The following is a 72,089-nucleotide window of genomic DNA, read 5'->3' on the forward strand; positions in this document are numbered from 1 at the left end:
ATTTTTCATTTTGACAAAGGCATCATGGCGTATTTTTGCGATTAAAGGAGGCATGTCAATTTTTCACATTTTGCATGTATTCTCTATGGACATGACTTTTTTTCTCAAAACTTGATTCTACATTCCTGTCTTTCGCGAGCAATATCTACGTCGTTTTAGCTTTATTTATGCTGAACTTTGAGTATGTTGTAGCTGAGACCAAAAGCTATCTCAAATGTACCCTTAAGTTTGTCTCAATTTTTTGCTGGATCAGCCCACCTATACTTGTTCCAAACAAGTATTACAAATCTAGGTTTGATAATGTTTTCCACATTCTTTCTAGCACCTGTTTTTGCCAGAAGAGTACTTTGTTTTGATGCTCATACCAGCCATTGCTAATACCAGGAAATAGGAAGGAACATGGATTCTCTGAGGGTCGAACTAAATCAATTCATCAGTTGTTATATTATTACATCTGTGGAGGCCAAACCTAATACGAACCCAGAAGAGAACGTCCGACCACTTGAAAAGCAATTTCCTATGCTAAATAAAGGAGAATTCCATCCTGATATTTGTATAGTGTTAAAGGTAAAGACCAGTTAAGGTCATGCCATTGCATTGTGAAAGAAACGTTGTGGAATCGATCAGAAAAGGTTGATCATCTAGCATCTATCATCTGCAAGGTTCTGGAATCATCAAAATGATAAGAAATTTGGCCCATTCTTCGTAAAGTTACAAGCACTATACACAGAAAGATGTATATGGGACTACCCTATATCTCTCACAGTCCATGAGAGAAACAAATTTACCAAATATATGAATTAGTAGGCGGTTTCCCGGCAAATGTTTTATCATCATGTATTAGTCAAAACATATTCTTTCACATGATTGGTAATGAGAGCTTCCATTTCATTTTTTTGAAATTGGGGCGTTTCCAATACTGGTCTTTACCTTTAATAGAAGTAGAAAAAGGAAAAAAAAACAGGTCAGTAAAAAATTGAGCAAAAATCGATTGAAAATTAAAAAAAAGTTATGAATGTTGGAAGGTGCGACTAATACAAATCAAAGAAACAACTCTGTGATGTATCTAGTGAAAACAATGTCGAAGCATTAGTAATTTTAATAATGTTTTCCACATGTTTGCTAGCACTTGTTTTTGCCAAAAGAATACTTTGCATTGATGTTCATACCAGCTGTTGCTAATGCCGCAGTCACACCTTTGCGTATTTGGCTTGCGTATTGGCAAGTCGTTTTTAACATTTTTCCTATTTCTTGATATCAAGAAATTATTTTCTGTTGTAAAACAACCGTAATTCTTGTTATCAAGAATTAGATTTCTGGATATCAAGAACTCATTTTTTGATATCAAGAACTCAATTCTTGATATCAAGAAATCTGTTTTGGATATCAAGAAATATGAATAAATGTTTAAACGACTTGCCATAAATACGCAGCAATACACAAGCCAAATACGCAAAGGTGTGACTGAGGCATAACGCCAGGAAATAGGAAGGAACTTGGATTATCTGAAGGTCGAACTAGATCAATTCATCCTCACGTTAATAAGTTGCTATATTTTACATCTATGAACGCCAAACCTAATACAAACCTAGAAAAGAACGTCCGACCACTTGAAAAGCAATTTCCTATGCTCATTAAAGGAGAATTCCATCCTGATATTTGTATAGTGTTAATAGAAGTAGAAAAAGGATATAAACAGGTCAGTAAAAAATTGAGCAAAAGTCGATTAAAAATTTTAAAAAAAAGTTATGAATTTTGGAAGGTGCGACTAATACAAGTCAAAGAAACAACTCTGTGATGTATCTAGTGAGGTACTAACAAATACATATATTTTCACTTAAGGAAGTTTGAAATCATACATTGGCCCTAAATATAATTATTGCAAATATATGATTTTATACAACTCCTGTATGAAACAAATTTATTCCATCTGCAATAACTAGGAAAATGAAGTTCATGATATTTTCTGTATAGAGGAAGTTGGAGAGGAGATCGCATAATGTTGTCAATTAGTGTTACACTGATGACAACTTCAAAAATTAAAAAAGTTTCAGACGTTTTCTAATTCCAAAATCACAACGTATACACTCGGTTGCTATAATCCACTAAGACGCTTTATAACCCACTAAGACTGCATTTATATGAAGGTCTATAGCTTACATATTTTTTCTTCAGCAATAACTCTGAACATGCATGGAATGAGAATTGCTATGTCGTTGGTTTTCTTATCGAAAGCCGTTGATTTTTCATATCACGCTGTTAGGAAAGTCAAAGGGACTTAGTCACTGAGTAAAATGAAATACTGATATTCCCTTTGATTTCCTAACAGGTCGCAGCCATCCATTTGCAAAAGACAGGGGCGTAAATCCGTACCGAGGAGTGGGGGGGGGGGGATGATCGGCGATAGCCATCACAATACTAGCACGAGCACACGCCCACACTAATTTACGCAAGCGCGCGCAATCGCGCACGCACGAACACACAACACACACACACACACACACACACGCACACACACACGCACACACACAAACGAACGAACAACAAACAATATTAGAGAAAGAAGACGATTCGTTGTACCGTTCTCGAAAATAATCCTCGTCTGAATTCAGTTCCCCCCCCCCCCCTTCCCTCCCGCGCGAAGCGCGGAAGCTTTTACGTTTCATTAAATCATTAGGGAAAGAAGACGATTCGTTGTACCGTTCTCGACTTTTAATCCTCATCTGAATTCAGTTTTTCCCTTCCCCCCTCCTGCGCGAAGCGCGGAAGCTTTTACGTTTCATAAAATCATTGGAGAAAGAAGACGATTCGTTGTACCATTCTCGACCTTTAATCCTCGTCTGAATTCAGTCCCCCCCCCCCCCCCCTACCGCGCGAAGCGCGGAAGCTTTTACGTTTCCTTAAATCATTAGAGAAAGAAGACGATTCGTTGTACCGTTCTCGACTTTTAATCCTCATCTGAATCCAGTTTTTTCCTTTTCCCCCCTCCCTCCCGCGCGAAGCGCGGAAGCTATTACGTTTCATTACATCATTAGAGAAAGAAGACGATTCGTTGTACCGTTCTCGACTTTTAATCCTCATCTGAATTCAATTTTTTCCTTCCCCCCTCCCTCCCTCCCGCGCTAAGCGCGGAAGCTTTTACGTTTCATTAAATCATTAGAGAAAGAAGACGATTCGTTGTACCATTCTCGACTCTTAATTTCTTTAAAAAGGGGGTGGGTTTTTTTCTCTTTCTCTTTGGACTCCTGAGAAATGTAAAAAGGAGGTAATAAAATATCTTGAATATCATAGAAAAATTGATCAAATCCCGGGATCAAATTCCTGAAATTCCTGCTAACTTTGAAAGCTCATTCAGGATTATTTCATTTTGAAAAGTAAAAGCATTGACCCCCAGTCCCCCTCGATCGAGTAGAGCTCACCTGAAATTGGGGAGGGGGGGGGGGTTGTACATTTAGCAGTGTTCCGGATTTGGGTGGTGGTCTCCAAGGTAGGAAAAGCCAGCGAAAAGCCGGCGAAAGGGGAATTCAGAAATGTTGGCAGTCCTGAGATATAGGGTGGGGAAGGGGGGGGGGGTCATTTTAAAGGGCGGGAACGAGCGTACGCGTACCCTAAATAATTGGGACTTTTAGATTTGCACGTTGACAGCTTTGACTGCAACGTGTGACGTCATTTTAAGGCACCGCGCATGCTTCACGTCGTCTCAGTCGGCGATCGAGAATGCGTCAACCTTGATTTTCCTAAATCTAGTGCGGTACTAGTATATGCCGCGTGCGCATAAAATATACAATTTCTCAGGTAGACAAAGGAACATCCCTTCCCTGCTATTATGTAAAAATGTGTAGAACATGCAGGTGTCACATGCATATTCACCTGTTCTATACTTTTTTACATAATAGCAGTGAAGGGATGTTCTACCACAGCAATAGGCCATTTTCCTAATGTAACCAAATTTAATGCATAGGTCTTTGTGAAGTGTCTCAATACAAACCATTTCATTCACCTGATAAGAATAATAGTATTTCAATAGACATAATCCTAACTGCTTACATTAGTTGTTGCCAGGTTGGACAAACATTATTGCTTGACCTACCTAGCAGCACTTAATATATGCAGTTTCATTCTGACTATTGAAATACTATTATTCCTTTCAGGTGAATGAAATAATGTGTATTGAGGCACTTCACAAAGACCTATACATTAAATTTGGTTACATTACGAAAGTGGCCTATTGTTGAGGGTAGAAAGAGGGTCTGTATATTTTGTTCTCTTTCTTTGTCTGTCATGTTCATAGTGTTACTTCCTGCACGCATGTGTATCGTCGAGTGCAATCTGTAGTCAACATGGGCAGTTGAGTACGTTGACACGCATGATCAGTCGGCGTTCGTTGTGTTCTCGTCCACTCAATCTAAAAGTCCCTAATACTAAGTGGGGGAGCCGGGCATCTACTGTACATGATTGCACTTTTTAAGCGCTCGCGCGCTGGCGCACTTTACGTCTGGGCTATATAATAATACCTTGCAAAATAACGGAAAATTATTCTAAAAGTTTATGAAGTGCTTGTTCGCGCACGTCGCGCAACTATACTCTTAATGATCGTGACATACTATATCCGTGTAGGCTATATATACAGTTATACTTACATTAAAAAAATAACTCATTTCTCATGTATTATGCTAAAATTGAAACAATCACATTTTTCTTCTTCTTCTTCTTCTTCTTCTTCATCCTTTTTTTTCTCTTTTTTTTTTGCAATATCAGGGGGGATGATTGTACAGGCTATCCCCCCTACTTCAAGCCAGGGGGGATGCAGCCCCCCCCCCCCCCACCCCCCCCCGGATTTACGCCCCTGGCAAAAGATTACCATGATACTGAAATAACGATAACCAGATTATGTCGGTCATTACATTTCGTGTTTTGTGTTTGTTTGTTTGTTTCTTTATGTTTGTTTTTTGTCGTCCTTGTTATCGAGTGTTTTAGTATTGTGAGGGGCGGGGGGGGGGGGGCGGGGGAGCAGGAGTTCTATTTCTTTTGTTCTATTTATCATATATCTCTTTCCTACTTTTTATCATAACCTTTTTTTTTAAAGAAAATTTGGAAAAAATATTGTGGAAAAGACAAGAATTAATTAGAAATCTTTATGCAAGCAGGACGAGGAAACTGTAAAAAAAAATCTGCAAAAAATATTTTATATGAAAAATTTATTTGTAACTTTATTTATTCGAGATTATTTGAAATTTTGTATAAAATGTTATAAATTATTTGAAATTTTCTTTGAGAGAAATGAATAAAAATCTATGAAAACCAAAAACACATTGTGCATGGGCAAATTCTATTTTGCACCCCACCCTGACCTGTCCCTTCAAAGGAAATGTAACTGCTCCACTATGGTAAACACTACATTATATAGACAATGTTTCAAGCTACATACATGCAGTGTAAGGGAACACTGCATCTTTTATAATGCGAGGGAGCGTAGCGACCGAAAGACAAAAATTGAAAAGGTACCTTCTATACAATCGAGCATGCACATGAAGTCAGATCAGGGAAGGAGGGGGGGGCATTTCAAAGACTTGCTTGCAGGGAAACAAATAATTTATAATTGATAATTTATGATCGAATTTCTGTGTGGAATGAAATCTGTTATAATATAAAACAAAGTATACCTCCCTTATTACACAACCCCACACAAAATGGTCTACCATCCCAATCTGTTATTTCGAAGACTTGCTTGCAGGGAAACAAATAATATATAGGACTCTACAATTGATAATTTATGATCGAATTTCTGTATGGAATGAAATCTGTTATAATATAAAACAAAGTATACCTCCCTTATTACACAACCCCACACAAAATGGTCTACCATCCCACCTCCCCCCACAAAAAACACGCACTCACACACCCATATAGACTTACTTTCTCTATCCGACAGAAATGGCGCCTTCGCCGACAGAAATTTGGCACGTCTGTGTGCTTTGGGGTGCATGGGTGTGTGTGTGTGTGTGGGGGGGGAGGGCTTAAACCCCCTTTCTTTCTTTAATTTTTGTCTTTCCTTTTCCCTTCTCTTTTTCTTTAATTCTTCCTCTTTCTTCTGGCTTTTCCTCTTTCTTCCCCTTACTTTCTCTTTCCAACATCAATTTGGTGCGCGCGCGCGTGTGTGTGTGTGTGCGTGTGAGGTGTGTACACCTCCCCCGCCCCCGCCCCCTAACTCCAGGCACGTAGCCAGAGATTAATGTTTTTTTTGTTGGGGGGGGGGCACATATATGTAAACGATCGAGGTCAAAAAAGGGGTCTAAAAAAGTTCAACCGATCTTGGATTTTTTTTTTTTTTTTTTTTTTGGGGGGGGGGGGGGGAGCACATGCCCCCACCCCCCGTGACTACGTGCCTGCTTAGCTCGCACGCTTGAATAAAGCTTCTAGTTAGGCCGGAGCGCCCGTGCACTCCTCTAGATCTGTACTGACCATGAAGAGCCTAATTCCAAAAGGAGCTAAGTCCACTTTTGATGAAAATTGAGTTATTGAACAGAACATCGTCTGTCAACAAAATTATTAACCCGAAACTTTGGGAGCAATTATAAAAAAAATGCTCTTTCTAATATCACTTTTCCATAGACGCCTGTACAAAATCTGGCAACCAATTTCTTTTTCCTCAGAATTTATAACAATAGATTTAGCTTCCTTTTGGAATTAAACTCTTCATAATGTAAGGGGTTAGGAAATTACCCTGTGACCTGTAGAGGGCGGAGTGCTGAGACAAGCCGGCACTCTTTGCTTGGCCCTCTCACAGGATCTGTCTGTCATTGATTTCGAGTTCTCGACCACCTCACAACTGGCGACGAGGATGGGATTCGAACCCAAGTGGACGGCGGCGTGTGCAACAGCAACATCATCGACGAGGGTGACAAGACCATGTCCGGAAGACCTCGCAAAGAGTCAAGTAGATATGTACGTCAAGAACTCGTATAGTTTTAGAAGGAGTGCTGTTCATTGAATAATAGTCGTGGAACGATAATAGTTAGCCTGGACACATTGAACATAATTTAGCAATGAGTGATAGAGCGACGACGATGTGCATGGCAAGGTGGTGAAAGAACATTGCTTCAAGAACTTGCTTCGAGAACTTTAAGAATGTATTTTAAGTTTTAAGATAGTTGTTTTTATTAAAGATTGATTTTGCTACATGTAGGTATTAGGAAAAATGTTTTTAACTGAAGTGAGTAGATGTGGTTGAAGAGTATTACTTTTATGGAAAGGTAATTAATTATTCTTGATATTGATGTTATTGGAAATTTGAGAGTCGGTCAAGTTTTGAGAATTTTTAGATTCAATAGATTTATTTTTTTGAAGTCGGGTTGGAACATGTGATGGTACCTTGGTTATTGATATTGAAATCCTTCGGAAGGTGTTATAGTTTAAAGGACTAATTTCTAAGTGAATATATTTCATGATTTAAATCGAAGTTTTTGAGACTAAGATATATTAGGAAAGTTCGTGTATGCAATTGGAACATAGCTTGTTAATTTTTTTGTTGATACTCGCCGATATGGCTTTGTACGTTAAGATTGAAGAGGGGGGAAGGAAACTAAAATTTCCTTTGATGGGTACTGATGGGCCCCTTAGCCTAGAAGCATTACAAACCAATTTCCCAAAGGCCAAGGGGCTGGTGTATTTAGACACAGACGGGATGGAGGTAGTTGTACCTGCTATCGGGGGAAGATCCATCCAATAGGGGAGTGGGGTCATGTCTACCGGCCACTTCTCCAACCTAAAGAGGACAACAGGGATAGTGTCCAAGAACAGTTGGAAAAGTTGCTGTCCCGCCCCCCACCCCAGATTATTATGGCACCTGAAAGAAAGCTGCCCACATTTGGAGGCCGGCCAGGAGAGGTTGCAGATTTTGTCAACTCCATGAGGAGTGCTTTCGCCAAGTACGCCATTCCCGACCAACAACAAGGGGCATTCATCCTAGATTATCTCAAAGACGGACCGAAGATGGAGGTGAAGTCGCTAATTAGAGAGGGGAAAGGCATCGCAGATATCCTCTCGTACATTCAGGACTCGTATGCGGACCATGTCCCGGTGGGGGAGCTCCAACGACTATTCCTGGAGAGGAAGCAGCAAGAAGGAGAGAGCGTCAGAGATTTCGCGTTGGACCTTGAAAACCGTTTTCTCCGCCTCACGAGCTGGAGAGGCCGACTATATTCGGAACCAGAAGCCACCCTAGCTGAGCAGTTTATCGAGGGAATCGGCGACCGATACCTTAGGAACACCCTCCAAGATAGGTATGAGGGGGGGACATCAGTTCAATTCCGGGAACTCAGGGAGGTTGCCATTAGGAGGGAGCAGCGGGAGGAGGCCCGTTTCAAGAGTTCCACAGGAACAGTGCACCAGACGGCCCTCCAGTCACAGCTACAAACACAGACGAACCGGCCAGATGTAGTAGAGATGATGCGGGCAGTAAAGGAACTGGCCGATCGAGTCGTCGGAGCAGTTAGCGACCTAGTAACATCGCTGAAACCACCCTTGACTCGCAATGCAAAGAATGTACAATGCTTCAATTGTAGCGGTTGGGGTCATTATGCTCGGGAATGTCCACATAAGAGACAAGGACTTCAAGATACCAGGGCTCGTCAGGACAGGGAACAGGGCCCCCAGTATACAGAGCAATATAGACGTTGGGCACCGAGAGGGGGACCATCTATACCGCCACCGTTTCCCCACCCCGATGGGTGGGCATCTCATCCTGGGCAACCTTATGGGCAACCACCTGGCGGCTGGGTACAGCAGACCGGACCCTTACCAGTACCTTTGCCCAACCCGGGGGTATGGATGCCGCCACCAGAAGGACCACCAATTGCCCCATCTTCGATCCCTGTGGAACAGACGCCACGAAACGAAACAGCCCGTCTCAGACATGAGGGAAGTGTTGCGATATCTGCACGTCAGACTGTGGTGCTTGAAGATCAGGAGGCATCCCCCATCGTAATCCGCAATAAGGAAGATGAGATTGTGATCCCAAAGGCTGTCCAACTTGGTGCCCTTTGCGGCAAAGCATCAGTCGTGCGAGAGACGGAGCAAGATGAACTGTCAGTCGAGAATGATGAGAATCCGGTTGATGTGGACTGGACGAGTTTGTATCTTGGAGAACGCACAGATCTAGAGGGTCTTCCGGAGAAACATCGCGAAGTGTTTTCGGCTGGTGGTCAGTATGAGCGCCTGAACCACACTCACCACAACATGCTGGGATCTCTGCCTGAGAGCAAGAAGCGACGCTGGAATCGTTACCTGCCCTCTTTTGTATATGCCTACAACAGCACTGTCCATGCGAGTACTGGTGTTGAACCCTTCTACTTGATGTCCGGGAGAAATGGAAGGCTTCCCCATGGTCTGGTCCTAAGTGGGGAAGGACAACCAGGGCGTCATCAGAGAAACGCCAAGTCGCATGTCCAGCAACATCAGTCAGAACTACGAACTGCAAGGCCGATAGCAAGGGCCCCTGATTGAATTTTAGTCATTTTGCTATATTTTGGTCTTATAGTTTTGATTGATAGCGTTATAGAGGATTATGTTTTTGTTTAGAGACAGGATATGACTTTTAGCAACAAATTTTATTTTTGGTTTTTGATATTTACAAAGAAGAAAGATATGCGATAAGATATTGCATACGATTTTTGTATATCATGTACACATGCCTTTTTATGTACTTGTTAAGCTTGTTTTGGGGTCTGGTGTGGATCCGTCCAGCACTGGGTCACCCCATTCATTTTTATTGAGGTTCAATTATATTTAATTACCGTTTGTGATACGTGGCTGACATTTGGACATGAAACGCTGATTTATAGACATTATGTGCGAATTCAATGGCGATAGATAACATGATTAGTGCATTCCTATTTGAGTTGTAGGTTGGGAGATAACTTTTTGGTGAGACGACTTATGCTGGGTTTGACGTCTCGACGCTATAGTAACAGTCAGTTAATTAGCCATGTTGGGATGTCTTTATATTTGTATATATGTATTTATAGTGTATACTGTGTTTTTGCGAGCTTGCACAATGACACTTAAGGGGACTGCTGTGTAGTGGAAAGATACAGGTAATGGTGCAGTTTAATATAGGTGTTATGTCGCCACGTGCTACCTTAGTGGCAAGGTTATTATTTGTTATACGTTTGTTGGTAGTTGATGGTTTGAATATTGTTCCTTCGGTCATCGAGGGCGATGACGTTTTAAGTGGGGAAGGATGTAAGGGGTTAGGAAATTACCCTGTGACCTGTAGAGGGCGGAGTGCTGAGACAAGCCGGCACTCTTTGCTTGGCCCTCTCACAGGATCTGTCTGTCATTGATTTCGAGTTCTCGACCACCTCACAATAAAATTATGGTACTGACCTTCTAATATTCAAACTTGAACCAAGACTACCCGTGTTGCTTTCGCTTTCTAGATCTAGAAGTCCGAGCGGATGAGCGGACGTGCTTTTCAGAAGCTCTCTAGGAGCTTGTAGATTTCTTGTAGAATTTTGCCAATATTGTTAAAAATTGCCTCAATACCGGATAATTTGGGACTGTTTTGCTTCTTTATACTGTTGAACTTTGGATTGAAACTATAGTGGATTCATACAAGCCTATACTTAGGATCAGAGTCAAAAGGTAAGCAAGTCTTGTGGGCTACTAACACATACCGCACCCTTAATTACACGGTAGACTGCACACAACTGAATTTCCCGCCCTTTTCAGGCAACCAACCACGTCATGGCCGGAGTGACAAACACCGGCCAGGGCGAAGAGCCACCTCTTTTACAACCCAATGAAGAAGATGAATTTCGAACTGTAAAATACTCTCGTAGGGAGCAAAAACCGAGAAATAAACGCAGGCGCGAAGGAAGCATTGCAATTGAAAATCTTTCAATGAGAACAGAATCCTCTTCCTCAGAAGACCAAAATACAACCCAGAACCGCCAATCGGAACTCAAAGTCTTAATTACCCCCATAGATAAATCAAAATCGCTAAAGATTGTGAATCCCATTACTATAGCTAGAAATATCCGTGAAGCTTGTCCGAACCCTGTGGAATTTATCAAACCCACAGCACAAGGTCTCCTTATCAAATGCAAAAACCAGAAACAAGTAAAAGCACTATCTCAAATTAGTAACATAGGAACCATCCCAGTAAAAGTTGCAGAAAAGCAGCAAGTTGTGAGAGGGGTCATATATGGAGTACCTACAGAAATGACTGATGACGAAATTCTCAATGAATTGAAACACCAAGGAGTAATTGATGTAAAAAGAATCATGAAAAGGTCCAAATCAAATGTAAAATCAATTGAAATTGAAGAAAGCAGACCCAATTTTATCCCAATGAGGAGTGTTATTATAGCATTCAACCGTACAAACCTCCCCAGCAACATAACAATGTGCTATCAACATTTTGAGGTTAAACTATACATTCCCCCCGTTTTGAGGTGCTTTCAATGCCAACGCTACGGCCACGGCATAGCTCAATGCAGAACAAAGATGAGATGCGTCAGATGCGGGGAAGACCACAAATTTGAGGAATGTAACCGAAAAGAAAGACCGATATGTATAAATTGTGGTAGGAACCATTCAGCAGCCTTTGACGGCTGTCTTGAAGCTACGAAAGCCAAAAAGATACAAATAGTAAAAGTAAAAAACAATCTTTCATACGCACAAGCTGCAAAAATACAGTCGGAGCAAGAAAAAGCACAGCAGAAACCACAAGCCAACCTCCCTGAATCACATCCCTCCCTCGATGTCAACTCAGATAACCTCCCTCTTCCTCCCCGACCAGTGAGGTCATCCACAGCAATCCGCCCTGAAAACGCCACCCCGCAACTTGATCCCCAGCCCTGGAACACCCCGCTGCAAAAAAACGCACAGAGCAGTAAATTAATAGATAAGGATGGAAAAACTGAAGTAGAACTAGAAGCCCTCCCTCGAGGTAACCTAGTAACATTAATGAGTGATGAGCAAATAATCTCTTTCATTACGCAACTTGTTCTCACTTTTACGGATGGAAAATCCGAGAAGGAGATTTCATCCTTAGTGAAAGTGGCAGCTGAGAGACTGCTCAAACAAAGAGTAAAACATGACGCTAAAGATGTACTGGTATAGCATAGTAATGATGATGACAGCGCTAACCATATTACAATGGAACGCGCAGGGACTTCTTAATCACGGTCCTGAACTAATAAAATACTTAGATTCATATAAAGATGTAAAGTACCATTTAATTTGTGTTCAGGAAACATGGTTCAATGATGATAGAATATTGCAAATCCCTGAATATACATGTTTTATTAGAAACAGGGAAAATCAATCTAAAGGAGGGTGTGCCATTTATGTACATGATTCCATCAACTATGAATATCCTGTCAATGACGAAGAATTCGAAATACAACATATTAAAGTTCATGTTGCTGGATCAAAAATCTCCATAATCAATTTCTATAACCCTTGCAAAAAATTAAACGAGATTGTTTTGAACAGGATGATTAACAAACTAGAATACAATCTATTCCTTATAGTTGGGGATTTCAACTCACATAATCCTGTGTGGGGTAGTGCAAAGATAGACCAAAATGGGCACACAATTGAAAATTTCACACATGACAATAACTTTATAATTTTAAACGACGGAAGAGGAACCAGAATAGATCCACGCACTGGGAAAATGTCATGTTTGGATCTTAGCATCACCTCCCCCAAACTATCTTGCCTATGCTCGTGGGAAGTTTTGCGGCACACCCTTGGTAGTGACCATTTTCCCATCTCCACCCAGATATTATTGGACCGAGCAGGGAAAGTAAACAGCAACAGCGAGAAGATAAATGAGGAAACAACTTGGTCTTTTAAAAATTTTGATTGGAACACTTTTGCCGAAAAATGTGAACATAAAATTGAACATAGTGGCAACTATTCCGACCCTACGAAAATGTATAAATGTTTTATGAAAAGTTTGTCGGAGACTATTAAAGAAATAATGCCCCAGAGGGGAAAGAAAAAACATGACCCTGTACCTTGGTGGACAAAAGACTGTACACAAAGTATCAAAGAAAGAAACAGGGCTAATAATAGATTAAAAAGACACATTTCAATAGAAAATCTAAATACATATTTGAAGAAAAAATCAGAGGTACAAAAAACTCTACGCCAAGCAGAACGAAATTACTGGCAAGAATTTTGCTCAAGACTCAACCGCTTTGTACCAGAATCAGCGGTATGGTCTACCATTAAACGGTTAAAGGGGGTATCTGTCAAAAAAACAAAAAACATGTCAGTCCTGATAGAAAATGAAAAAGAAATCACATGTAACAGTGAAAAGACTGAGGCTTTCTCTAAGTTCTTCCAATCAATTAGTAATGTTAAAGAATGTCCAGAAATAAAAGAAAACAAAAATGTTGAGCAACAAGTCACGAAATCACTGAAGCGGGGAATGGAGCATATCTTGAATGAACCATTCACTCTTTTTGAATTGCAAAAAACTCTAAACACATGTAAACAATCAGCTCCTGGAAAAGACAAGATCCCTTATCAGGTTTACCAAAAACTTCCTCAGAAAGCAAAACAATATATGCTAAAGGTCATGAACTTGATATGGGATACGGGTAGCATACCTCCCAGTCTGAAACACTCTATCCTAATACCTGTGTTAAAACAGAATAAAGACCCCCGAAAGGTAGCACTTTCCTCATGTTTTGCCAAGATACTAGAACGGATTGTGAAGAATAGACTCCAATGGTATGTAGAAAAGAACAATATACTTCCTCCCCTCATGACTGGCTTTCGTAGTAAACGTGGGGTCACGGATAACATTGTACTTTTAGAGAATGCCATCCAAAGAAGCATTAATGTTGGTGAATATACTTTAGCAATCTTTCTCGATATTGAAAAGGCATATGATAGACTTTGTATCAAAGGCCTTATTTACAAACTATCAGTACATGGTATTACAGGTAATATGCTCGAGTTTCTCTATAACTATCTGAAAGAGCGGACTTTCCAAGTAAAGATTGGTAAAGAAGAATCAAAATTATATGAAATGTACAACAGCCTCCCCCAGGGGAGTGTCTTAAGTCCTATATTGTATAATATCATGATGAGTGATATTCCAACAGATGAATTAATCACCACATCTATTTATGCTGATGACTGTGTCATCTGGATGTCAGGTAATAACATAGAAATTATTTCAAACAGAATACAGTGCTATCTGAACACTTTGAGTGAATGGTTTACTAAATGGGGCTTTCGCCTTTCACAGAGTAAATCCTTTCCAGTGTTATTTACTAAAAACAATAAAGCAAAATACCCAGAACTAAAATTAAACAACGACGCACTTTTATTCCAATCAAAGAAGCATTTCCTAGGACTTATATTTGACAAAAGACTTTCATGGAAGACGCACATAGATGCCGTAGTCCTTAGATGTAAAAAGAAACTGAACATTCTTAGGTGCCTTACTGGGACTACATGGGGAAGCTCCTCGAAATCCCTGCTAATGGTATATAGAGCATTGATAAGATCGTTATTAGATTTTGGTTGTGAAGCCTATGACAGTGCGGCTCAAAGTATAAAGAAATCACTTGACTCCATTCAATATCAAGCCTTGAGAATTTGTGCGGGAGCTCTTCCTCTTACATCATTAGATTCACTACAAGTTGAACTAGGTGAAATGCCCTTAGACTTAAGAAGACAGATGCTGGCGGACAGATTCAGACAAAAGATTGAAATGCATCGAGATCACCCTGTCATATTAAACGTTAAGCCCAGCTGGCAAATGGAACTTTTGAAGCTCCAAAAGAATAACAAGCCATTTGGATGCAGAACAGAACTAATGAAACATTGTACTATCGAACCTTACACTATACCTAGTTTCCCCCCTTGGAAAATTAATGCTCCAAAAGTGTCGATAGAATTAAGCGAAATAGTGAACAAACATGAAAACCCATCTTATTTACGTCAACGCAGTTTAGAATTGATCAGTACCAAATGGCCAATACAACTACACATCTATACAGATGGGTCAAAGGTTCCAAGTTTTGGAATAAGTTCTGCTTCTTTTTATGTACCAGCATTCTCCTTTCAACAAGCCAAACGATTGGCGGATCACACCTCATCTTTCAGAGCCGAATTGGCTGCAATTGTCCTTGCGCTTAATTGGCTAGAGAACATTAATGTGTATGTTGGCATTGTTATTTTTTGTGATTCCGTAAGCGCCCTGCTCGCCATAAAGGATGAAAAAGATATTACATTTGTAACTGAAATTATTACATTAAGTACAAAATTATCGTATCAAGGAAAACACTTAGAATGGATTCCTAGCCATTGTGGTGTACACGGAAATGAAATGGCAGATTTTTATGCAAAATCTGCTTTACAAAATAACATTGAAATTTGTAATAAATTATCCTTTTCTGAAATAAAGAGTAGTATTACCAGCAAGTATATAAAACTCTGGCAAGACAGATGGAATAATTCTGATAGATCTCTTAGACATATACTGCCTACAGTAAATCAACCATATGAATGTAAGTTGAACAGATTTGAAGAAAGTATTCTCCATAGATTAAGAATAGGAGTGATAGGTTTGAACTTAGATCTCTTCAGATTGAATATACACTCGACAGGCCATTGCAATAACTGCATAGGACGTACTGAAACTGTAAACCACTTTCTCACTGAATGCCCAAAGTACATAATAGAAAGAGCTATGTTACTCGTAGAAACTGATTTATCACATCCACAGGAAATCATGACACTACTTAAACTTTCAGAAATAGTTAAACAAAAAGCAATAGTTCGCTTCGTTTTAAGAACAAAGCGGCTGTATCAAAACAATTAAATTGTTGTTGAGTTTTTTTTTAAATCTTCTCTTTTCCTTTTTCTTGCACCAATAAAGCCCACAATACTTGTAACTAATTTGACCATTTACTTTTTCTAACAATTCGGTGATCACCTCCAACATCACATGCTAGCTGGCACCCCCTCACCTATGCCGGAGTGACCTAGGTTAAAACCGAAAGTCTGCGAAATATACCTCAAAGACTGGTAAGATGGCATTTTTAAAAGGGTGGGGGTAAGTGCGAAGTACACATGTGCATACGTGAGGTGATATTTGAACGCGCACGTGCGCGTAAACACAAGTACGTACGTTTAGTTTTAGTTTATAGGCGTTTTTCATTCACAACTTGCTAGGCCGTCGTCTCTTTCCAAAATTATTAATTTATTGAATTTTCTCTCTAAAAAAAAGTTATAGAGTCTAAAAAGAAAATCAATTATGGTATGTTGGCATGGGGCAAATCATCCAAAACTCAAATCCACAGGCTTTTTGTTGTGCAGAAGCGGGTTATTAGAATAATTTGTAAAGCAAATTATCGTGCACATACAAATCTACTTTATTATGAAAACAGTATTCTAAAACTAGAAGATCTATATTCAATGCAACTTGGAATGCTCATGTTTAGCATTCACTCTGGAGACCTCCCTCCTGCCCTTGCTCAAATCTTTAGAAGAAATAACCAAATTCACAGCTATAATACTAGACAGGCTTCTGCTCTCCATTTACCATATGCAAGGACAACCTTCACTTTGAATACACTAATGTCCACTGGCCCCAGGTTCTGGAATTCACTTGATACTACCATAACAAATGCTTCAAGTATCTCAGTTTTTAAACGTAGACTTAAGTCATATTTTCTTGACAAGTATGTCGATGACACATGAATGTGTTATCAAGCTTTATTGTTAGTGTACTGTAGCATATTTAACTCTACTCTTGATCTTTTTTTCGTTAATTCTTGACTTTGACATATAACCCCCTTTATCCCTTTTCTTTTTTCTTCTTCTTTCTCATCTGTACATACTACATATACCATATATTCCTACTTGACCTCTGCACTCAGAGAGCAATAACTCATTGATGTCTCGACTTGGTGTCGGCTTGGGTTTGTCCATATTATATCATATTAGATGCAACGTTGGGTAGTTGTTCTCTGAGAGTATTTTGTAAATAGTTTTATATATTCCATATTTGTTGTTGTATTCATAAATAAGTTATCTTTGTCACATCATATGAGGGGGCCTTAACTTAACAAGCTGTGCTTCAACCAAGGTCTCCTCGTCTTCCTTTGTTCTACATTGTACTGTTATGATTATACTCTATTATATTTTGTCACATGTGTTTTCTGGAAGACAAATAAACTTGAAACTTGAAAACTTGAAACTTGAAGAATCCTAAAAATAGTCAATTATGACATGAAATTGTACATATATGTAGACTATATATATAAATAATTCATAAAATAGTGTGTGGCAAAAATAGTCAACTGTGACTGATTGCCAAACAAAAACAAATCAAGAAGAAGAAGAAGCATATTCATTTTTATGACGTCAAATTGTAATCTTGAACATGTTGCATTGAACGGCAATCTAGCCACACAAAAAATAGCTCTGTCTTGGACAATGGAGGATGAAACGCAGAGAACTATTTTAGAAAAGCTGATTGAGTATGGTAAGGAAATTAGCTACATGTAATAGCAGCAAAGATGGAAGATCTAGTGTTGTTTTTGGTCGATTGTGGTTGAATAGTGCTTGCGACCAGTCTCTTTTGTTGCCCCATACATCGAGAATCGTGTAATGTTTGCTGTATCGCTCTATCATTCACCATGTTCACAGTAGAATCTATCACTCAGTCAGTCACGTCAGTGCCCGGCCCCCCCCCCCCCCCCCCCCCACTCAGTGTTATTTAGGGTACGCTTATGCTTGTTCCCTCTTTTTGAAAGTACCCCCTATCTGAGGACTGCCAACCTTTCCAAACCCCCCTTTCGTAGGCTTTTCACGGGCTTTTCCTGCCTTGAAGTAGGGTGTCTGATCGCGCACCCGATGTTGTGTGCTAAAATACTTCCCATAGAGATTGCACGCATCCCTATGCAGTCTACGTGCATTGCGCGACCATGAAAATTGGTCAATGATTTTATGAAAAAAAATGAAATTCAAACCTTTGGGGCTTGTGATCCTGAAGGTGAAACTCAATAAATGAGGTGTCATATGAAAGAGCAGGTTTTTCTCCATATTCCCCAATGGGGCGCACCCCCGAAATTCTAAAAATATCTTGGTCAAAACAGCGATTTAAATGTTGTTTGCATCCTAGCTCCAAAATTTGCCACTTTCCTGAGCTGCGCCCCCCGGGCTTATGTCCGGCTAGACGTAAGGAAAATATGTATGCACTTATTTTTTCGCTAGCCCCAAGAGATCACTCGCCCCAACAGTTTAAAAATACCCTTCCCACATTTTTGGAATCAGCTAATTAGGGAGGCGTGAGCTCCGCTCAGTCCAAACCATGGTTACATCGCGTAACATGTGCGCTTATAGTGAATGAAAGTATGGATGGCCGTTCCCACCATAAACCCCGGAAGTGAATACACGTTATAGTCAATGGCAATATCGCGGAGACATCTCCGCGATATTGCCATTGACTATAACGTGCATTCACTTCCGGGTTTTTTGTGCGACGAACGCTAACCATACTAGTCAATGGCACATGTCGCGGAGACAGCGTAGCTCAAGCTTGCAAGTCGCGCATTGGCTTAGCAGCATGCGTACGATATGCATACGCTTGCATATCGCGCGATACAGCTGTTTGGCTAAATTTAGCAAAACAACATCACTCTGCGTGGACGTCTTTTTCGTCGATTTTGACCAAAATGATATGAATATACCAGCATTTTGGAGGGGCTGTATCTTTTGATTGAAACATCGGTGAAGCTTCAAATTTGAAATGTATTATTCTGATTAGGTCTACACTTTTTATTCAAATATCAAACAAAAATGGTGAAAAACGATCCCAAATTGAAAATTGAAAAATCGTTCAGACACCCTACTTGAAGACCCCCCTAAATTCGGAATAATTTCTCAGGAGTCCAAAGAGATGAGAGAAAAAAAAGAAAAAACACCCCCTTTTTAAAGAAATCTCCGGGTGAAAGTCAAATAGGTCTACACCCCCTTTTCTTACAATTCTCGGGCCGGACTTTGTCGCACGAAAAGTACCCCTTTACCGGACATTTTGGTAACACGCATGCGGTCATTCCGACCTCGGAGTGGGGGGGCCGGGCGTCAGTGCAGTGTTCTGAGCTGAGCTGAGTAATGTAACTTTAATATAAAGATTCGTCAAAGCTTGACTGTTAGTGTTAGTTCACATGCTATTGTTAATTGAAAGAACATAGAAAGGTGCCCAGAAGGGCCAGATGTAAAGTATAAAAATGAGGGAATGAATTGATAGTTAAATGTTAGACTTGACTCAGACATCAGTAGGGGCACTGGTCCGAGAATATGGATCGTCTTCATAAACAAAGATTGTCTTTGTAAACGCAAACCAATGCGTCTGCAAAAGAGCAGATGTTCCATATTTTTGATCTGCCCATTGGCAATGCAAAAAACGGATTCCGGGATGGTTTTCTTGATGCATTTTACATTGATTTTGTACAGAGACCTTCACATTATGAGCAATAAATCCTAGGGAAGACGGACAGCCCATAAAAGTAGATGGTCAACTAGGATTATTTTCCCCTGGGGAATCCAAATTTGGCATTGCCCAGCGGGCGGTTCGGTAGCCCAAAACCTGCAGAGCGCCGATGAAAAAAAAAGTCCGCGAAAATGCAGACGATCCTTGTTTATGAGGACGCATTTTGGATTTGTTAAAAAAGCTCCCGAAAATAATCTGGACAAGGATTTTTTTTAAATAAAAGTTTTATTTGAATTCACTGTTTGGATTGCTGTGATTTTTTTAAAGGCCGAGTAAGACTAATTAGTCAAACTTAAAGAACATCCTAAAAATGCTCTAAAACGATTTTAAAAGGTACTAAAATAATCAACAATCTTCTTGATGCAGAATAACTAGTCCAAGGTCAACTCTGAAGCTCATTTGGTTGAATTTTAGGCGTTTTTTCAAGACAATGCAATCTAATTTCTAACCGTTTGTATGAATGGCGACCAAGAAGTGGAGGTATCTCGTTATGCAATAGTTGACCTTAGACTAGTTTTTCTGCATTAGAAGCTATTGTTCATCATTTTAGTATCTTTTTAAATCATGTTAGAGCATATTTAGGATGTTCTGAAAGTTTGACTCATTTGGGCACATTTGTGAACTAGCGCTGTTTTTTTTATTAAGGGCATATTTGTTTGATTTTTTCTTTAGTGGACATTGATCTATTTTTTTGTTTCTTCATAATGTTTTAGGTGACAGTGTGCTTGAAGAGGATTCACCTCATCAAACCACGAAGAGGAGGAGAGCAGGTCATCACCGTGGCAACACAATAGACGATGCAGTCCTCAAAGAGAAAAAGAAGATGAAGAAAAAAAAGAAGAAGAAAAAACTCATGTCTGTGAATGTATCAAATAAAACATTTGACAAAGAAAAGCCGAACTCCTTGAAGAGTTTTGAGGAAGAACTGAGATTATTCCAGGCATCGCAAAAGGAGAAGAACGTGGAGAAGGAAAAAATCACTGTGCTAGACAGAAGGAAAGATGATGATGAACAGAGGCGAAAGAAAAGGAGAGCTCCTGAAGTGGTTGTATTTAATGACCCTACCAAGAGGAAAAAGGAGGTATTATTTGATGCTTCATTCAGTGTCATTGATTTGTTCATTGCTGATAATAATAAACACAAAATAATAATCCATTACAAAGTATGCCCCTATGAGCTTAGAAAGAAATGCAAAGAGTTTCTTTACTTGTTTTATACAACAATTGAAATAAATATGTTTTCATTTATTGTCAATGTTTCCAAGTGAGTCAGGGATGTATTAAAGTTGATGATGTAAGTTCCCATATGGGGCTCTTGTAGCTGTCCAAAATGTGATTGAATTTGAACTTGTAATTGTTGACTGAAGGTCCGTTCAGATATGACGTGTTAAACTGAGTCGTATCTTAACGAGGGTAAAGGGAAGCAATAGATTCCTATTAGGTAACCTATTATCATATCATTTGAATAAGCTTGATTGAGTCTAAAATGCTACGAATGTTGAGTCAGTACGTGAATACACCCGTCGGTAGCCTGTACTTTCCGTATACTAAGTTATACAGTGTAGCGAAGAAGAAGAGTCTGACGTGTAGGCTAATATAATTACTGAGACATGATGTATATTCTGGCCTTAACAATGAATTGCCTTTTGGCCTACAACCCATTTGTCTATTTCCATATATGAGCTTCACCCAGCCCATCTACTACCAACATTGTCTAATAACAATTTTGTCTTCTTATCATAAAGCTGCTTTTATTATCTTATTTTATTATTATCTGGGGGTAATTTTTTTCTGTATCATCCCTTCTCCCAATAGAACCTAGCCTGAAAAAAGCGAATCCATTCATTTATTAATTAATCCATGCATTCATTCAATCCTTCAGCCAATCATCCATTTTCTATCGATTCTCCCCAAAATAGAACTTACGATAGCCAAGTTTTTAGTGTAGTCAAGGACCCATTAAGGGCAGAGAGCTTTATATTTTGTAATTTATCTTTTTTGTTTAGCCTTCTCCAAGAAGAGCTATTCCATTGTAATTATTTTTTACACTGTTGTGACCAATCTTAATTAATGTATTAGTTTTTTTGGCTAATTTATTTCTGTTTCGACCCTTCTACCAATAGAACCTAGCCAAGCCTGAGAGTAGACCTGGACCAAAGGGCAGAGAGATCCCCGAAGGAGAAGTAGACCTAGACCTCGCAAGGCATGAGGTTTGGAAGTTTGGTATCAGTGGATTGTCCTTTGGTGATAAAGAGAAACATGAAGCGGCTAAGGCAGTTCAGTTGGGTGCAAAGGTAACCAGTAAAACACCTCCTGGGGGGTGTTTCACAAAGATCCTAGGTTGAACTTATCTCTATGTTTTACTTAACAATTATGAAAAGCTGTTAGCATCCTTCAAAATATTTTGTAAAATTTATTTTAAAAGGCATAACATGTTGATTCAAATCATTCATATTTTCTATTATCATGGGAGATTTCATGTTCTTGATGTGGAATTTATGAAAAGTCCCAAATACTTGAATTTTTGCTTTTGAATATATTTCATTATAAGGCTACAAGTGGCTCTCCATAATATTTAAGCCCAAATTAGAGTTAAGTTTGACTTATAATCTTTGTGAAACAGCCCCCAGGCATCGTTTCACTAAACCATCGCAGGTACAAGTTCACCGACATCCCATTGAAACATGTGAAGGATTCAATACATGCATTTGAATGGGTTGCCAGGGAACTTGTACTAGAGATCTTTTTTTTGAAACGCTACCCTGATGGTTATTTATGTATAACACATTTATTATTACTAATTCACACCTTTAAGGCTATTAAAGGCAGTGCAGCTAGAAGTTCACCAACATCCCATTGAAACATGCGAAGAAATCAATACATGCATTTGAATGGGTTGTCAGGGAACTTGTACTTGAGATGGTTTTGTGAAATCTTACCCTGATGGCTATTTACATTCATGTATAACGCATTTATTATTAATAATTCACACCTTTAAGGCTATTAAAGGCAGTGCAGCTAGAAGTTCACCGACATCCCGTGAAACATGTGAAGGTTTCAATACATGCATTTGAATGGGTTGTCAGGGAACTTGTACTTGAGATGGCCTTGTGAAATGCTACCCTGATGTTTATTTATGTATAACCCATTTATTATTAATAATTCACACCTTTAAGGCTATTAAAGGCAGTGCAGCTAGATGCAAAGGTAACCAGTAAAACACCTCCAGGCATCGTTTCACTAAACCATCGCAGATACAAGCTCACCGACATCCACTTGTTGAATTTAATACACATACTTGAATGGGTTGTTAACAAATTTGTACTAATGATGATTATGTACAGGTTTTTTTTTTATAAAGGCAACGTTTAACATTGTTAAATCTGAGATTCATGGACCTACAGGTTATCAGTGTCTGTGATATGATGTAATATTGAAGCCTTATTCAAAATTGTGCTACAAAACTAACATGAAGTGCCTCAAAAAAGTAAAAATCTTTTGAGTGACCGGTTTTACCATTCTCATGTTCCCCAATGCACTGAAGTGTTATAAAAACTGTTAGGAAAACAAATTTTGAAATTTCGATTTCCAATCATAAATATCTTGATAATCAGACAGGGGATCGGCTTGTAAAAGTCATGGGGTTCCTGACTGACCTAAAGGGTTATAATTGTCAATGCAGCATGAGCTAAATCCAGGATTTTGTTTCAGAATCTGAGACAAAGATACCTAATCCCTTTAATGTATCAAGTTTTCAATGAGGCAGTTTTCAAAAGGATACACAAATATTTCTACACAGATGGTTGCTAAAGTAGGTTTCACTGTAATAGCAACTAAACAATGTTTGTATAAATTTTGTGATTCCTTATTTGCAGCCGCCCAAGAGAGCGTTTGTGAACTACAAGGAGCTCATGGAAACCAAAAGGCTGAAGAAGATTGAGGAGACGCAGCAAAGAGAGATCGTAAGTACGAAGACGTCTTGATTAAAGATGCTCAAGCTTGGGTATATAGAGGGCAGCACACTGTACCTATGTGCGATACCTATGCCATCTTGCAAACTTTTTACGCACAGGAGCGTACCAGTAATACCCGTTGGCTCAGTGTTATGTAGTGATCGCCAACTTGCCTACTTCACGAACGACCAAGTCTAGTCGTGCCGTGCCCGATTTAGCCAAAGTTTTGATTGACTGGATGTAAATTAGTTTTAAAATATCAAATTTATTGATATGTGATTATAATTACCTACATTTACAAATGCACATTATTATTGATCTGTAAAATATATTAATCTACAATTTAATCTTGCAAGTTTTATTTGATATTTGATGGGAATTTGAAGATTGTATTATGTATTATGTCTGGGCGTTGTTAGATCAGGATTAGCGAGCATGCAACATACGCGTACATGATTTCACTTTGTTTGACCTTTACCTACACTGCAAATGTTCATGCAGAGTTGCAGACTTCTTATGACTGTACGATTATTATGTTATTATGCGCGGTACCAGTACTCCGAAACCGCTCCGATGTTCACACTGAGTTTCCTTCGGGAGATTATGGCGGTGTCCATGTGCTGCCCTCTATATACCCAAGCTTGAGCATCTTTAATGTATATACAGTCAAACCTTTTTTCGTGGTCCTCTCTATAATGGGAACCTGTCTATACTGGTCATCCACATTGCCCCCCCCCCTCTCTGCCTACGCAGATAGATCCTTGGCTGCACAGGTCTGTTCTCTGAAACTCACATCCTTATTTCTTAGATTTCAAAATACAACTTTAAACATGAAATTAGCCTCTCACTACTGTAGATTAATCTGTTTAGCTATTATTTAAAGCCCTACTGCACAATGAATAGCTACTTGCGGCCTCTACAGTATATAAAACAATGCATAAGTGTTGACCGTTGGTCCCTCATGGTCCCCCTTTTCTTATGTCAATGCTGATTTGATGAGATAACCACCTGTCGGTGACCATGCAGGGAGGTCTAATCCCTCCTGGCCAAACTAGTGCAGAGGGTCTTTAAAATGTAACTTGCATATTCATTATTTTTGCGCCTTGATCAAGAGTTTCATTATAATTCATATGTTATATTAGATTAAGAAGCGTGTTGAAGAACCTGTCTAGAAAGGCCACCTTTCTACAGTGGCCACTTTTATTTTTCCCTTGAGGGGCCTTTAATTAAAGATGTAGAGGTCCACGTGGTACATCACCAGACTGGATCATAAGGTAGAGGGTTCAAAGCCCTGCCAGGCTCAAACTTTCCTTGCAAAGACATTCATCTATATTTGCCACACTACCCAGGTTGCGTTTTATTTTGTTATTGTTACCTGTCTGGCGTTTTTGTGTTTCAGGATCGACAGATGGGAATGAAAACATCGAAGAAGAAAGAAGAAAAGATACAGCTCCAGTAAGTAAAGAAATTGTTACTACAGTAAAAACTTGTTATAACGAGGTCCTTGGGACCATGGCAATTACCTTGTTATATTAGGAATCTTGTTTATATCAGGGTAAAAAACAGAAGAGTATAAAGAGCTGGGACCATCCAAATCACCTTGTAATAACAGATACCTTGTTATATCAGTGTTCTTTTTACCGAGGTTCCACTGTACATTATTCATTTTTTTAAATTCTTGGGAAATGTCATTCCAAAACAATTAGAATTAACCTAATGAGTCTAAAGAGTGGGAGAGAAGACCAAATTGAATACTACTATGCAGACCAAATGGTGGTTTCCTTTCACACACAATGTACAGATTTTTGGTGTGCACCTCCATAGGGGTAGCCTCTCTCATTTAGGCTCTGTGTTTTTGCTCTAATTTCACTTTAAAGATTGCTTGATTTTGTTATTTGTTGCTGTTAAGTGAGTTCTTATTGGTCAAGGATCAGCTTAGTCAACTTACAAGGAGTAATTTGGTTTGAATGTTGAGTATTTTATGTTTTCATTTTTGTACTTGGTTTCTGTATTACTTGAACTCTGATGTTCTGCCATTTGCATTCACTTTACTGTACATTTTCTGGCATATCTTGTTGTACACTTCATTGAGTCTGTGATCTTTGTATTCTAGCTGAATGAATTGTTGTGCACACATACTCCTTTTGTGTAATCCTCTTAAGGTATTTTCCTGTTACAATGGAGGGTATTAGACTTTTGAAAGTGCTCTTGTGTGTAACACTTGTTACAGCTGTGTTGAGAACTCACAGTGGTTCTGACCTGTCTTTTGTTGTAAGGAAATGGTGGTTGAATCCACACATTCCTGTTAAAAGCAGTTTGAAGTTCTGTAGTAGACCAATATTGTATTATAGTAATACTACAGCAAGTTTCCAATTGAGTACCTTACTCTCTGGCGATATTGAGCCTAACCCAGGCCCACAGAACCTCGATGGTCTTAACTTAGATCATGATCATGTTCATACATCTCAATATACTGATTATGCACCGTCAAGTCGTATTTGCTATGATTTAAATGCTCTCTATCAGTTGAACAGACAGCCTTACCAGCTGCTATCTCAACCTGTGTGGACCAGGGTTTGTGAGCTTGGTATCGGTCGCCGACGTCAAACTCACCGCGGACGTAAGCCCCGTAAGCGTAGGGTCCCAAGGTCACAATACTTTGCACCTATTTCTGTGCCATCCACTGGTCTCCAACTTGGCCTATGGAATGCACGATCCTTGACCAATAAAACACATGCAGTTACTGATTTAGTTGTAGACAATAACCTTGATGTATTAGTCATAACTGAGTCATGGCTATCTGGGGATAATAACAGGGACGGTCACACTTTGGCCGATATGAAGTTATGCTTGCCTAATTATGATTTTACTCACCGACCCCGTAAGTCTTCTAGGGGTGGTGGCATTTTTGTACTTTATAGATCCACAGCTCGTTGTACTGTAAATTCCAATGATGATTTTTCTTCCTTTGAATTACTTGATTTAATAATCAACCTTACCCCATCCTCTGCTGCTAGATTGTACTGTATTTATCGTCCTCCCTCCACAAGTAACAATGTCTCTAACAGCACCTTTCGGGAGGAATTTTTAACTCTTCTTGAAGGTGCTGCTGTAACCGATCACTTCCCTCTACTCTTAGGTGATTTTAACGTACATGTTGACGATCCCAATGATAATTTTGCAAAATCCTTCATGGGCGGAGTTGATTCTCTTGGGTTTAAGCAGCATGTCCATGAACCTACGCATCGAGCAGGCCATACCCTTGACCTATTATTCACCAGAGATTCAGACGACATCGACCATGTGAAGCTGTTGTCTTCACTCCCTTCCGATCATTGTGCACTAGTTGCTAAAGTTAGCCTCACCAGGCCCCAGAACCCGAAGAAGGAAGTGAGCTTCAGAAAATTTCGAAGCATCAATATGGACTCTCTACGCAACGACATTAAACTGATCTTCCATCCACTTTCTGAACCTGTATGTCCCTCTAGATCTGCAGATCAATACAACTCCTTTTTGGGTACTTTGATTGATAGGCATGCTCCTCTTCAAGTCAAAACCGTCACAATTAGACCTAAAGCGCCTTGGTTTACCGAAGACGTGCGGGAGGCAAAGAGACGAAGGCGCCGGGCGGAACGCTGTATGATCAAGTCAGGGCTTTGTGTTGACAGGGAACTGTATCGTCAAGAATGCGATTCTTACTACGAATGCATCTACAATGCTAGGTCAACGTATCTCAAGAATCTTATTGCAGATGCTGACACCAAACAACTGTTCAGCATTGTAAAGTCACTCTCATCACCAAATCAATCTTCAATTATTCCGGATCACTCATCTGACAGTGAACTTGCCAACAGGTTTGCTAGGTTCTTCAGCGAGAAGGTATCCAATTTGGTATCTTCCTTCACTGACTCAGTTCCGGTGCCAGCAGTCACATATTGCGCTCCGTCGTCTGATCATGAACTTTCCCAATTCTGTCTTGTATCTGATTCGGAAGTCAGGAAGCTCATCAAATCACTACCATCAGCATCTAAACACTGTAAATTGGATCCAATTCCCACGTGGCTCTTGAAGGACACCCTTGACGAACTCCTCCCTGTTATCACCAAGATGTTTAATCTCTCCTTGTCTTCTGGTCATGTCCCGGAATCATTTAAAACATCCATACTCCTTCCTCTTCTCAAGAAGCTGAACCTTGATCCAAATGGACTGAACAACTACAGGCCCATTGCAAATCTACCTTTCCTAGATAAGGTCTTGGAGAGGATTGTGGCTGCTCAGCTGAAGGCCCACCTCGAGAGATTTGGCATGCTTCCTGTTCATCAATCTGCTTACAGGAACCACCATTCAACAGAAACTGCTACGGTTAAAGTCCTGAACGATCTTCTCCTGCCCATAGACAAGGGTAATGAAGCCGTGCTCATCCTCCTGGATTATACGGCTGCATTTGACACCATCGACCATACCCTGTTACTTCATCGCCTGGAAAATGACTTTTTCATCACCGGAACTGTGCTTGATTGGATACGCTCATATCTCCACAATCGCAGTCAACGTGTGATCATCAACGACACGCCTTCTGCAACATTTCCACTGATCTGCGGCGTTCCTCAAGGTTCCGTAATCGGCCCACTTCTCTTCGTTCTCTACACCAGCCCACTGTCTAAGGTCATTAACTCTCACCAGGGGATTCAACATGCGATGTACGCTGACGACACTCAGATTTATATAACTCTTAAGCCTAACGGGAAGGATGATGCGACTCGGAAACTCAGCAGTTGCCTTGAAGACATTAGGTTCTGGTCTTCTAACAATAGACTTTGCCTTAATGAACGAAAATCTGAAATGATCCACATTACTTCCAAATTCAGAAACACCGATTCCTTCCCCGACTTGGTTACCAGAGATGGCTCACTGAAGGGTAGTGAATACGTTCGAGACCTGGGTGTTTTAATCGACAAAAATCTTACTTTTCAACAGCACATTAAAAACGTATGTAAATCGGCATCTTTTGGAATCTTCAAAATTGGGAAAATTAGGAAACTACTTGACCGGCCCACAACTGCAAAATTAACCCATGCATTTGTATCCTCCCACCTTGATTATTGTAATTCAATTTTTTCTGGTCTTCCGCAATCGTACCTACTTCCACTTCAAAGAATTCAGAATACTGCTGCAAGGCTTGTTACTCTCTCGAGAAAGTTTGAGCACATAACCCCAATATTGCGTTCTCTTCATTGGCTTCCCATACACCATCGTATCACATTCAAAGTTCTTCTTCTTACATACAAAATTCTCCATGGCCAAGCCCCTAAATATCTTTCAGATTTGATTTCCTTACGTTCTTCTAGTTCTTTAAGACCTCTTCGATCATCATCAACCTTGCAGTTAACCCTCGGACCTCGTACCGCTACAAAATATGGCGACCGAGCTTTCTCAGTAAATGCCCCTATCCTTTGGAACAAATTACCAGCGCACTTTCATAATATTCATTCTCTCGACCAATTCAAGTCCTTGCTGAAAACGCACCTTTTTAATTCATAAATAATATTGTGCAGTTGTGAGTCGGTCAAAGGAGGTGCACACCGTCTTATTTTTTGTTTGTTCGATCCTATGTTTGATCCTATGTTTGACCTCTTGTATGTATGTTTGTTTGATCTCACTCTTATCTTATTTTTTATTATTATATATGCATGATTTATTGAATAAAGAACAGATGTATAAGTTGTGTGTTTATTATAAGTTTTGGTAAATAATTGTTAAGTCAGAATATGGTGCGCTTAGAGACACCAGTATTAAGCGCCTTATAAATATTGTTTATTATTATTATTATTACAGTCAAACCTTTCTTTGGTGACCACCTGTATAGAAAGATTACCTGTCAACAAGGACCATATTTTTTGTTTCCCTTGAAAATGGTTTCTCATTGAAACATGTACTAAAGGAACCTGTACTTAAAGACCACCTCCCTATAAAGACCACTTTTCTTGTCTCCCTTGGATGGTCATTATAGGCAGTTTTCTCTGTACAATTATTCATGTATGATAATGTCAGTTGGCTTTGCTGTGATTTTGAAATAATTCATTTTTGTTTTCAGGAATAAAGGCTTCTGGACCGACAAGACGCAAAGGAAAGGGGTCTATGTGGACGGGCAGCTTGGAAAATACAAGAGGGGTGTGCAGGTCTTTACAAAGAGGGACATGGCACAGATTAAAAATCAGAAAGGGAGAGGTCAAAGGTGACAGGAATGTCACTTTTTATCTTTCCTTCGTTTTTAAAGCCCGTCTTCACTAATGGGGCCAAGAGGGAGTAGACCTCCCTGAGTGGTCACCTCATCAAATCAGCTCTCAATTAAAGCCTCGGTCACAAATGCCATTACGAACTGCTACGAACGCCGTACAATTTTTAAACAATGGAAATTCAACGGTGATTCGTACGAAATAATCGTCTGACGAAGCTCTGTGACCGCTGCATAACATAAGAAAAAGGGGATCATGGGGGACCAATGGGTACCGCTTACGCATTGTTTGCTATATAGAGGGCGCAAGTAGCTACAAGTAGTGCAGTCCCGCTTTAGAGAGCTTTTAGTGCAGGAGGACCAAGTTTTTTTAAATGCATATCAGGGATTATGGTTTTGGTTAGTCAATGAAAATATTCAACAATATGAAGAAGATCTCGATGATGAAGACTACAATGCTGAAAAGCTTGTTTAAATTTGGCTATAATGCAATATCTTTTAAATTCATTTTTTATTATGATTATTATCTTGTACTTTTAACCATTTAGTCCAAAGTTTGTTGGATTTTCCTTCCCAGAATTTTATGGCACATACTATTCTAAAGGATTTAAATACCATTCATTTTCTTTGAGCCTTTAAATTTTTATTGTTTTTTTTTTAATAGTAAGTCCTTTTTAACAAGCTGTAATGTTTACTACACATGCTCAATGCCTTAATTTAAAAAATCTTTGCTGTAATGCATTTTTTATTATCATTTTTTTCTGTAGCCATTTAAGTACAAAGTTTGTTAGATTTTTCTTATCAGATTTTATGGCACATATTAACATAGTTCAAACAGATTTGAATATATATCATTTATTATCTTGTGCCTTCTATTCTTATTTTAAATAGAAAGTCCTTTTTAACAAGCTTTCGTTTTTACCACACATGCACTGCTAGGTACTAGGACAACAGATCAAAATGTTCACTTTTGTCTTGATTTTTCATTTTTTATTCAATATGAAGGTTGAAAAACAGGATTTTCCTTCCAGATCTCATAAATAACACTATGTACATTATCTACATGTACAAACATTTCAAAATACATTGATTCAAAATATGAATAAAGAAATATACAGCATATCATCATTTCATGTGTGTACTTATTGCTTAAAAGTAATACAAAGTTGTGTGAATATGTCAACATGTTTGCATTAATTATGCTTCCAATATGTTCATTTGAACCAAAAACATGACCCCATACCAAAACTCTGTATTACCTTTAATATATTTTGTGTTTAAAGAGTTTCCCTGAAAAGCACGACTCTTCAAATGCCTTCATATTCTAAATATGACATGTAACAGCTTAAAAATGAGGACCTCATTTTTATGCCACATGTTTGTGTGGTATATCTTCCTGTATAAAGTGCTTGTTACTTTTACCAAGACTGGGCCAAATTTCAAAATCATTTTGATGATTCCAGAACCTTGCAGTACACACCAATACATGCATGTATATACTACATGATCAACTTTTTTCTGATCGATTCCACACCGTTTATTTCACAATGCAATCGCATGACCAGAACTCAACTTTATCTTTAAGATTGAATTTAAACTTCTATAGCAAGCAGTGATTAATACAAAATAGAGTTCAGATGAAGAGTTAAATAATGAAGTTGTAATGGCAATTTAAATGTCACCTGTGTGAATACATTCTAGCATTCTTGAAATATAAAGAATAATATAAGGGCAATGATCTAGTTGATGGCAAGTAAATAATTAAATTAATGTGAATTTCCAAAGCAGTCACTAACACTTTGCATACATGTAGCTCTCTCTGGCATGAACATCATTAGGAATTCCATACTTTGGTTGAAATTTGATTTGAGCAAAAGACTGGTGAAAGTTTTAATGAAATCAAATCAGTAAATAATACAAAAATTATGAATTTTGAAAGTTGTGATCACTACCAGTATATGTATGGGCACTTTAAATTTGCTGAATCGGTAACATCAATAGGACAGAGTGCAGGACAATTTTCCTATTTCTTCAAATATACAAAATAACTAAAATGTAATAATTTTTAGAGAAAGTAGAAGGCACTTTGAAAACCCCCAGAAATTACTGATATTTTAGTACACAGCAATGGGAGAGTTGTCCGTGACTACGTGGAAATCCACTGACCAAAATGCAAATTTGAGATTTAGTGATCTCATATTTCAAATATTCATATCTCTCATATCATTGGTCCTCCCTGTTTTAAACTTTTACCACGAGCATAGCGAAAAACCAGCACTAATATTTTATTTTGAAAAAAACAACAAAACACCTGGGACTTGTTTCACAAAGCCTTTTTTCAATGACAAATGACAAAAATCAGTGACAAATCTGCTGATAACCAATCAGAAGCAAGGATCTCACTAGCTTATAACAAAAACTGTCATTTGCCACTGATGACAAGTCTTGTGAAAAGGGGCCCAGGAAGCATCTACATTGCACACATACAAATCCAATCCTACTATCATAATGTTGCTAGAACGGACACTAATAATACCACCACATGGACGATAATATTGAAAGACTGTTTTCCTGCTTTTGAAGTCCCAGAGAAAGGATAAAAGAAGTCATTTGGCAATTTGGACTCGACGGCTGGTTTCTCGGCCCAGGAAGCAGTCGGATTGGTCGATGCGTCGATGAACTCCACCGAGACGGACACTTCAAAATTCTGAACGAGAGACTCGGCTCCTTGCTGGCAGTAGGGGCCTATGCACTGTAGAAAGAGAAAGAGAGAGAGAGTGATGGAGAGATAGTGATAGAGAGATGGAGTTAGAGGAAGAAAGAGAGAGTGAGAGATAGAGATAGAGTTGGATAGAGGCAGAAAGACATAGAGAGAGAGACACCGGGAGAGAGAGAGTTAAGAGGCAGAGAGGGGAAGAAAGAGAGACGGAGAGAGAGATAGAGTTAGATGGAGAGAGAAGGAAGATAAGACCTTGTTGGGTGTATTTTTATTGACACTGAAAACATATTTAGGAGAATAGAGATTTCTGCTACAGTACATACACAATTGAAGCACAGGTAAAGTCAATGTGCAGATATGTATGCAAACTATGCATTTCTATATAACTCTTTTACTTCATTTAATCATCTAATAATCATACCTTTCTCTTCGCTTCTTTATCCCCTACCCCTGTCTCAATCCCTTCCTCCCTATTAATCTCTTCTTACATTCCTCCCCTGTCTCTCTCTCTCTCCCTTTGTCTCAATCTCTTCCCCCAATGTCCCAACCTTGAGCTCCTAGACTTCCACACTAGCCATATATTCTCTGATGATGATCGCTCTTTCTGTTTCTCTTCCTATTGCGCTATCAATTCATTTACCTACAAATGATGACATCGATACTTGTACATGTATTTATCAATTTTGTTACCACAATTCCCCCCCCCCCCCATCTCTGAGTCTGAGTCTCTCTCCTGCTATCCCCCTCTCTCTCTCTCCCTCTATCTGTATCCCCATTTCTCATACTCCTTTCAAACTGGCCTGATTTTCATTGGATGCATCCGAACGCATCCGATGAAACAGCTACTATGAATGGTACAGAGGAGAAAAGCCCATAGAATAGCCGATGAAAAGAAGAGAATTAGGTGATTAAATTCTTCTGCTCAAGAGCAGAAGAACTTCTCTTTTTATTGGTGTGACACTGATGAAACAGCCACTGTGAATGCGTTCGGGAGAAAACACTGATTAAAAGACTGATGAAAATGGTCAAAGGTTGCAGTGTATGCGCCCTTTTTCGTAGTCAGCTGTGTTTGTTGACTTATGGTTGAACATGCTGCATGATAGCTAGATGGGGCGCGGTCTTAATAATTGCGCAATAATTCTTCACTTCCAGGAAGGACTCGCCACAGCGAGTGAATTTTACCCGCAGTGTGAAAAGGACAGCAGGGAAAGCGGTTGTTAATTTCACCTTTGTTTACATAAGGAAAATTCAATCAGTATTTTTTTCAGTGTGATTCTGATAGAATCACTATGAAAGGGGTATCAGTATCACACATGCACATGCACACATTCTCTATCTCTTGGTACCCTGATCTCTCTCTCTCTCTCTCTCGCCGCCCCTTCCCCCCCCCCCCCCCCCCCCCCCCCCCCCCCCACCTCTTTCCCTCTCTTGTCTCGCCTGATATCCGAGTGTTTGGCCCGAGGCATCAGGATAATTACCAGTACATCAGACTTGAATGATATCTTCTCTCTCTCTTTCCTCTCACTTCCCCTTCCCTTCTCTATCTCTCTCATTCTCTCTCTCTTTCTTACCTGATATCTGAGAGTCTGTCCCGATGCATCAGGATAATTATATCTGACTCCGATGATCTTAGCTTGTGGGTTAGCTAAGGCTCCCACGTTGGCATAGAGCACTTCTACATGGAGAGCCATGTACATATTGTTACATACGCCCTGCTCGTTGCTCTGTAAAAAAAAAAAAAGAAGAAGCTTAAATAGTTATATGCAACTCACTCCTAGATCCCCATCAAGTGATTGGTTAAAGGCAAGTCCACTCCAAAAATAACTTACTCTCAATAGAAGCAGACAAAGCAGACAAACCAATCAAAAAAGTTAAGAGCAAATTCGGATAACTAATAAGACACTCAGATGTTTTATTGTATAAAACAAATAATGCATGTTTTATTCGTTCATTACAGGATCTATCTGCTCCTGTTGATCCTGTTTATGCACCTATCATACTGAGCCTGACGGATTCGTAGGATAGATATATACAGCCTCAACTTGAGCAAATACTTTGTTGTATAATGAACCCATTCGCATACATCATTTGTATACAATGGAACTTCAGTATAAAGATCTCTGATATAGCTAGGCATCTGTTATAACAAGGTGATTTTGCTGGCCCTAGCTCTTTTTATTCTTTCATTTTTTACCCTGATATAACAAAAAAAAAGTTATTTTCTAGGTCCCAAGGACCTTGTTATAAGGAGTTACCACTGCATAGTAAACCAAGTTCTATTTTATGTCAGAATGTAATTGATCAAATGGCACCATGTCCAATCCATCTATCTAGTTGCCTTATCAAATCAAGAAACTGGACATTGTTTCATGAAACCAGTGTTAAACCTTAATACACATATTTTAATGCGATGTCTGTGAACTTGCGATGAGATGTTTGTGAAACACCACTGCCCTGAAGTCTAACTGGGTTCCAAACTGTGCTGGGCTATTTCGAGCACTCTCTGACTGGGGGGGGGGGGGCCTGGGAGGCCCCCCCCCCCCCACCCCCTATGATCTCGGCCATTGAATGTCCGATGAACGCGAAAATTTGCACGTTTGTTTAGATATTTACGTAAGGAACAAGATAGTATAATTAGTTTTTTCCTAATATGCAAATTTTCTTCGTTAGAGCCTAATTAATTATGCAAAATGCTTATTTCATGCATTTTTCAGAAAACTCTACATATTTGTCCGTGGACTTGTGAAGAATCTTGAAAATGTATGGAATAAATGTTTCCTTCATTTCAAATTCTGTATCAATATCAAATCTGGAAATATATATAGGGAACAAGAATCATTACAAAAATTGTCAGACTCCACTTTTTGAATGTTGAAACTCATTATTCATATGAAACTTCTTTTCTAACACAAAACAGTTATTTGATGTAATTAATAATTTCTTATTATATCTATTGTTTTATTTCTAATGTATTCTTTTGTTCTGAAATACATCAAGTTACTTTGAGAAACATATAAAAGCAATTTGATATCAATTCATATCTTCACATTTCTGCTTGAACATGAATAGATGCAATTATAGCACTTTTTTGATGACATGCGCATACTAATTGTTATTTAACACCTTATAGGTATATCCGATTTCAGCGAAAATGGTATCAAAATGTGCGTAAGACTTGAGGGAAAAAATTCATGAAACGACAATTCAAATTTCCAAGCGGTTGCGGCGCAATCTCTGAAAATGTTGATGGGGGGGGCCTGGGAGCCCCCCCCCCCCCCCCAGTACAGTAAGGGTTAAGTGTTCTTATATAATTTCTTCATACTCCTTACCCCTCCTAGTCCATAGAATGTCTCAAGATTTTTTTTTGAGGTTGATCAAATGTTAGGTACAAACGCAAAGTATGCAATTAAATCTTTCATCCCATTTATCCTATTTATGCTTTAAATCCCAAACCGCACTAGTTTGGCCAGGAGGGATTAAACCTCCAAGCTTGGTCACTGACAGGTGGTTGTCTCATCAAATAAGCTCTCAATTAACATGAGAAAAAGAAGATCATGGGGGACCAATGGTCACTGATTAGGCATTATTTGCTATATTGTTTGCTATACTGACAGGTGGTTGTCTCATCAAATAAGCTCTCAATTAACATAAGAATAAGGAGATCATGGGGGACCAATGGTCACCGATTAGGCATTGTTTGCTATATAGAGGGCGCAAGTAGCTATAATGTACATGTAAGTAGTGCATGTGGGGCTTTAAAGCCACACTGTACTACTTGTAGCTACTTGCTCCCTCTATATAGAAAACAATGTCCAATCGAGGACCATTGGTCCCCATGATCCTCTTTTTCTTATGTTAATTGAGACCTGAGTGAGCGAACTGTCAGTGACCACCCTCGGAGGTCTAATCCTCCTGGCCAAACTAGTACAGACGGGCTTTAATATACACTCACCACCGGGTTGCTAGAAATTGGGTCCTCAAAGATCTCCACCCAATCCCCCACGACTTCTGGCAGTGAGCTCCCGAAGGTGGCGACGTGGCTCGGATGGTTACCATTGAGAGCGTTTAGCGCTGTGGCCTGGATCAGGCCGCAGACGTCCGAGACACTCTCGTATGAAACTCTGAAATGAACACCATGCACGGTAAGAAGTGATAATGACAGGTATATACATGTACAAGAGAAATTGGAATTCAAGTTGTTTAATATTTCTCATTCATTTTACGCCTGTATGTAACACAGTATAAAAAAATTCAACGCTAATAACCTGCCTGTACTAGAGTAGACTGGTTTACTATTAAACATACATGTATTCAAATTTTTCCTGGGGACCTAGTGACAAATCATTCTATTCAGCTGTTATTAATGATGAACTACAATACTTGGAACACAGTCTGCATACATTACATATCGCTTTGTTGGGCAAGCCTCGGGCAACTTTCAGATTGTCATAAAATTGGAATACGTTAGTAGACCGGCCTACCGGTCTATTCAAATGTAAACTATGATCAAATGAATTGGCACTCTTATACATATATTTTTTTTTAAACAGATACCTCCTCTTCCACTCTCGTCTCTCTATCCTCTCCCCCAGCTTCTACCTTTTCATATATCCCTTTCTCCCTTTATTTACTGTATAAGTGGAATTTTTTCATCAATTATTATCAATTAGAAGAAAAATAACATTTCTTCTTCATTACTAATCTCTATTTTTTTCTTGCCAGTTTTAGTACAATTTTTTGATTCTTTTATATAATGTAGAACAATGCAACTATGTAATCTCTGTATGCATCAGTCTCTGGACTGTTTAAAAGAAAAAAAAATTATCTTTAAATATGTGCATTTGATATGAAACTACTTATTATTGGGCAATTACTTTCAATTTTCAACTCCTCTTTTAGCCAATACAAAAAGAACCAAACTATAAACACCCACACAAGTCAAAACCACATACACTTCCATGGAAATATTCACTACAGTAATACATGTGGATAAGTAAAACAAATAAACAGACATACAATAATTGTTATAATTTGAACTTTGACCTACTGGATAGTGCAACCGCTGCGTAAATTCTCTCCAAACGTGATAGGTAAGCGAGAATCGGAGTCATTCACGCACGTTCCGTCGCCGGAGCTCCGAACGACCGTAAGCCAGCTATCGGGATCAGCTCCTACAGATATAGCCTGCGTAAGACCTGGGTTAAGGCTAATAGTATAGATGTGGCATTTGGTATCAACAGAATGTTCCTATAATGGCATCCATTATGTCTTCTTAGTTAAGGCAAGCCATAAGTTTGCCCTACATAGCAAAAACTAAAGTTTACTACGATTCATATTCTGACATGTTTTACTGGCGCATGTTTATACGTGAAAATGCAATTATCATTTACTTCACCATGGCCATGACACCTAGCTCACACTGCCACACAACATACATGTATCATCATTCTGGGATAGCCTCTAGGAGCTACTAAGAGGGATTAGTAATTAAGGTTCAATCGTAAGATAAACAGCGTAAGATATAACAGTTTTTCTGGTGGACACAAAACTTCATTCAAATAATAAGCAAATTGTTAATCCTTTTCTTTACTCTGGCAATTGGACAAACAATCATTGCAGAGGTAATCTCAGGGACTTCGCACTGTAGAGGTGTTGTGGTCTAGTAGTTAAGTTGTCGGACTGTGGATCGATGATCACAGGATCCAAGCTTTGAGTCCCGCCGCGGCACCAATGTCGTCCTTTGACAAGACGTTAATCTACATTTGCTACTCTTCACCCAGGTGATGAATGGGTACCAGTAGGAAGTTCTTCCTTGAATGCTTGAGAGCACCAAAATCGGTAGCCTAGCAGAGCCGGGGTAATATTGGAGCGTCATGAGCACCTTGCATGGTGGATATGTGCGCTATTTAAATATCCAATATTATTATTATTATTATCATCACGTCAAAATAGCCTACTCGTATCGGTAATTGCAGAACTGTTGCCCATTAGCTCCCAGCGTGCATGTCTATTCGGTGTCGGGGAAAAAAAGAAATCACATATTTTTGTGATAGTTTTTACAATCCCTGCAACAAAACTCACAAATGTGATAATTTTTACAATCAGTGCAGCCGTCTAGATACAAAATCTATTTTTTCGCCAAGTTTCCTCATTTAGAGCAATCGCATTACAAGATTTTTGGTATGTTAGATTTAATAAAGGATATTTGATACTCTCGTCCGGTTGTGTCTCTTCTACTAGGTTCCCGGCCATCAAGGGTTGACCAATCACATAGCCAGGATTGCCGCTACGGGGGTAGACATCCACCTCATCACGCTGCATGCACAAAGAGAGAGAGAGAGAGAGAGAGAGTGAGAGAGAGAGAGAGTGAGAGTAATAAGGAGAGAGGGAGAGAACAAAAAGAGAGATAGAGAAATAGACAGAAAAAGAGAATCAGACACAGGGAGAGAGAGAGAGAAAGAGAGTAATAAGGACAGTGAGAGTAATAAGGAGAGACGGAGAGAACAAAAGAGAGATAGAAAAAAAGACAGAAAAAGAGGGAGAGAGAGAGAGAGAGAGAGAGGAAATAGAAAAGGGGAGATAGAGAGTATAAGAAAAAGAAAGTAATAAGGATAGAGGGAGAGAATTGAGAGCGAGCGGTAGGGAGAGGGAAAGAGGGAGAAAGATAATGAAATGTAAAATAACAACAGAGAGAGCGAGAGAGAGAGAGAGAGAGAGAGAGAGAGATTATACAGACAAATACAGAAAAAACATTGGCAGAGGAATAAAGAAACAAATTGAGAAAACAATAGAAAGTATCAAAAATACATACAACATGAATCATATAATCAAATGCAAACACATATTACAAAACAATAAAAAAAAAAAATAGCGAAGGAAACTGACACAGAGCAATTGGCCCAAGAGCAAGTGTCGTAAATTTTCCCATTTATATCTTACTTAGTAACTGTAGTTGATGTGTTTGGGGGAGAATTTGAACTTACCTTGATAAACTCTGTAGAAAAGGTCTGGGAGGGATAAAGGTCAGTTGAGGTCAATGACCCCAGTAGCAGCTCGACCTCTACTTCCTCTATGCCATCGGTTGAATTATGGGTAATGATGTATTTGACCTGGGTACAGAGCAGGTGAAAAAGAATATGCGTTAAACTAGTCTCAAAGAGTAATAAATGTGCATGCACAGAGGAGGCAGGAACCATGCAGGTAAAAATCCTTGTCAGTCATAGTGCCTAACCTCTGTGCGTAATCACTATCACTACTAAGCACAATCATTAACATCATCTCATCATTTTTTTCAGCAATTTACTCATGTGCAATTCAGTTACTTTTTACTGTGATATCTCTTGAAATGTATAATTGCCTTCACCATCAATGTTTTATTCATGCACAATTCAGTTACTTGTAACTGCGATAAATGGAACTGAATCAATAAATACCATTTATCTATCTATCTACATGTATCTATCATTATCATTATCATCATCATTACAATGATAACTTATGTCATGAAAACTGATGTCACCTTTGACCTTTATCATCTGCATCATAAACATTATTGCATAATCATCATCATCTTCTCAATTATCAGCTATTCACCCTCACCATCACAAGGATGAACATTGCACAACATCAACATTCTCTTTGTCATAAATAAACATCACCATCATCATCAAAATTATCTCCAATGCACCATTCGTATAAATAATCATCCTCATCATCATCGTTTTTAATCCCGCCATTATTATTCACGAAAAAACTATGTTCACATTTGACAGACTAACAGCAAAACATTTTTTTGAGCCAGAAGGACGTCATCTTATATCATTTAACAAATAAACGCTCTTCCGGCTTCATGTAGACTAATACTCACCTCAAGAACTACGTCTTGGCACGTTCCGCTGGACGCATTATACACCGGAAACGGAACTTCCTCCGTCGTGTAGTTGCAGTCCACCACGAAACCAAAGACGATCCGACACAGGACCGGTAACCGAATGGAAATATTCACCAAACCTGCTTCATCGTAGAACGAGTATCCAGGGAGCTCCGTCACGGGGACAAGGGTTGTGAACTCGTCGATGACTGTCGCGTTGGGATCCAACGTGGCGGCGCCGGGGTCAGGGGTCGGGGTGGTGGCAGTGGGTGTGGTCATCGGAGTGGTGGTAGTGGCCTCAGGCATGGAGGTTGTTAGGTTGACCAGAATAGGGCTGGGGAGGGGGTTGTCTTGTAAGAATTGTGGGGTCTGGAGAGCCAAGAAAGAAAAATGGGTCGTGGACGATAAAACTTGCCCACCTTTCACAGAAGAAATTAGGAATCTATGAAGGTATTTATAATAATCCAGTATATTATAAATGCTTCTACACATAATTTGTCCCCCCCCCCCCCCCCCCACTCCTTGACAAAGAAGAAGAATCCAGAATTGATAACATTTTTTTGATAGCTAAGAAATAAGAACTGTTCTTTGACAAATCGAGATTATTGGCAGCTTTGGATAATGAAGGCAGATATAAGCTGATAGTACTTTTCCAGATAGAAGTAACCAATCAAATAACTGAATCAGGTCCGTAAAAACCCATTACACACACCTACATTACACACACCTCTCCGAAGATGACATGGAAATTTACTACACAATTGAGGACCTACTTTTACTTTGCGAATATAGTACCTCAATAGAAGTACCCCTATATGAAAGACCCTCAGATGTTAATATCTTCATCATGTTTCTAATATCCATGGTGATAGACCCCGGGGCAGACCAGCCAAGAAATGGATAGATTGTGTAAAGGCCGATTGTGCTACCAGATGTCTGGGATCCCGCACAGAAGCGACCAGAACATAAGAAGATAGGAAGATCTGGCTTGACGTCATGAAGCAGAAGCCATCACACATTTCCCAGATGGTGCAAAAGACTAAGATCGACTATGACAGGCTGTTCATGCCACTGTTTGCTCTCACCATTCATTGGCATTGGTCTCTCAAGGGACATTAAAATCATAGTCATAGATTACATTTTTTAATAATTTATTATTGAAGGAAGAAATATCTAAAGATCATAATGGTGATAGCAAACAGTGGCATGAACGGCCTGCCATAGTTCAACTTAAAGTCGATCTTAGTTTTTGTGAAAACCCCTCCTGGTCTTTCAAGTAATATGCAGTAGAAAATCTAAACCCAGGTTGCAATGACACTCAACTTACACCAATGACTTTGAAGCCTTCATAGTAGGTCCTAGCAGATAAGAATGGTTGCTGTTCACAATCTGTCTGAAGACTGGTGAGCGCACGAGTGCAGGTCACTTCCTGATTAAACAAGTAGGCTGTAAGGAAAAGATGGGATGATATTCAGTCTCTCAATAGAAAATTATGTATTCCTAAAGCCTTTCTGCACTAGAGTTTGGCTATTATGTAAGTATTTATAAATATAAATTATACTGCATATGATGATTTCAGTTCATATTATGGCAATAGTCTTGACCATGCTTGTCACAGGAGTCGATAGTAATACCTCTCTTTAGTATGTTGAATAAATCTAGCCATCTACACTGTAGCAGGGTCATAGCAGGATGTAACGTCCCCTTGAGCCTATAGAAACAGCGATGCCTCTCATAGCAGTCAATACATAGCTGTTTCTATACTGGCTCTCGGGGAGGTTACATCCTGCTATGAGTATGACCCCTTCAGCCTATAGAAACAGCGATGCCTCTCTTAGCAGTCAATATTTGTATCCTATTACCTGCAGGGTTACTGTCTTCACACACATCGGATGTTAGCCCTCGTGGTAGCCCAAGTTGGCCTAGGGCTAGTGATTCATACAGCGTGTAGACTACATCTCCAGACTGAGAGAGAACAAAAGAAGAGTAATACAAGCAATTATACCAACTACTAAGTTTGAAGTGCATATCTCAAATACTTGAGCTATTGAGATACATGTATCGTGAATGAACACTTAAACTGAAAATTTCATAAAAATTTACCTCCAGATTACGGCTTCTAGATGAACCTTCACCTATGATTTATTTATACACCCCCCCCCCCAAAAAAAAAAAAAAAATCTTATTGGTTCGTCCCACTATGGTGAAACACACAAGGGTTCTAAAGATATCACGATAATGAGAACATTGGACAGAGGGACAGAAAGCCCCACAAAATAATGGCTGGGTGGCACCACCTTCAGTCTAATTGGCAGAGGCAGGTTAATAAACGCTTGGATATACAGTCAAACCTGTTTAAGGGAGTACTTGTTTCCCTTGAAATGGTTTGTCATTGACACAGTACTAAAGGAACCTGTCTACAAGGACCACTTTTTGTGTTAAATTGCCTTGGACGGTCGCTATAGACAGGTTCGACTGTATATGTACACATAAGCTCTTTTTAATGCAGATCTAAACACAGACATGTGCATGGCATCGAAGGTGATTTGAGACAAGAATATGACAGTGCATGTTCGTTAATGGCACTTGGAAGCACTCATCAATTGTATGATATATTCACCTTATAGAAATCACTGTACGTAGCATTGGTGTCCTCCGATGGCTTGGCATAGGATGTAGATCCATACTGGTCACTCAGCTCGTAGAACCGCTCAACTGTCTCAACCGTCTGAGGAACAGTGTAAAAATTTCTTTCTGCATCTAAATTGAATGAAAAAGTCAGAGGGGAATGTCGAGTGGCCCTGTTTTCACTTCAAATCACCCCCACTTATATGTGAAACCCCACCCTTTGTAGATGTATGTGAATGAGTAGCCCCGTTTTCATTTTTGAATGACCCCTGCTTACAAGTATCAGTGAAACCACGCCCCTAATTTGTAGATGTGTGTATATGAGCAGCCCTGTTTTCACTTTAAATTACTCCTGCTTATAAGTATATATATGCGTTTCCACACCCCTTGTAAGTGTTTTTTCTTAGCAGCCCTGTTTTCACTTTAACTTACCCTTGCTTTAATACAATGTGAAACCACACCCCTTATAGATGTTTGTGTATGAGCAGTCCTGTTTTCACTTTAAATTACCCCTGCTTACAAGTATATGTGAAACAGCACCCCTGGTAGATGTATATGTAAGAGCAGCTCTGTTTTCACTTAAATTACCCCCCCCCCCCTTACAAGTATAAGTGAAACCATACCCCTTATACATGTACATGTGTGTATTTGAGTAGCCCCCTTTTCACTTCAAATTGCCTCTGCTTACAAGTACAATGTATATATGTGAAACCACACCCCTTATCGATGTGTGTGTGTGTATGAGCAGCCCCGTTTTCACTTACAGTTATCTCTGGTGATGCAGAACAGACTTGGATCTGTCACATCCACCGTCTCTGGTTCAGCATTATTATTGAAGATGACCGAGCTTCTTAAACAAACTTTGTCTTCAACACTGAAAGAGGGAGAAGAAAATCAGCATTTTACGAATATCAATCATCTTTTCACATAGATTTTTCCAGAATTTATGTCCAAATTATATGTAATGTTCCATGTCCTATATCTACCACTTCATTGCTTAAATTGTGTTTTCTATCATCTCTTCTTTATTGAGCAAGTTTGATAAACAAAATGAATGAGAAAAACAAATTAAAAATTCATATCTCATATTTTGTTCACAATAGACAGGTTTACTTTTAAACATAGTCAGATCTTATACATGTACATAGCGTTTTAAGAAAGAAGTTATTCCTGACAACCTGAACATTTTCCTGAGGATTACCCGACACAGCAATAACTAATGTATGCAAAGAGGATTTCACATATTGAAATACCTTACAATAACTGATGAGCTAAAAGTTGCTACTTTCCAGGAGGCCGCCCTTCTTGAAATCAGAGGGTTGGAACCTCGTCCTCCTTTAGGTTCCAGGATGCTGTAAACTTGGCCTTACAAAAAAAATGATTGCCAATTAGGTGCCAAAACATGGGTCGGTTGGTCAGAAATCTTTTTTTTTTTCTTTTTTTTTTCTTAAAAAAAAAAAAAAATTACTCCCTCTTTGGGCTGATATTTCTCAGTTTTGGATGCTTTAATAATTTGTTTCTTCTAAACAAAAATGTATTTTTTTATTTTTTAGTTTATAAAAGCCGACTGTACATGTAGATTTCAAGATTTTGGGGTTGGTTGCAAAGGGCAATACAACATCTTTTTTTAGGCCCTATAGAAGCATGAATGTTACTTGCACGTCACTATTTTAATGTATATAGAAACTGTACATCTTTCTCTTGTTTTCTGCACCATCACCTGCTGTCACAACACATTCCATCCCAGTAAAGCTTGGAAAAGCTGCTCCAGGGATGACCTCATCATGGTTCAAGGGTCAAAGTTCAAGGGTCACTTACACATAAGCGTTCTCAGAGCACTGGCTGAAGGTGGCAACATCTGCTGATGAACAATCAGGATCACAACAGCAATTCACATCACAGCGATTACCAGTCAAATCACAGATGCACGTCCCAATATCTGACAGAAGTAAACAGAAAAAGAAAGAAATTGTTGATTCACCAAATTAAAGAGAAAGTTTGAGATCTAGGAAAGGAGAAGAAAAGAAAATGCTGTTACGTATTGTTTTTTCAGGCGATAGTTTTGGTACACTTAAATTATAATTTGGCCACAAAAAACTGGGTTCATAACACCAAAAATCTGTTTGTTTGGTGGTTTTGCCTCAGAGATTCACACAAGGTGAGTTTGAAACTTTGAATTGATTATATTTTCTGCTATTTTGGTGTTATTAATTGTGACGATTTTGAGTGAATTCTGTGAAGTCTTGTACAGTGGTGTAGAGGGTTTTGAGATAAAATAGAGGGTGTCATATTCATGCAGCTATTAGTGACAGCTAGCAAAATACATTAAATTCAACTCACTGATGTTAGAAAAAAATTCTAGATCCAAGTCTTAACTTGTTAGTCTGAGTTAAACCTCACCTTACTAGCCCTAGGCTACAACAAAGTAAGTAGAAGAAAAATTTCTAGGACTCGCACACTCGGTCCCTACAATTGGTTAGACAATTGAGTTTTATGTACTGTATTAGGGTGTCTGAACGATTTTTCAATTTTCAATTTGGGATCGTTTTTCACCATTTTTGTTTGTTATTTGAATAAAAAAATGTAATCAGAATAATACATTTCAAATTTCAAGTCTCACCGATGTTTCTATCAAAAGATACAGCCCCTCCAAAACGCTGGTATATTCATATCATTTTGGTCAAAATCGACGAAAAAAAAGTCCACGCAGAGTGTTGTTGTTTTGCTAAATTCAGACAAACAGCTGTATCGCGCGATATGCAAGCGTATGCATATCGTACGCATGTTGCTAAGCCAATGCGAGACTTGCACCTTGAGCCACGCTGTCTCCGCGATATGTGCCATTGACTAGTACGTTCGCGCCACAGAACCCGGAAGTGAATACACGTTGTAGTCAATGGCAATATCGCGGAGACAACGTGCGTTGTCTCCGCGATATTGCCATTGACTATAACGTGTATTCACTTCCGGGGTTTATGGCGCAAACAGCTATCCATACTTTCATTCACTATACGCGCAGATGTTACGCGATGTAACCATGGTTTGGACTGAGTGGAGCTCATGCATCCCTAATTAGCTGATTCCAAAAATGTGGGAAGGGTAATTTTAAACTGTTGGGGCGAGTGATCTCTTGGGGCTAACGAAAAAATAAGTGCATACATATTTTCCTTACGTCTAGCCGGACATAAGCCCGGGGGACGCAGCTCAGGAAGGTGGCAAATTTTGGAGCTAGGATGCAAACAACATTTAAATCGCTGTTTTGACCAAGATATTTTTAGAATTTCGGGGGTGCGCCCCCTTGGTGAATATGGAGAAAAACCTGCTCTTTCATATGACACCTCATTTATTGAGTTTCACCTTCAGGATCACAAGCCCCAAAGGTTTGAATTTCAATTTTTTTTCATAAAATCATTGACCAATTTTCATGGTCGCGCAATGCACGTAGACTGCATAGGGATGTGTGCAATCTCTATGGGAAGTATTTTAGCACACATCATCGGGTGCGCGATCAGACACCCTAACTGTATGTGGGGCATGGTATGGATCAATTTTTCTTATTATCAAATTTGTGTAGGCTCTATATTAAGTTTATACACCTGAGATCAGCAAGTGTGGTGACCAAGAATTACACACAATGAATACGAAGCAGCTCTCCGCCAGGATTGAATAGAAGTCCAATTTTAATTAATTTTATTTCTTCCAACAACGATGAGTTGAATTGATTATTATTCACTTATTGATGGCATTTTACTGCTATTATTTTGGTCTTTATTTAGACTCTAGAGTCTAGGTGTCATCAATTGTCACTTGAAAAAAGTGGTGATTTTGAGTAAACTTGGGTGATTTTGTAGACTACTAATAGTAATAGTATAATAGAGTGCAGGCATTGAGTATCGAAGCCCCCAGCTGCGAATCTTGCCGTTTGCCGATGCGATGCAAGTTAAAAATGGTCACAAATGATCGAGTAACCCTCCATTGACTTGTATAAGGGGGGGGGGGGAGGACCAAAAATGGGTGGTTTTTCCCAACATTAAACTATTGTTATTCTCGCTATTTGTTGACCTAGGGTGATGATCTTGGACTTGGTATCATTTTAGATGTATTTTTCATGCTCTTTCAAATGGTATGAAGGGGTGACCAAAGTTCGCGGACATTTTAGAACATATTACAAAATGTGATATTCGATCTATGATTTCTCACATTCTACACAACTTTATTTATTTCAATTATTACCGAATGGACGGCAAAGTTTTTTACAACAGATTGGTTCAACTAGAAAAATTTACTGTCGAAGGATTTCGGAGATATCGCGATCTAAAAATTCGATGTCTGATCGTGCGTGCGCCTGCATCTAAAAAAGTCATAAAAACAATGAGACCTAACTTCATGCACGGTGGTTTACAGTTGATTTATCAAAAAATGTGATCCATCAAAAATAAGGTAATATCATAATTTGCAAGGCAACATATCGTACAATCAGTTAGTACCACTCTTTACTTACAATTTTGAGGATTTCTGATCTCAAAATGAAGATTTCCAGACCCTTATCGGTAAGTTGATAATTTTTCGGAACGGACGCAAATAACTGCAAAATTTGCCGATCTTTTGTCAATATTTTCACAATTTCGCACCCAATTCTAAAGAAAATTTCGTTTCTGGGTAATTCTATGACCCTCTTTCCATTGGTGATATCAGATTTTCGAAATCTTACCGATTTTTTGAGAAAGCAAACTTTGGTCACGCGCGAACTTTGGTCACACCGCCATACTTTTTTAAAGAGATTCAATGAATTCTATTTCTTTGTTGACTATGTACGGTGTAGGTCTACACGAGACTCCTGAGTATGAGAATAACTTAGCTTTATTAAACTCATATTGGGTGAAACCAGGCTATAATTAAATAGATTAGAATGGCCAGCGAATACAAAAATCCCTGGTGATGATGAAACATAAGAATAACGTTCCAACACAAATGTCTACATATGGGACCACACAAATTATCTACGTAGGCTTTTACCTGTATTCGCAGGCACTTCTGTAGAAGGTGAAGCTGTAGGAAGGTTTGTTGTTTGTTGCTGAGGCTGTGTTGTTTCGGCATTTTGGGTGGTCTGAGGTTGAACAGGAGTGGTTGCTGTTGTTGCTGGGTTACTTGTGCCTTGCTGGTTTGGTGTGGTTTCCACGGAAGCCGTTGTCTGCGCTGCGATTGCGAGAATCTTTACCGCAGCGAAGAGCAAAATGAAAACTATTTTGGCGTCTGCTGACAACCCCGCCATCTTGCGCTCTTATGAATATTCATGAGACAAAAGTGGCGCCGCGCTTAGCCTTAGCCCGAATCTGGCCGATTTAATTTTGGTCTCAAAATGCGACCTCCCCCTAGCTAGAGCTCTAATTACCAGCTGAAAATTGAAAGTACACCCTGATATTAATTTTTTTTTAATAGAAATGAGAGAAACAATTAAGTGAAAGTTTGAGAAAAATCGGACAACATGTAAGAAACTGATGAATCTGTCAAAATCATGGACTCTGAGACTAATTGGCAAAGCGATCAGAATGTTGTGATGTCATCACCTCACAGTTCACTGATCTGAATGACAAAATGACCCCAAATCTCTGAATGTGAATGGAATAGTGCCTATAGTGGACTTATCTTATATGGGCGTGCATTAAGCAAATGCAAATGTAATTATCCGTGATATCGAAATATATCGGCAGAAAGAAAATATATCTTTTGATACAAATTGAATTTTATTGACATTTCTTGCATTAAAAAAAGTGTAACATGTGAGGGAGGTGAAATCATATTTAAATAAGCCAGTTTCGTAATGTAACCAAATTTAATGCATACGTCTTTGTGAAGTGCCTCAATACAAATTATTTCATTCACCTGATAAGAATAATAGTATTTCAATAGTCAGAATGCAACTGCATATATTAAGTTGTTGCCAGGTTGGACAAACATTATGGCTTGACCTACCTAGCAACACTTAATATATGCAGTTGCATTCTGACTATTGAAATACTATTATTCTTATCAGGTGAATGAAATAATTTGTATTGAGGCACTTCACAAAGACGTATGCATTAAATTTGGTTACATTACGAAACTGGCTTATTGATTGATTGATTTTTATTCGACAAGCTTATTTCCAGTGGGGTCCCTTACAGACATGTATACAATTAATAAGTTAAAATAGTAATATTTACAGACAGATAAGAAAATTAAAAGAACTACGTATTAAAGATAATAATAATAATAACAACATTAAACTGATGATAGAAATGATATTAAGTACAAGAAGAAAAAAAAAGAAGGAGAAGAAGAAAAAAAGGAGAAGGAAGAAGAGGAAAATAATGATGAATTTGTAGAATTTCTATAACGTACGAAAACATAAGTATATACAACATGAAAAAGTATGAACCGACAGAAGAATAAAAATTTCAATCATATAACATGTCATTCACTTCTCTTCTCTGATTGTCAAGTATTAGGTATTCCTTTAATTTCCTCTTAAAATGATCATAGTTTCCTATTTCTTTTACACCATTGGGAAGGGAATTTCAATGTTTTATGGCATTGTAATAAAACGAATTTCCAATACTACCTACTCTTTCTGGTAAGTTAAAGTTAAATCGTCTATTTCTTGTATTATAATCATGTACGTCAGTAACAAGATCGAAGTTGGATCGAATATAATGATTCGACCTAGTATGATATATTTTATGCACGTGATGCAATACGAGTTGTTTTGATCTTTGGTCGACTTCAAGAAAACCAGCTTTAGAAATTTCGCTGTAGCCAACATGAGGTGAGGTTGTTGTTAGATTATGTTTTAATGCAATTCAGTCCAAACTGACTATGCCTGAATGGAGAAAAAGAGACCGCATTGCCAATATGACTCACAGATTTAGGGTATTTCATGAAGAGTTATAAGGATTTAAAAAATCCATAACTTTATTAGATCTATATATTTAAATGTTTACTGATCTGTTCTTCTCATTTTTCTCCTAATAATAAAAAAATACTTATTAACTGGCCGCATCTTTTTTTTTTTACCTATACCATGCAGCCATCCTAAGTGCGTGTGTTATTATAGTGATATAATGATAATATGGTTTATTTATTCAGACTACATATCTCATGAATGATAGTGTACTTAAGATTATGTAGGGTTTAAAAGTTAAGGTCAAGGTCAGGATTATGGTTTGGGTAATTAGGATAAGGATTAGAGCCCCCATTCGATCTGGATCCACCATTAATCGGCTCATATGCTCCATGGTTTTGATCTCCTTTCTCTCATCCCTCTCTTCTTGGAACACATTGACTATTCATCTCTACATCTCTTATATGCTCTTGATCTCCTCTTTCTATTCCCTTGCTCACTGTATCTGTCCCGCCAAAAACACACACACACACACACACACACATCTATATTTACCCTACTCCCACCCTCATCTCCCTCTCTCCTATTCCTTTTTCTCTATTCAGGCACTATGCCTGAATAGAGAAAAAGGAATAGGAGAGAGGGAGATGAGGGTGGGAGTAGGGTAACTATTAGTTAGTTTGGACTGAATTGCCTTAAAACATAATCTAACAACAACCTCACCCCATGTACCCTCATCTCTCACTCCCTTCCCCTCTCTCCCTCTCTCTCTTCCTCCCTCTCTCTCTTCCTCCCTCCCTCTGGATTTAAACCATACAAATGAATCATAAATTCAGACTCTGAATAAGAAATACAACACAAACTTTAATCTTTGGCTCATACTCTGTACATATAAACATGATTGTTATGAACACAGTCATAATGAAATCTATAATAATCTGTAATCTATAAGATCATCTGATTTGGAATACCGGTACAGTTATCAGATATTCTTCTTGAAATTGGAAAGGTTCTTTTATTGCTATATCTTTCTCATCAAAATCATGTACCTTCAAAGAATATTGATTTATACACTGATAAAAAGTACGTCTTACAGTAATCACATCATGGTATACCAGTTGTTTTGTTTTTTTTTAAATAGTGATTTTGACATTTTCAATACGTCACTGATTCCAGGATTTGAATGCATACAAGTAGCTCTTGGCATCAAAGCTAATATCAAATCACATGACCACTTTGTTCATTCATGCAGGCCTTCAGCAAGAGGCACACAAAACTGATCTTCTCAGAGGCCTGATAATTCAAATGGAATATATATATATATATATATATATATATATATTAAATATACTGGAATATTCCATGAATTGTGTACCGGTTTTTACAGTTTGGCCAGATATACATTATCACATTTTCACTCATTCCTGCCAAATTTGGACTTAAGATAGAAAAAATTTGTCTTTGTTAAATAGTACATGTATATACAAAGCAAAAGGCCTACAAAAATTGGTACACATCTGCTGATAATAAAAATAGAAGACAAAGAAGAAAACAAAACATTATCAATTAATCCCTGAATTGTAGATGTACATACATACATGTAGAGTTGGGCCACATATACATTATCAAAATTCCCTCATTCCTGTCAACTTTTCAATTCAGAAATATAGACAAATATGGTCTCTGTTTAATATATACAGTATTTACATCACTAATCACTCTGTAGTGTGACTCCTGATAGGAATGAGTGCAGTTGAGAAAATCTGTAAACTTTTGGGGTGTGACTGACACAACTTGGGTGAACCTAGTCCAGAATCTGCCCGGTCCTCTATAATTCCCCACACACTTGATTCAAGCCGTCGAAGATGGCGTTATCAACAAACTCATTATTATGCTCACCATCCCAGCCGGGCATCCTAATTTAATAATCATGCCATCATCGGCTGGTAGCAAGTAGGGAGAGGTAGCGTTGGTGTGGTGGAAATCAAAATTAAATAGGCCAGATTCTGGACTAGGGTGAACCTAGACAGAATGCATACAATGAAGTACAACATGGTACTGTAAATATACTTACCAAAATTACAATCACACAAAACAACCTCACAGTCAATATCACATTCTGGGGACTCTTCCATAAAAAGTTGAAATTAAAAATTATATTTTCAACCAATTAGTAATTGCACTTAAGTTTTGGGTCGTGTTTGACATTGCAACTTTTAAACCAAGAGGGCCAACATAATGGAATCCCATTTCCAGACAAAATGGCTCAAAGTAACTCTTGGTCCTATTTCATAAAACTTGCTATTGCTGTTTGCTATTGTATAATAAAGGAACCCTGTGGATGAGGGGAGATGCTTGTTACAAAAGTTGCCATGGAGAGTGAACATTTGATCCCATGATCCAGGCTTTACTTCATGAAACAAATAGGGTTAAGGTTTCACTTTATTTTTAATTAAAGGTAAAGACCAGTTTTGGACCCCCCCCCCCCTCTCTCAACAAATGAAATGGAAGCTCTTATAACCAATTACGTGAATTAATATGTTTTGACTAATACGTGATGATACAAATATTGCCTAAAAAACGGCCTAATAATTAATATATTTGGTAAATTATTATAAATATCTGGACTGGATAGATATAGGGTAGCTAGTCCCATATACATCTTTCTGTGTACAGTGCTTGTAATTTTACCAGGATTGGCCCAAATTTCTTATCATTTTGATGATTCCAGAACCTTGCAGTACACACCAACATTTATATGCTAGATGATCAACCTTTTCTGATTGATTCCACAATGCAATCGCATGACCAGAACTGGTCTATACCTTTAAGGTAATAATGTTTACGGCTGGGGACACGTAATATCATATATTTAATGTGTATGAATATAACGTTGCTATGCTGTGATATTGATATGCAGTCACATACGCTGCATCCAAAGATACACTTAATAAATGTATGATCAGCATATCAGTACGCTGTCTCATTACAAGTATTATATCAGAAATCTTTACCTTTACAGTCATATTTAAGGTCCGAGGTTGAAGTTAGAAATTTGGTGCGTGTAGGATCCTGACGCGAAACAATTGTCGCAGGAGCAAGTGTCGTACAACCGTCTTGGAGATAATATATACGATAGAGCAGTACTCAATCCAGAGGGGTGTTTCACAAAGATCCTAAGTTTGACTTAACAATTATGGAAAGCTGTTAGCATCTATGAAAATATTTTGTAAAAGTTATTCTAAAATGCATGAAATGTTGATTCAAATCATTTGCATTTTTTATTATCAAGGAGATTTCATGTTCTTGATGTGGAATTTATGAAAGGTCTAAAATACTTAAATTTTTTGCTTTCGAATATATTTTATTTTAAGGTTACAAATGGCTCTCCATACTTTTTAGGTCCAACTTAGGGTTAAGTTTGACTTGGGATCTTTGTGAAACACCCCCCAGCTGTGTGATCTTGATGGCTGTACAATGCCATTGCGTGGCTCTTGAAGGTATTCTGATGGATGAGATGTCCAGCTTAGCTCCTCCCGTGATCAGTCACAAGTATTCGCAAGCATCTTCCCTGAATCGATGTTAAGGAAAGAAGATAAAAGATTGATTTGGGGGATAGGATCTGGGCCGTGTAACATATAAAGTGACTGACAATATATTCTAAAATCTTCAGTTCTGCTACAATTCATTGTATCTTTCTAAGCATTGTAGATACATGTATCTGCAACATAACCTTAATGCTAAGTTGCTATTTATTAAAATGTTACGACTGATTGAAGGATATACTATTAATCGTAACTTTCAATGTTACAGGGAACAGGACAGGGGCTTGGGGTGGTATTCTGAAATTAATATTATCTTTTATGCTAGTGAAAGAATGTTTCCTGTTATAGCAAAGATAAATAATAAAGTCATTGGTTAATTTTTACACAAGGATGTCTATGTACCTAAATGTACAATTAAGAGATAAATCTGCACTAGCACCTACATTTAGTGTCTATCGATATTCCATGCAATCTCAATTTATGATAATTAACACACTTTTCACTATTGAAATATAACAGACAACATACAGTATAGTGTCAGAATATGGCCTCAGAATACTACGCATGATATATAGTTGGGTTATTGTGGAAAATATTCATATATTGTTAGAGGAATTTCTTGCATCAACCACTTCCATCACAATAAGTGTGGTAGCCTTGCATTCATAGAGAAATTGGAAGAGGAGGGGAGATGAAGCAAAAGTGCCTGACAGAAAGTAAGAAATAAAAACTGATATCTGTGCACGATCATATACAAATGAGGCATGCAAATGCGTTCATTAGAAAAAAACTCTCCGCACTCGAGTTGAAGGTGTATGCATCTACCGTACACAGCCCTCAAGCTAAATGTGATAAATGCATAAACAGCCTCAACAAGGGCAGATAGATCTTACACTGAACAAATGAAAACATCCATCATTTGTTTCATACCCAAAAAATCGTAGATCCTTGTTATTTGATGTAGAAAGGCTTTATTTCAAGATTGTTTTTTTGTAATTATCGCTGACAAATAAACCCAATTTTAATAGACTCATCAACGCCTAGTGCTCCACATGTATTAAACATAATGCACATTAAACTGTACATGTGCTGCATATTGTATGCTAAAAGATTGTTAAATAGTACTGGAAACTATTGCATGATTTTTCATGGAAAAACATGTCATATTCTCTGTAAATGAATCACACGTGACTGTGTTTGATCAATCATTTGATTAGGATCTAGGAGTGAGTTGTATGATAACATGAATTTGTAGTTCATTATGTTTACTTTACTTACCATCCACAATCAGTGAGTGACCGCAGGAATGAATCAAAATCCGGTTGAGGAATTTCATTAAATTTGAAATTTCCTTTTCTGACCTGAGGAAAAGAATCCTGAAAAAATATAAATAAATGAGCAAGATTAGAGGTAGTGATTAGTGTAATTATCCTCCATTCCAGTCTTGCTGACATACTGTACCATATATCGAACATGTACATACCTGGGGCCAGTTTCACAAAGCCTTTTTCAATGACAAAAATCAGTGACAAATCTGCTGATAGCCAATCAGAAGCAACGATTTCAGTAGCTTATAACAAAAACTGTCATTAGTAAGTTCTGTGAAACGCCCCCTGGTCAGTATTCTCTTTGATATATATAAACTTAGTGTCCTTGTGCTCCCAACCAAACATACACACACACACACATACAAAAAGCTTTGTTGAACTGGTCAATATTTCAACAAAACTTCATGATGATACCCTACGGCCTCCTCCCTCCTCCCAGGGGGTCACTCTCAACATGGCTATGCCCCCGCGTCCAGGAAAAGCATCAAAATGGGTGTGTTTTTCAGCTATAAATGATGTTTTCCTTTAAAAGGGGTGCTTTTCAAGCACTGATCACACAAAACATCCTAAAAAAAGGTACCTTTTCAGGTTCACAAGTTCAGGGTGATCAACGTTTTCCTTAAAATTGGGTGTTAATCAAGCTCCGATCGCACAAACACCCCAAAAAGGGTAACTTTTCAGGTACACCGGTTTTGATGTTTTCTTTAAAAAGGGTCCATTTCAGAGGTTGATGGACACAGGTAGGGAGAACTTGTGTACGAAAGTAACCCCATCCCCCACTCCCCTTCCTCGGATCCCTCCCTCCCCCACCAAACACACAAATTAAAAACAGGCAATATTTTAACAAAAAAATTATGCTGACACCCCCTCCTCCCCCCTCCCTCAGACTCGGACACAAACACACAAATGAAAGAAAAAAAGGCTGATTGACTTTTAAAACTACAGCCATAGTGCATTAACTAATTGCATATTTATAAGAGTAACTCAGGTCATGCACCTACCGTATCCAAAACATCAAGAAAATAAGAAAAAACAGTATGCTGAGTAAAATAGGGTTAAAGTTGAGAATTTCGTTAGTGCAGGATAGTTAGCGTAGAAAAAGTGCTGACAGAGCATGTGTTGAACAATAGGAGGACTGACTTTTACATTTACAGCCATTTAATTATTGCATAATCATCAGAGTAAATCTGATCATGGACCTATACAAAACATCTGGAACAAAAACAAAAACAGAATGCAGAGTAAAACACAATGGCCTGGATTCACATAGGAGGTTTGTCGACAAACCTCCTTTGTGACTTTGGGCCAATGAGTCTGGATCATTTAAGCCATTATATGAAGGTTAAGTTTCATTTGGTGATCTATTATAAATTATCAGACCTTTCAACAAATATTGGGCAAAGACACTGTATTTCAAATGAAATATTATACCTGAGTGGATGATGCCCTTTCTTTCAATGTAGAGCAGAACTCATCCACAACATCCATACAGTCCAATGTCAGGTCTGTCAAGTTTGGCATGGAACATAATGATTCTGCTAGGTTATTGAATGAGGTTGGTGAGGGAAACTTGACTCTTTCAAGATGGCGAGTTCGGTACTGTACAGACAGTGAATTACACAAGTAAGTTTGATAATAATAATACCATTCCATAGGTTAAATAACGATAACATCCCATTCTTCTATAAAAACACATGTAGTTTAGTTTAGTTTAGTTTATTTCTTTATTAAAAAATCACACCCGTCATCAGACGGCCGGCCTAAAAAGGCCTATGAGTGATACATCAAAAATAACAGTCATAAACAATTTGACATGATAACATAGTACAAATATAAGTATAACATAATTACAATCACAGGGGAAAAAAAAGAAAAAAAAAAAAAATTATTCATTTAAGTAGTACAAAAGTTCTTAACGAGTTGTTAGGATTTGGTTTGCAAAACTGGCTATTAAACTGCTTAGTGAGTCAGCTGAAATTAGGTAAATAAATTGTTGGTATGTGGAAAGATCTGAAAACGTATGGTCATGTTCTATTATATCATAAAGAAGTTGTGATCTGATGTCATTATATGTAATTATGTAATTATAATGTATGTCACATTATAATTTATATGGAACATCTCCCTGTGCTTTCAAAGGAATTTGAATATTATTACCCTGGCTGCAGCTTCAGCAGGAACATTTAAATCAGTCTGATATTAGTCTGAATTTTACTGATACTATGCTTTATACATGAATATATATGAAGACTGCATGTGTAAATGTAGTTCTCTTTAAAGAAACTACCCTGTGAAGTAATCTTACATACCTGTAATGTTGGGGCAAGTGCATTCAGTGTAGAATAGAACTCCTCCGGCAATTCCTCTCCAGCTAGTGTCAGGTCAGGCAGGCTTGGCATGGAACTCAAAGCTTTTGCTAGGTGATGTGAAGGGGCTGCTGTTGGGCACCTAACATCATCAGGCGCATTAACTACGACCTTCATGGATAAAAACAATGATTCATACAAGTACATTACAAGAGTACATTTTTTTTATTGAACGATTGCAAATATAACTGGGTGCTACAATATACATGTATTTGTATGGCTATACTCAGGTGACAAGTGCTATGGGCTGCAAATAGGTTTAAGATTAGGTTTAGGTTTAGTGCTAAGTATACTTTTTGGTGCAGGGTTAAAGTAAAAAATTAGGTTAGTGCAGGATAGTAAGCACAAAAAAATTTTGTTAACGGAGCATGTGTCAAACAAAGGGCGGACCGACAATTACAGCCATAGTGCATTTAATTACTACATACTACATAGTGATGTATTCAAGGAATATATCCTACCAGGTACCCACTTATTACATCTATTTGTAGGTTAAATATGGCAAATGTAGATTAATGTCTTGACAAAGAAAAATTAGTGCTACTTATGGCAAGGACTTGAACCCTATACCTTGTGGTTCTCTGTCCAGAGACTTATCCTTTGGACCACAAACACCTCTACACGAATCACAGTTGATGTCTATTATTCTAGAATTTATCTAATTCATATGACTTGTTTTATTGAATTAAATTACATGTAACATCTCTTTGTGCTTTGAGCCAAAGGACTGTGAATATTATTATCCTTGCTTTAGCTCCGGCAACCACGTTGTACAGTAGATTCAAGAAGTATATCTCATCAGGTACCCACTTACTACTTATTGGGTAAAGTGTGGCAAATAAAGATTAATGCGTTTTCAAACAATACTAGTTTTCCAGACTTCAAGCAGAGATTTGAAACCCGTACCTAGCCTTGCAATTCAGTCCAGAGATTTATCCACTGGACCAAAAATACCTTTATATGAACCACGGTTCAGTCCAATTTGTTAGTATATACACTGCGTCCCAGAAAAAAAAAAAACGAGAATTATCGACGTTTGATCATAACTTAGTCACATTTATAATTAATAAATGACACATATTTGGAAAGCTTAGACCCTCTTCTTTCATTTGATGGAACTCATTATGATGCATATTTCACGCATGAGTGATCAAGATGAATTTGAAGAGAGGAAACCAAAAAGTCATTTGGCGGACGATATCTGAATTTCAAAGAGAAAATCACTTTTCCAGAAAGTAGTTTATGTAGTTTCTGCCCTTTCATATGACGCCTCAATCACGAAAAATGAGCTAGGATTAACAAAGTTCTGTATGTTTAAAGTAGTGCTTGCATATCCATAATTTTATCAAACGAATTCATTTTCACTGGATATCATTCATATGGCTGGTTTTATATACCTCGTATGTTGAATAAATCTAGTCATCCGATTGGTCAAAATTGGAGTCGTAATTTTAGCCATGCCCGCCTAATGATCAATAGTTCATGAGAAAGATGCCTGTTGCCTCAGGTAACAGGCCGCATAGTTTAATTTTGCTGAAATCCTCATTGGTTTACGTGTACAAAGTTTCTTTGTGAGAGCACAGATACCATCCAGTGCAGTGCGTGTGCGATTCCCAAATGATTGTAACCGTCAGGCAACTTTCCAGCAAAGATTTACAGATAGTGTCTCAGATTTTCTGTGATGTTTTAACCAAACTTTACTCAAGAAAAGTTTAACTTAACAATTCCTTGTAGATTTTTTGTGTGAATTTGGTCTAAAATGATATATGAACTGTTTATTATTTGAGGCATCACAAATATTTCCAATTCCATTTAACTGGATGTCAAAACTGGATGGTTTTCGTTTAAGCAATTAAACAAAACTGGATGGTTTTCGTTTAAGCAATTAAAAAAAACGATATAATTATAATTTTTAATTTTGTGTTTTAATTGGAAAATTAAAAGAAATCACAATAATTTACATAATTAGAAACAAAATCACTGAACAAAAACGGAGAATTTACTGTCGAGCAATGACTGGTTTTCACTATGTTTATGAAGCTAATGAATCTAGTACGCACGTGCATTCATGTTAATATAGCTCACAATCGTGATATTGCAGAGGTCAGGATTTGGGATTTAAATGGCATCAGTGAAGTATTGTGCATGTATTTCAAGGCTGGGAACTTAGTTTTATGATACAACTTCTCAATCTGCAATCTTGCAATTGATTGTTATCGTGTAGATTGTTGCTCTGTAATTCAACATTCATTGCTGACTTATGATGACTATAATGTCGGCAAAACTTGATTTATTAGCTTCATAAACAAAGTGAATCCCAGTCATTATTCCATTGCATGCCATACAGTAAAGTCTTCGTTTTTGTGATTTTTTGTGATTTTGTTTCTAATTATGTAAATTATTTGTAAAGAATGTGATTTCTTTTGATTTTAGAAATAAAAAATAAATTAAAATTAAATTAAAATGAAATAACAATTTTTAAAAAGTGAGAAAATGAAACCGTCCAATTGAAAACGGATAGTGCCATGGACGGTCGGATACCGGACAGTTAAATGACTGGGGGACGTTACATTCTGCTATGACTCCATGAGCCTGTAGAAACAGTGATGCCTCTCATAGCAGTCAATATATCATATATTTTTTTAATAGAGCTGCATTTGTGTTGGGAGAATTAAACAAACAAAAATAGAACTATTGCCTTGATGACTATTTAGACACATCTGAGACATTGCGTACATGTATGCTATACATTCATGACTGATAATATTCATTATAGCATGAATGTACATGCAGAGTCTGTTCATGCAGCTACACTTATAAGTACACTGTAGTCCAGATCTCCATCCATGTTTAGTAAGTATTCACTCTGAATTATACTGATGACATTTCAATACCTTATAAATTGCTTTCAACTTAAAAAACAATAGAATTAACAACAATATTTGTACCTATTGTCTTAAAGATAAACTTGAGTTCTGGTATTGCCATTGCATTGTGGAAGAATTGGTGTGGAAAAGGTTGTATTAAAGTATTAAAGTGTACTGCAAGGTTCCGGAATCATCAAAATGATAAGAAATTTGGCCCAGTCTGGGTAAAGTTAAAAGCACTGTACACAGAAATATGTATGTGGGACTACCTGAACATGTGGCATAAAAATCTGTCCTGATTGTTATGTTGTTAAATGCCATTTTTAGAATATTAAGGCATTTGAAGAGCCATGCTTTTCAGGTAATATTTTTTATCTGATGTTCTTCCACACTTGCATAATAACAATGATAACGCTCACAAATTACTTGTCACCTTTTCCCAGAACTTAACCTTGTCTTTAAGAGCCGCGTTTTTAAACCAGGTTGCCGCAAGATCTCTTTATGGGCGGTGGGACAGAATGTTAGTTACATCAAAAGATTATCTGGAAATAACGTCAAATTTGTGAAACACCAAATATTAGAAGCTGCCAGAGTATGCAATTTCATGAAGAAATATCATTTTAAAGATAAAAGTGTATTTCTTCCTTGAACATTTTGCAGGATGATTTTGAGCAGCGAGGTGCCGAAATATATTTGATATCGTTTGTATACAAATTACATTTGTAATAGTTGTTCAGGGAAATGAGATAATTCCAGGCAACGGAATGCCCCAATACTCCCATATTCTAGGGGTAATTCCATCACATTGTTTAGTAATTGATGCCATTTTTTCCCACACTGTACTTTTGAGCCTAACTTAGTATTTTCTGTATACTGCAGTGATATTAAAAGCTTGTTAGAATTTGACAGATATTTAAATTTGCAAAGTAACAAATATTTGATCATTTCCTCATAGTTTTGTCATGCTTAAATAATTTCCCTCACTCAATAACAGAATGTTATCCATTTATTTATTTTATTCTATTTCAAATGATTTTAAAAGCTTTGAGCCCTAATTAAAAACTTATATTAAAATGTACATTCTAGTGTGACGTTACCTATTTCTTGTTTGCAAACATATCACTACATCAAAATCACATCGATCATCAAATAGGTAAACTACAGTTACTAGAACTGCCAAACATCATGTTTTCAACTCAAGCTATATGAACTCTGGTATCATACACTATACATAAAATAACCCTCTTTTTAATACTGCTTAGACTATTATATATGTTAATTAAAAACATAACCTACATGACAAAGAATGTTGACTGTACCTAATACATCATGAATCCTTAAACTCATCTCCATTGTTGCATGTGAACATGTATTCATCATGGCATGGATATAAGGTACAAATACACATACATACCCGTACGGTTGACGCCATTGCATTCAGTGCAGAAAAGAACTCCTCAATGAACTCACTTTCACTTAGTGTCAGGTGAGTCGGGTTTGGCATGTAACAAAAACCATCTAAAAGGTAATGTGAAGTGGCTGATGTTGGAAACCCAAAATGTAGAAGCTTGAGAGTTTTTACCTGCATTTGTAAAAACAGTGATTCATACAAGTACATTACCAGAGTACATGTTTTTATTGAATTTCTGCAGATATTCAACTGGGTGCTCCGATATACATGTATCTTTATGGCTATACTCAGGTGACAATTGATCTGGGTTTTATTTAGTCAAAAATATAGGATTGAGATAAGGGCTCTAAATAGTAGGTTACAGCATAGGTTTAATGATAGGTATACATTTTGGTGCAGGGTTGAATTTAAGAATTAGGTTAGTGCAGTATAGTAAGCACAGAAAATTGTTGGAGCATGTGTCTAACAACAGGAGAACTAACAATTACATCCATAGTGCATCCACTTACTTCATACTACATAGTGATGCATTCAATGGATATCTCCTACCAGGTACCCACATACTACACCTAGGTTTCATTATGGCATGGATACAAAGTAAAACACACATGCATACCTGTAAGGTTGATGCCTTTGCATTCAGTGTAGAAAAGAACTCCTTTTTGAATTCCTTTCCACTTAGTGTCAGGTCAGTCAGCTTGGGCATGGAACACAAAGCATCTACTAGATAATGTGAAGAGGCTGATGTTGGACAGTTGACCCCCTCAAGCCTGAGAGTTTGGACCTACATGTATACAAACAGTTATTCATACAAGTACATTACTAAAGTACATGTTTCATACATGCCAACATTTGAAAATCAGAAATCTGTACAAATTATGCTATTTTCAAAAAAAAGAGGAACAATCCTAACTCTCCTATTCAATACTACAGACAAATTTGTACAGGAAGAGGAACACCTGCATTAAAATGATAATTATCTTCTCCCAAAAAGGGGAATGTTCCTCTTTAATCTGAACAGTTGGCATGTAAGTATGCATGTTTTTATTGAATTTCTGCAGATATATAACTGGGTGCTCCGATATACATGTATGTGTATGGCCATGCATGCTAAGGTGTCAAATGCTCTGTGTTTTATTTAGTAAAATATATAGGGCTGTAAGAAGGATTGAGCTTAGGTTTAGTGATAGGTATACTTCTTGGTGCAGGGATGAAGTTTGGAATTTGGTTAGTGCAGGATAGTGAGCACAAACAAATTGTTGACGGAGCATGTGTCAAACAAAAGGAGGATCAACAATTAAAGCTGTAGTGCATTCACTGACTACATACTACATAGTACATAGTGATGCATTCAAGGAATATATCCCACCAGGTACCCACTTTACTACACATAGGTTAAGTATGGCAAATGTAGAAGAATGTCTTGACTAACAGCATTAGTGCTATGTATGCAGGGATTCGAACACCATACCTCATGGTTCACTGTCCCAAGACTTATCCACTGGACAATGAACACCTCTACATGAACCATGGTTGACGCCCATTATTTATAATGTATATTTTTCATTAGATTGATTTTAATAAATATAGCTGTATTTGTGAATGGAGAATTAAATAAACAAAGAAGGAATTAATGCTTTGTTGATTATTTCGACACATTTTTTACATTGCCTAAATGTTTTATAATACATTCATGCTTACTATTATGCATTATACATGAATGCATATATAGAGTGTGTACATATAGCTGGAGTATACTTTGATAGATACTAACCTAAGATCCACCATGACATAATTCCAACCTTATGAGTCACTTTGAACTTAGAAATATAGAAATTACAAACACAAATATTTGTTTCTCCTAGTTTTTAGAGCATTTAAGTAATCTGTTTATACTAAAACTGTATGCATAAGTAGCACCACAACACTACCCTTCCCCCCCCCCCAAAAAAAAAAATGCCTACTTCAATATATCAAGTTAGTCTTCATCAATAACCAAAATACCTTTTCTGAGGCAAACGTTTAAAAGTAAATGGTTTTTGCTAAACATCATATTTTCAACTCCAGCTATATGAATTCTGTATCATACAGTGCACTTGAAAGACCCCATTTATAACTAGAAATATCGCAATCTGCATAGCCGCGGAAGGCGAATGTATCCCCATCCCCATTCCCCTACACTGGCAGCAATTATTGTGTCATCCATATGTTCGAAGGAGGGAAAAAGATCCCTCTCCCCTCCCTGCAACAAAAGGATGACATAGAGATCGCCACTAGTGGCTCAGATTATTGTCAAGACTAGGAGCAGCATCACCAAGACAATATGTGTGTAGATTAGAGTATAATTCATCTCTATAGAAAATGTTGAAAGAAATGTGTCAAGAAAAGTGTATACTGCAGAGCAACACAAGATATCCCCTAAAATCCTACCTTTGACCCTATAAGAGACGGAACACAGGTGGTAGCATCACCAAACACTACAGATGTGTAGATTTTACTTAGACACTCCTCCATACAAAATTTGAAGAAATCCATCAAAAAATGTGGCAGTTAGAGCACATAAAAGTGTAGAGGTGTAGATTGTACCAAGACACATCTCCATACTAAATTTGAAGAAATCTGTCATGAAATATGACTTGCAGAGCGCACACTAGACATCCACCAAAATATGACCTATGACCCTATAACAGACGAACACAGGTTGCAGCATCACCAAACACTTTGAGGTGCATAGATTTTACCAACATACACTTCCATACACAATTTGAAAGAAATCTGTCCAGAATTATTGCAGTGATACTGCACACTAGAGTGCACACAAGACATCTATCAAAATATTACCTTTGACCCTATAAAAGACGGACACAGGAGGCAGCATAACCAAAATCTATAGGCTTGTAGATTATACCAAGATACACCTTCGTTCAAAATTTGAAAGAAATCTGTCCAGGAATGTGGCAGTTGGAGCGCACACAAGAATATGACATGGCAGCTGAATCCAAAGTATCCTCCGGCATACTGCCTGGGAAACATAATGCTCCTTTGTCTGCTAAGACTATTATATATTTTCATTAGAACGTTACACATATTGAACCAATTGGGGTGTTGCTAACATATCATAACTCTTTAAAGCCCCTCTAAAGTGTTGGGAAGTCCAAATTCGCCAAAAATTTGAAGGCAATATTGTACTTAAATTGTATCATAATGTGAAAAAGGATGTCAATAAGAACACACTTTAGCAAAGTTTCCCCCCCCCCAAACGTGTTGAAGACAAATATTAATGAAAGAATACATAATGTAGGTTTTCTGTTGTACGCAGAAAACCTAAATTTGTCTTCTTTATCAATATTCGACTTCAAACACATTTGTTTTGAAAATCCTTGCAGAAATGCGTCTAAAATGATATCCTCTTTCACATCGTGATACAATTTAAGTGGAATTTTGCAATTAAATTTTGGGGGCTCCCAACACTTTAGAGGGGCTTTAAACTCATCTCTGCTGCTACATGTGTACATGAATTCATCATGATATGGATATAGAGTAAAAACACACATGCATACCTGTAAGGTTGATGCCTTTGCATTCAGTGTAGAATAGAACTCCTCCTTGAATTCCTTTCCCCTTAGTGTCAGGTCGGTCAGCTTAGGTGTGGAACACAAAGCATCTACTAGGTGATGTGAAGAGGCTGATGTTGGAAGCTTAACTTGTAGAAGCTCAAAAGTTTTTACCTACATGTATACAAACAGTGATTCATACTAGTACATTACCAGAGTACATCTCTTAATTGAATTTCTGCAGATATGTTACTGGATGCTCTAATATACATGTATGTGTATGGCTCGATCTGCTCAGGTGACTAACGCTCTATAGTGCGGTATGGTATGTAATCCCGTAGGATTTTTTTGCCAAAATTGATTTTTTGGCTGTTTTGGCTTCAAAAGGGTCCCAATTGGCCAAAAATGATGGGGTTCAAATTTTGAGACCCCTCCTTCACTTCCTGGGGGGTCCATTTTGGGCGCCAAAATTGCATATATAAAGCGCAATAGGGAAATTTGGTGTCTTCCACCCTAATTCATATATTTTTTCGCCAATTTCACAGTGAAGTTGTCTGAGGTATATACGGATTCATTTTTAATGATATTGCGTCATAAAACTTTTTCACTTTGACCTTATGGGGGCGCAATTTGCGAAAAATTGTGAAAAAATGGGAAATATTTCCTAAAAAATGTGCCCTTCTTCTTTCTTTTGGGCTAGAATTTTGAAATAATAAGTTGAGATGGCATTATTGTGTGTTGTGTGTTATTATACAGTGGAATACTTGTGAAACCTATCACATGTCATTAACACTGTTATTTTAGGCTGTTAATATAAAAATCAACCCTATTTTAGTACTCTATCAAATGAATAACTTACTTAAACACCAGATGGTGCCAAACACCTTCAGATGATAATATAACAAAATTCTCAAATATCAACTTCTAGGCACTGTAATTGCATCAGTCAATCAGAAAGTTGACAAATTATATATGTAATATTTTTTTCAAATGCAAAATAATACGAAAATGTGCATTTTGTTTTGTTGATATGGTTCCCCCCCCCCCCCCCCCGCCCCGGAGGAAAAAAAAAACAGAAACAAGTTGAGCTATTTTGTTCCGAAATACTTGTACATATGGCACAATCTTGATCTAAATCAAAGAATTATTTGGAAAGATTTTCCAGTTATAAACAAAACATAAAATAAAATCGGGAAAGGGGGTAACCACCTACTTCGTGGTTACCATGACAACAGGAAAGTTCATCAGACTTCCAGTAAAAGTCAATCGCTGTCACTATCTGGAGCATCCTCCCTTGTCCGGTTTTCACAGTCTCCACTATAGCATTTACAGAGAGGAGTGCAGGGCAAATCGTTGTTGGAGCAGCTACACCGACCCTTGCATCCTGATTTGCAGCCACATTTGATGAGTTCAAGTACTGCCCGTGGTGCAGGGAGCGCAAGACACTTGACTGGAAGACATCCTCGATTATCTGAATACCATCCATTCTCTTCGATAGGAGGAAGCACTGGGGAGTTAGTCTTGTATGATTTATCTCTCATCGTGATGTAATTGGCACGGAGGATGTGAGGTAGTAATGCGGCACGAGTTGGAGGTAACATCTCACCTTCTAGGTTCTTTGATCGGAACAGTTCCCATCTGAGCGATGGTAGGGTTGTTGGACCTGATGAACAGTAAACACGACATATGAAATGCTCTAGTGCCTTCACCTGTGTTGGAAGCTCTCCATTGCTAAGCTCAGTTGGAATGGAACCCTCACCTAGTTCTTTGAAGCAGATAATGACAGGATCATCATCATCAAGCTTTAAGTAGGAATTGATCCATGTCTTCTTGGATATCCCAACAAACTTTCCTCCCCAGTCAGCACCAGAAAAATTATGAAGTCCAAGGAGGCCTTGACATTTTTGATGTCCAATGACTTGAACCCGCTCCAGCACATCTATTTCTCGTTTCTTTGTACCCTTGCCAGTAGAAAATTGTAAAGAAGTGGGCACTGCATTGTTTCCACAAGATGCTAGATGAATTAAGAGAAGGAGGACATCAGTGTCAGGGGACCAGACAGTAATTTCTTGCAAGGCACCACTAGCAGTAGAGGCAAGGACTTGATTAGGAATCAGGGTATCAGCCTCTTCATGTGTGTGCGCCTCCTCAAAATCATGTCCCTTGATGAAGGTATCATACACAACCACTAGCTTGAAAGGGCTGTCCGTGTTCTGTGAAAAGTAATCAAGCAGCCCCTGACCTAACAGGCACGTCAGCTTTTTCTTGGTTGACGATGAAGATAGAAGCTCCTTGATGGACATTGTGAGCTTCATTTCTGGGTGTATCTCGTATTCTACTGATGTAGTTGCTCTCTTTTGTCTAGTCTTGTTCTTTAATGACTCTTCCATATATCGATCAAACACAACTCGACCTTCATCATAGCTAGCCATCATCCCTTCGATGCGCCTGTTGAATGCAGTCTGCAGGTCTGACATCTTTTGCATGGCAGGTGTCTTTTTCATGCCTTGAAGTACACCCATGACGTCAATTATCAGCACCTTGACAGGAAGATCATGCAAGAGGTTAGGTTGTTGGGCCGCTCCAGAAGGAACCTGCGTTATCTCATGTTCTACGGTAACCGGAATCTCTTCCTGCATCATTTCAACCTGTGGGGAAGTTGAATGATTATCCTCCACGACGTCAGGCTGTTTTACAGCATCGGGAGGTTCTGCCTTTGCATCTTCAACTGCATGCATCAGACTTGCTTTGTCTGTTGGGATGTACAAAGAACCATCGACAGCACATAGGGAACGGGGAACCACTGACATTTCATATTCACCTATTGTTTACGCAAGTTTAGGAACTAAGCTTGGGCGGCTGCCTTGGATGATAAGGAATCTTCCCAGCAATTCACGTTCCTCCCGCAACTTGATGACCTTGTCTCCAACACGCACTTTCCTTTTCTCCATCCAGTTCGAAAATGATTTCAGCTTCAGTTTCTTCATTTTGTCCCACACCGAGAGGGTTGATGATGAAAGCAAACGATCAGATACAAACTCCTCAAAGCGCTTCTGGCCCTTTTCTGCAAAGTGGAGAATGTCACTTTTCGCCTCATTTGACACAAGTGCCGATGAAACCAGACTCTTCAATTGTGTCTTCTCCTTGAAAGGATTGACTCCGCAGTGCAGCTCGATTAGGTGGCGTAGTTTCAGAGCATTCTTCTTCGACCTCACTGCAATGTCTCCTGAGAGCTGATGATGCTCCTTCCTCGCCGAAGCTCCAGTAGCTTTTGGGAAGTCATTGAGGTAAAGATTTACCAGAGCAGCAAGGTGAGGTGTGGTAGTGACTAGTCGGTCCAGAGCGGCTTCATTTCTTGTGAGTCCAACCATCCCACCATTCCCCTTTAGTTTCTTGATTTCTTGCTCTAGAGCCTGATCAGTGAAGAGAAGAGAAAAGGGTATCTCTGACTTTGCCACCACAAAGTCTCCTGACTTGAGGGCATTCCATGTTTCTGGATCATCCTCTTCTAGGGCATTCATTTTAGCGAGATGGACTGGCATCAGGCGAGCATAGTTCAGGAGATCACGAGCAAAGAAGTACTTGGTGAGGTCTTCTAGTGATGACAAGTAGCCCTCCCAGTCCCCTGATCGACATGAACTAATGAGATGTAGAAGACTCTCCACCTGGTTAAGATACCGAGTCAAGAACTGGGCAAACTCGCCAAGGTCTTCAGCTTCTTCAAGCGGTTTGACATTGCTTGAGTACCAGGATTGGATTTCTTCATAGATCTCCACCATCTCTGGGTCACGTCCATGAAGTTTTTCTTTGAGAGAATTGCACTGGATGCGAATTGGACCCTTGGGAAGATCCGATAGTATGGCATCAAAACGCAACATCATGATTGCAAGGCTTGCAGTAATGTGGAATTCAAGGCCACGCTTATAAGCTTTACCACCAAAGATCCTGCGAAGAGATGCTGAGGTGTACGCACCACATTCAATAGCACACGTGTCAAGACCGCTACCATCGATGGTTTTGCCAAGAGCATGTAAGGCAGCGAAAGCAATGTGGAGAACTCCAGCTCTTAAGATCCAGTTGGCGTTTCCCACCGACTGCTGAATCTTCAACGCTCGGGAGTAAAGATCGAGATCTAGCGTTATCAATGTCTTTCTGTGAGGGCCAACAACAGTCGCAGATATTCCCTGGGATAACCGAAGAACAGTATAAAGGGTCCCATAATCAGTTGGCGATGTCTTGAATAATGGGGCAACCACCGCTGTGTTTGTAGGCGTGCTAGCGTGAGAGGATTGAGACAACAATAAGGACCTAGTTGCAGCCCATGTTGGAAGAACATCATTCTTTGCGAGTTTATCTGATTTCTTCACCTGCTTTTTGATGATCACGACAGAGTCTGTTTCCTCTCTGTCCTTTGAAGACCCAGCTTCCCCCTTGTTGCTAGAAGGCTCAGTTTCCTCATCATTTGTAGACTCTGCATCACTTGGCATCTCTTCACTGCGCTGGGCTTCTTCATCGTGCAGCTGAGGTTCAGTTTGGATCTTTTCTCCGTTGTCATCTGTTGTAAGGTAGTTCACAAGAGCCCAGGTATGAGTGAATTCTTGAGAAATGAGATTTTGTTTCCTCTTCTTGTAGGCCTGAAATCTCAGTGGGCTGGTTCTGATGACTGGCTCTGGAAGCACATTCATCTCAAATGCTAGAAGGTCTTGCGAAGAAAGTTTCTCGGGTATGACAAGTGGTTGATTCACTGGCTCTCCATCTACAGCCTGTTGGTTGATTACAACCACTGTCCCGTGAAAGGTTCCTTGCCCTGTGGGTGTGTCTTCCAAGAGATCAATGTTGTCAATGGCAAACCAGATGTTCACACCCTTCTTGACAAAATCAGGAAGACAAAACCCCCCAGCATCCTTCATTCGTTGAAGAACTGACTGCTCAACTCTCTTTTCTAGATCAAGTATCTTGTGATAGTCACTTCCAATGTAGACTTCTGAAAGGTTTTGAACAAGGTTCTTGTCACGAACTCGAGAGTGGATAGCAAGAGGCAGTCCAATTGACAAGGGTGATAGGATGTTTTGACGAAAACTGTGATCTCTCTTTGGTTGATATTTTACTTGACGATCAGTATGAGTGTTTTGGACGAGAAATTGACAAGCTACATCGACAGTTTTGTCTACTTCTTGGTCCCGCATTCCAGACACTTTAACAACATGACTACCAAAGAGGAGGTGGCTTAGGAAGAATTGGAGTAATGATGGATTCTTGAAGTCATCAAAGGTACCTGTAAATGACCAGCCGTGCATTTGCATAATTTGGTGTCGGAGAAGGCCAGCCACTTTCCTCAAGGTACCAATTATCTCACCATCATCCATCAATGAAAGACTGAGATCAATAGCTTTGCTGACTGTATTCGATTTGACAAGCTTTTCTGGTTCGTTGCGTCGCAATGAGCTGACAAACTGGACTTCTGGAAGACGTTCACCGATAAGCTTTTTCAAATATTTGCGATAGTTTTTAGTCTCATCAATTTCTGTGTGATATCTTTTCAGGATTGACAAGTAAGCATCATTAACCTGAGCCATGTTTAGTGTAACATCATCAGTGAGGGTGTTTTCAATGGCGAGGATGAGTTGCTCGTCACATAATGTGCGAGTAAGTGACGCCTTTTCATGGTCTACGTTTGATGTCAATGTACGTTTTGCAGCACGAAGACAGTTCCTGTGATAATACTTTTCAAAAGCTGAAGCATCACCAACGTCTTCTAGGTCTGCTACGCAAATTCTTACTTGGTCATCCTGGGTCTCCTGCTTTATCTCAAGAAGTTTTTGTCCCATTGCATCAGAACAAACACGATGAAGAGGTTCTGAACCAGCCTTTGAGCAGAAGTCGCATTGTGAGAATAAACACACCTTTTCCTTTGGAACAGTCTTTGATCGTTTGGGTCTGGCAGGTCCTGTTGTACTGGGAGGTCGCCCGGGTCCTCCTCTTGAACAGCCAGGAGAATCAGGCAGGGATCTCTTTCCCTTGAGACGCTCGATCATAGACTTGTTCACAACAGGCTTCCGACATTCACTATGATAATGAACCAATTTTAGTTCCAGATCACTTAGGCCAGACAGGTGGTCTATAAGCGGCTGCAGATTACTTTCTCCTAAAGACACTCTCTCCCTGCACGACCGTAAAAGTTCATCAATCATGGCTGGATTGTTTACCAGTCGCTTACCTGGGATGGAAGCCCCTTTACAGATCACACATACCTTGTTTTCATCTGACATGGTTGCTAGAACTGTTCATCTCATCCTAAAAACACAAAGATACAAAAGAGACTCCGCCGAACCAGTTTTGATTTATTTCCACCTAAATCAACCATGAATTTCTCTAAAATTCTGTCATTTTCTTTTCTCAAAGTTTGTCAAAGTTTCTCAAAGTTTCTCAAACGGGGGAAATAAATGTGTACTCTGATATGTTAATCTTATCATGGACCTATTCCGAATGGACATTCGTCGTTTTGTTAACAAATTCATTGTGATTGTCTCCGTCAATGTCGTCTCAATAACATTCCCTACATGTTTCTTCACTTTGATCTCATGAAGTCCACCGCCAATAAGCCGGGACAGAATCAAGATAGTGATATTAAACGTGTTAATAAGCACAGAAGATAATAAATCGCTTAAATCATGAGAAATCGATGTGCAGTTGTCATTAATAATCGGAAATTGTTGTTCCGTGTAACTGTGTTTTATTTTTGAATAACATGTTGATATTACCAGATGGGTTATATTTGGATTGTTTTTTATTTAAAATTACGTTTTCCCCAATTTCCTCATAATATTGCAGAATTACAACGCACATGGCTTATAAAGATCATGGCCTTCTAATTGTTTTATAAGGTCATGGGTGTGTGCGAAAGTGTACGAATCAGTAATAATACATTTTATATCACCAAAATCGTCTGCTTTTCAACTTTGCTGCTCCCCATTGGTAATTCTTTTTATTTAATACACACTCTTACAGAGCACACCATCCACACAAAACCCAAGAGAGGGATACTGCTCCTTTGTTAATGACCGAAAATGCTTAAACAGTCGTATTGTTAAAACAGCTGAATGTTCTCATTAAGATGCACATAATCAGAAGGCGGTGGATCTCATTGGATCAAATACAGAATAACGTTGAATGTCCTTCCGTAATATGTCCATGATCTTA

General features: G+C 38.5%; 2 protein-coding genes across 2 annotated transcripts; one reads left to right on the forward strand and one right to left on the reverse strand.

Annotated features, from left to right (window-relative positions):
- The first annotated feature begins 17,389 nt into the window (after positions 1-17,389).
- LOC590346 (uncharacterized protein C1orf131 homolog) lies at positions 17,390-30,849 on the forward strand. The gene is made up of 6 exons (XM_789954.5): positions 17,390-17,524; positions 20,248-20,615; positions 21,657-21,827; positions 23,409-23,495; positions 24,886-24,941; positions 29,581-30,849. The coding sequence occupies exons 1-6, from the start codon at positions 17,398-17,400 to the stop codon at positions 29,723-29,725; spliced, it is 954 nt and encodes a 317-aa protein (XP_795047.5). The 5' UTR covers positions 17,390-17,397; the 3' UTR covers positions 29,726-30,849.
- A 375-nt stretch (positions 30,850-31,224) lies between these two features.
- LOC753533 (tectonic-1) lies at positions 31,225-48,225 on the reverse strand. Its single transcript, XM_030981477.1, has 13 exons — positions 47,955-48,225; positions 44,757-44,877; positions 43,703-43,812; positions 42,931-43,070; positions 42,173-42,275; positions 41,638-41,756; positions 40,308-40,679; positions 39,424-39,549; positions 38,646-38,755; positions 37,488-37,628; positions 36,393-36,561; positions 34,012-34,164; positions 31,225-32,473 (listed from the first exon to the last, which is right to left on the reverse strand). Exons 1-13 carry the CDS (start codon positions 48,208-48,210, stop codon positions 32,225-32,227), a joined length of 2,169 nt encoding a protein of 722 aa, XP_030837337.1. The 5' UTR covers positions 48,211-48,225; the 3' UTR covers positions 31,225-32,224.
- Positions 48,226-72,089: the final 23,864 nt, after the last annotated feature.

This window comes from Strongylocentrotus purpuratus, unplaced genomic scaffold, assembly GCF_000002235.5.
Source record: "Strongylocentrotus purpuratus isolate Spur 01 unplaced genomic scaffold, Spur_5.0 spur5_contig_821, whole genome shotgun sequence".
In the NCBI taxonomy this organism is placed as follows: Eukaryota; Metazoa; Echinodermata; class Echinoidea; order Camarodonta; family Strongylocentrotidae; genus Strongylocentrotus; species Strongylocentrotus purpuratus.

Coding starts and splice junctions, on each gene's coding strand:
- LOC753533 (XM_030981477.1), bottom strand. CDS start 48,210: ATGGCGGGGTTGTCAGCAGACGCCAAAATAGTTTTCATTTTGCTCTTC. Junction 41,757..42,172: donor TGAAGACAGTAACCCTGCAG/GTAATAGGATAC, acceptor TTTTCCTTACAG/CCTACTTGTTTAATCAGGAA. Junction 36,562..37,487: donor CGCAGCGGTTGCACTATCCA/GTAGGTCAAAGT, acceptor TGTTCATTTCAG/AGTTTCATACGAGAGTGTCT.
- LOC590346 (XM_789954.5), top strand. CDS start 17,398: ATGACGTCAAATTGTAATCTTGAACATGTTGCATTGAACGGCAATCTA. Junction 20,616..21,656: donor CTACCAAGAGGAAAAAGGAG/GTATTATTTGAT, acceptor TTCTACCAATAG/AACCTAGCCAAGCCTGAGAG. Junction 24,942..29,580: donor GAAGAAAAGATACAGCTCCA/GTAAGTAAAGAA, acceptor TTTTGTTTTCAG/GAATAAAGGCTTCTGGACCG.